The sequence below is a fragment of the Triticum urartu genome, chromosome 3A (genome assembly GCF_056163025.1).
Source record: "Triticum urartu cultivar PI428250 chromosome 3A, HENAU_Tu73, whole genome shotgun sequence".
NCBI classification, from domain to species: domain Eukaryota; kingdom Viridiplantae; phylum Streptophyta; class Magnoliopsida; order Poales; family Poaceae; genus Triticum; species Triticum urartu.
The window spans coordinates 744760252-744832340 of NC_141875.1; the positions used below are offsets into that span (position 1 = coordinate 744760252).

A 72089-nucleotide genomic window follows, 5' to 3' on the forward strand; every position below is an offset into this window, starting at 1 on the left:
ATCAAGGCAGCCAACAGCAGGGGGGGACGAAGAGAGCGTGCAACTCGGACGACGGATCTGACCTCGGACGACGCAGGGATGGCCGGGGCTGGGAGATCAGGCCGGCGGCGGCTTCTTGTTTACCTGGCGGGGGCGTTGCCGCGAGAGCTCCTACGCGAGCGCAAGAGCACACGCTTTCTCTGGTCTGACGTTCTGATGGCGCGCGAGGTTGCTTGCGCGGTGGTCGGCGGCGGCTCCGCCCTGCCTGATACGACCGTAGGCGGGGACACGACGGAGAGGCGAGCGGCAGTCAGGAGCCGTCCGGCGCCTCGTCTGATGGAGTTGTCGGGCGCGTCCTGCACGACTTCTATTTCTGGGGACGGTGGTGTGCCGCCGGCAGTCGGTGGGGCTATCGACTCATGCAGCGCGATTCAGAGTCTTCGTCCTTTTGTCAGGAGTGCGTACCATCTTTTTGTCAGAGCGTGTCAGATTAGTCCTTTGAATACGCATTTACGATGCAAACCGAAATCCAGTGTCCTGCTATACTCTAACTACTGATGCAAATCATGAAGGGACACAGACCGTAGATGTCGTGCGTGCAGCTGCCGCTGCGTGCAGCGATGCACTTCTCACATCTAGATGTGTCTTAAACAGACCCAATTTCTCCGCTGTATTATTCTGTTCGATTCGATCCGATCCGAAGACGCGCGAGCAGAAATAGTCAATGACTGGTCTTCGGTTTGATGAACATGCCATAGGCTCTCGCTTAGAGAGGTCACTGCGGATGTTGAGCAGCCAGATCCATTGGTGTTGACGTCCGTCGAGCCGTCGGCACCGGCATACGCTGACTCGTCGTGCGCGGGTGTGGTTGGACAACTCGGCGGCGTTGCTGAGCAGAACGATCCCGCTGACAAGAGGAAGCAGTAGCCAACCCAGTCCGTGAGTCCACCGGGAAGGTGAACCCAGAGGCACCTGGGTGGACCAGAAGGTATACATAAAATTCAGTGTTCTTTCTCTCTGGATCCATGGTTTTTTTATTTTTAGTGCCTATGTTGATAGATGCCCGGGGACATTACTACGTCCAAATGTGCCGATACACAAAAATCACGGCCCCACTGTTATATGTAAAAGGATTGCATCATCTCAAAACCGTGAATTCAATTTCAGGTTAAGAGTGGGACGTGCCCATCTGGATAGGGCACCCTGTCCAGGTAGAGTCACTCCATTAGAAGAAACAATCAGGAGGTACGTTGATAAACTCCCAGACAATGTAGTGAAGCCAGAGATTGGGATGAGTTTTGACTCACTCGGGGAAGCATACGATTTCTATAACCTGTATTCTTGGGAGTTTAGATTTGGTATACGATATGGCAAGGGCCAGCTGAACATCGAGCGGACAAAGTGTATGCAGGAGATTGTTTGTGGATGCTCGGCTAGCAATTAAGAGTTAAGACCCAAAAACAAGATTTTGTAGTTTTTTAACATATTGCTTGCACGGGAATTCATTTTTTAAATTTGACACGGAGAAAAAAATTATTTTGCAGGGGAAGCCTGAGCAGCAAAATAACCGATCTTGCCGGTGCGAGTGCCCTGCAATGATGAGATTACTTAGAGTTGCAGACAATGATGGCTCATTGCTGAACACTGGTCAAGCCACAACCATTCGTTGTCTCTTACTTGCGGTGAGAAAGTTCATTGGCCATCGCACAAGCACATAAATGTGTACAATGTGAACTTGAATAAGGCACAACATGGTTGGCAGCTTCTTTTGTTCAACCCAGAATGCGCCTTCAACAAAATGGACGCTGCACAATCTGTGTGGCCGGATAAGTCAACACCAGGTTGACGATGATGAAAATAAGACACTAGCTGTGTTCAAAGAGATACAATGGAACCATCCAGAATTTACCTACCGAGTACAAGGTGATGAGGAAAGCAGGATCAAGCGATAACTATGTTGTTCTATGTGCAAATTGTAGATCAAGCGATAGCCATGGAAGTTGCAATCAAGACGGAGTTACCTGGGACTGTGCACACCTACTCGGCGGCCATGATGGTACGGTCGGCCGCGGCGGTGGCGCTATCTGCACAACTTGGATGTTCTTCCTCCACCGACTCCCTCATGCGCACCGGCGGCAGCTGCTCCATCGTTGGGTTTGCCGTTTCTCCACCATATCCCTCACGAGCTGAAGATGTTCTTCCTCCCCTGCCTCCCTCGAACACTGGAGCTGTTGTTCGGTCGCCGTCCACATCCGAAAGGCCCCCATCAAGATCCTCCAAGAACGAAGGGCTCCAAGAGAAAAGCCTCATCAAGATCCTCACCAAGGTATTCCCATCAGAATTATGAAAGTGTTCAAATGCTAATGACCTCAAAAAAAATTCAATTACACATGCTCAAAAGGCACTCAAAAATGTAACCTGTACATGCTTTAGCAAATACACATCTTTTTTCAAGTACCATTACATGCTTAAGAATTACTCTGAACTTCTGTAGTGTGAATTGCGTATGTAGTGTCTGTTTTCAGAAAACAACCTTGTTTATGTGATGGTTCCGTGGTAGTCATTCTTGGCTAATTTGTTCTGTAGAAACAACCGATGCTGCAGTCACAAGTACTAGAAAAATCAACAAGGCAGTATTGGTGGTTTGTGGGAACTGAACCGTTGAATCTAGTGAGAACCAGGATGCTGGTATCTTGAGTCCAGTGAGAACTGAACCTTTGAATCCTTTTTTCAGGGCACTGCTCAGATTCTTTTGATAGGGTCTAGTTAGTGCTAAAAGCATACAAGGCACTTCTCATAAAGTTCCTGTCATCTCACTCCATTAAAAAAACAATTGTAGATTTATACAACTGTTCAGACCGTAAACTTTGCTAATTGCTCGGGAACTTGACAGCTTGACAACTTGCTCTTTCCTTAATCATTGCATTGCAATTGCTCGGGAACTTGCACAACATACATTAGATTTCTATCTCGTATCTTACTCAAGTTTTCTCTATGACTTCTTCAAGCTGCTGGGAAATTGTCAAATTGATAGCTGACTTAGAAAATAGTAAGATTGGAATCAGTACTTGCTAATGCCCAACAATTGAGGGGGAGGCCAGTGTTCTGTACTTAATTGCTTTTCGCACCTAACAGCTAAATATGTGAGAATTTTAACTGTCCATATCAATCTTAGTCATACTTGTAGAAGTCTTTTTCAGGTAGTAGCCATATTAAGCCACACATCCTTTTATCTTCAAGAACGAGTGCAAACCTTTCAAATTAATAATTATATAGCAATCGATCTATAAAATAGATATACACGAGTTAAAAATATAAGGTCCTAGTACACTTCATTCAAAACTCTTCTGCTAATTAAACTGCCTTTTGTTAAGGCATAGTATAGTCGAGCATTCATATGGTGATTTCCAAGTACAGAATTATCTCTGAATTCACATCCTAGAAGAGAAACTATCTCCAAACCTCATGCTCGAATTAAATTTGGTTTGCACAAATAATTATCTACCATCTGGATTCAAATATGTGAGCACGACCATCTACCAATGCATCAGTTCTCTTGTTCATCTCACCGACAATCAACCTATTTCCATTTTGTGCCAGGCCATGTCTTCGAAGCAAAACAGCAGGAAGCAAGAAACTAAGCAGTAGTTTGTAATCCTGTTGAGTTTACTGATTGGGCATCATGTTTACAATGTTGAGTTTACTGAATGGGCATCATGTTTCAGAATTTTGAGGGTTCTCTCGCTGTACATTGAATCTTATGTCTTGTTTCTTTCTGTACACTTTTTGAATCTCGCGTCTTTTTGAATGAGCAAGAAACCAAGCAAAACATTGAGTTTACTGAATCATGTGTCTTGTTGTACACTTCTCGTAATCATCAGCTAATACACACTGCTGTAGTTTGTGTCTTTCTGTTAGACAAGCATCATCGGCTGCACTAATTCTAGTGTTGTGTGCGTTATGCGAGCTGCACTAGTTTGGTTGATGCACTAATTTGGCTGCACTTGTTCCCTGTCAAATTGGCCTATGTGGGTGTATGTGGCCTGCGTGCACGATGAAGAACAACCGGCAGGTAGTGGCGGCGGCGGGGATGGTTTTTTCTCGAGCGTGGAGGGGTGGGGACTGGGACCTACGATTACTTATCCACCCACCGGCTGGTAGGTTGCCGTTCGCTGCGTCCGTCACCACGCAGTGTCGCACCGGAACAGGGAGACCCAGGAAGAAACCTGATCCATCCACGAGTATCCTGTACCGGTCTGACGAAGTGGCTGAGCAGCAAATTAATGCGTGGGCCCTGCCCTGGAATACTTTGGCAATATGTTTGTCGCATACAGTGCGGAATACAGAAAACACATGCATCCCGAGAAGAGCCATCCAACGTGATTTCAGGATCAGCTGTGCTCAGGACCAGATGCGAATTTTCCCATTCAAATCCATTTATTACTGCGTATCTTTTCACAACCGTGTGTGACTTGAGTGTTGGAGTAATAATGCATCTATGGGATGCCATTAGCAGAGAGAGATTTCATCTAGATCACCTAATAAACATGAACAGAGAGGGTTTAGAGATCCTTTACACATCACGGGAGTCAACATGATCGCCTACTCGGTACAGGCGTGATGCAGGGGTGATGTAGTCAAAGCAGAGGTTCTCCTCGACGTCCTGATTCCTTCAGGACGCCACCGGGACTGGCCGGGGACGGCAGCGGCGGCTGGAGTAGGTCTTCCCGTCGCTGCAGCGCTCCCCCTGATCGGATGGGGTGAGAGAATATCGGGAGGGGAGTGAAACCATATGAGAATTATGATCGCGCAGGCTGCCAACCCTCTCCCGTACCCCCTTTTATCTAGCGCTGGCGACATGGGACCTAAATCATTAGTTAGTTTGGGTGCCCCCAATCAGGGCGCCTTAGTTGGGATAAAAAGCCCACGTACATTGGCGCGTGGGGACTTTTCATTATCGTTATCTTTCCCCTTTTTTCTGATAGAATAATAGATCTAACTGGCCTGTTTAAGCCGTCAGATCAACCAACATTCTCCCCCATGATCGTTAGGCTTAACTTCATTTGTCCATTCTACATAGGAATGATGTACCAAAGTGAGGTGTTACAACAGCTCCAAACGCCATAGAACCTTAACACTTATAGCACACCCGCCTATTTCGAAATGGAAAACTTTTTTGGTAATTGGGGAGTGGTTTATTTTAATGGTCCTCTTATTTCAGAATCATAAGGCTTCCAGTAGTCCCATGCCGGCAACATGCTCACGAAAAATACTGGGTGGTAAGCCTTTTGTTAGCGGATCCGCAAGCATATGCTTCGTTCTTATATGTTTAATATCAATTGTTTGATCCTGGATTCTATCTTTCACAACATGATACTTTATGTCAATGTGTCTGACAGCACTACTTGACCTGTTGTTACTCGTATAGAAAACTGCGGGTTCATTATCACATCACAATAAAATTGGTCTAGATATGCTGTCAACCACTTTAAGTCCTGAAATAAAATTCTTTAGCCATACAGCCTGCCCGGTGGCCTCATAACATGCTACAAATTATGCTTGCATCGTAGATCCAGCAGTTAACGTTTGTTTGGAGCTTTTCCACGATATAGCTCCTCCCGCGAGTGTGAATATATAACCTGACGTGTTAGAGTTGTGTCGAATATTGTGTACAAGGTAGGTTACAGTTGGACTTGTAGTTGTATTGTGTTTAGATAGGATAGGGAGTCGTGTCCTAGTAGGACACTTGTATCCTAGGCCTCTCATATATAGCGGGGCTAGACACACGATGTAACCTATGCCAACATAATAGCACAGGCGCGCAAGGGGGAGCCGGCGGCGTGTGCCGGCGCCCGGGTGGCCTGTAAAACAGCGGAGAACGTCGTACCTCTCTAGAGGCGACGGTTTCGTGTTAATATAGGCAGGGGCATATCCCTGATAAGCATACAAGGTTGTTGAGATTACATCTTGAGGTACAAGGAAAGTAGAGATAAGATATATATGAGGAGATTACAACCATATACTCTAACCAACCTAGACCGAAGCCTATCTCAACTAAACCGGTGCGTGGTGCGCCCCTTGGACCTGAATATTGCATGGTTTAACACCCTCCCATAATCACAACTTGGACAAGTTGAGATTACGCTTAAATTCTTCAAAACCTCTGGTGGGCAAAGCTTTAGTGAAGCCATCTGCAACTTGATCTTGAGACCGAATGAACCGAATATCCAGCTTTTTTTCTGCAACTCTTTCTCTGACAAAGTGAAAATCTATTTCGATATGTTTTGTTCTTGCATGAAATATTGGGTTAGCAGAAAGATAGGTGGCACCCAAATTGTCACACCATAAGCATGGAGCCTGTTTACTATGTATTACAAGCTCCTTCAATAATGACTGAACCCAAATAATTTCTGCAGTAGCATTTGCTAGTGCTTTGTATTCTGCTTCTGTGCTGGATCTAGACACAATAGCTTGTTTCTTAGCACACCATGAGATTAAATTTGGACCAAAGAACACTGCAAAACCACCTGTTGAGCGTCTGTCATCAAGGCAACCTGCCCAATCAGAGTCAGAAAAGGCACTTACAAGTGTTGATGGTGACTTGGTGAAGGTGAGTCCAACACTGGAAGTGTTCTTGACATATCTAAGTATGCGTTTTGCAGCTGTCAGATGTACTGTAGTGGGTGCATGAAGGAACTAACATACTTTGTTCACAGCAAAGGAAATATCAGGCCTAGTCAGAGTTAAATATTGCAGTGCACCAACCATACTTCTGTACCTGGTGCTGTCCTCTTGATTCAAGAGTTTCCCTTCTGTTAAGGATAGTTTCTCAGAGCTGGATAGAGGTGTTGGAGCTGCCTTGCAGCCTTGCAACCCTGCTCTTGCTACAAGATCAATGGCATATTTTTCTTGAGACAAGTGAAGCTCATCCCCACTTCTTTTTACTTCAATGCCAAGGAAGTAGTGCAAGCCTCCTAGATCCTTAAGAGCAAACTCAGAGTTCAAATCCTTGAGCAGTGCTGAAATGGCTTCATCAGATGAGCTTGTGACAATAATGTCATCAACATATATGAGTACAAATATAGATGTATTTGACTTGTTGAAAATAAGCAGTGAGGTGTCAGACTTGGACGGAGCAAACCCAAGTCCTTGAAGCTTTGAACTCAACTGAGAATACCATGCTCTAGGAGCTTGTTTTAATCCATATAGAGCCTTGTCAAGCTTGCATATGTGGAGGGGTTTTTGTCTGTTTTCAAACCCAGGAGGTTGTTTCATGAACACTTCCTCTTCCAGAACACCATGAAGAAACGCGTTCTGAACATCTAGCTGGCGTAGACTCCATCCTCTGGATACGGCAATAGACAAAACGAGACGAATAGTAGCAGCCTTTACTACAGGACTAAAAGTATCCTCATAATCTAGACCGTATGTTTGTTTAAAACCTTGTGCAACTAGTCTAGCCTTATAACGACCTATGGTGCCATCAGACTTCTTTTTAATTCTGAAGACCCATTTACAATCTATAACATTTTTACCTTTGCCTTGACGTGCTGGAACTAAGTGCCAAGTTTTGTTTTTGTGGAGCATCATGTATTCATCCTCCATAGCCTTCTGCCACTTTGGATCGCCTAGAGCTTCTGCAACAGTGTGGGATATCTGGTTCATGTGAAACACAAGCAAGTCCAAACTTTGCTAAAGACTTGTAATTTTTGGGTTGAGTTACTCCCCTCTGAAGCCTAGTGCGAGGTGGTGAAGAAGGATCCGCAGAAGATCTAGCGCCAGGAGCGGCTGCAGGCTCGCTGGGCGAGGACATGCATGCCGGATCTTGTATGGCCGGCGCACGTGGAGCTGAAGAAGAAGTCGCCGCAGAGGATCCCGGTCCAGCTGGGGGCGCATGATGGTGCAATGATTGCACCGGTAGGACGGGGACTGCAGCGTGATCCACACCGGAGTCAGCGCCCATATCCAGCCGTGATGGGCGCCGCACGTAGCATCGTGTGTCGGGACCAAACCGACCAGGTGCGGGGCCAGACACGGGGCCGGGCACGGAACCAGGTGCGGGCGACTGGAGTTGGCGCCGCGTGGCGCTGGTGGGTTGGCGCTGAGCGGCCACCGGGCGGTCCACCGAGCCGCTGGTGGCTTGTGGCGACGCGGGGCTCGAGGCGGATCGGCTTGGCGAGGAGGGCGCGGATCCCGCGGGGGCCAGGGCGGCAGACTGGCGCAGGAGCGATCCCGAGGCTGATGCGCCTGGATCCCGAGGGAGATCTGCTTCGATGCTGCTGCTGTTTTGTCCAGGAAGCATAAAATGATAATTTGGGCTGATTTCTTCACCATTTTCTGCACAATTTTTTTCTGTTGCATCACAAGACTCAAGACCATCATTAGTAAGAGGATTAGTCAACAATTGATCATCAGTGTCTAAAACATCCCCATTGTCATGCCCGGTGAGATGTGAAGGTAGAAGAAGAATCTCCTTTTGAAGAAGGGCTCCGGCGTTTGGATGAAGTTATGCAAAAGGGAAAACAGTTTCATCAAACACAACGTCACGGGAAATATAGACACGTCCAGTGGATACATCAAGACACTTTACACCCTTATGTTGTGGGCTATAGCCCAAGAAAACACACCGTTTTGATCTGAACATGAGTTTGCGGTTGTTGTATGGCCGAAGATTTGGCCAACACGCACACCCAAATACTCGTAGAGATGTGTAATCTGGTTTTGTATGAAGGAGACGTTCTACTGGAGATTCATTGTTGATGACTCTACTTGGCAACATGTTTATGAGGTGGACTGCGGTGAGAAATGCCTCATCCCAGAATTTCAAAGGCATAGAGGCAGCAGCAAGTAAGGCCAGGCCGACTTCAACTATATGCCTGTGCTTGCGCTCAGCTGATCCGTTTTGCTGGTGAGCATGGGGGCATGACACGTGGTGTGATATGCCAATTTGCTGAAAAAAGGAGTTGAGGTTGCGGTACTCCCCTCCCCAATCAGATTGGAGAGCTAGGATTTTGCAATCAAACTTTCTTTCTACTAGTGCTTGAAAGTTGTGAAAAACTTGAAAAACATCAGATTTCTTTTTGATGAGATAGATCCATGTGTACTTGGTATAGTCATCGATAAAACTTACGTAATAAGTGTGTCTGCCAACTGATTTTGGGGCAGGACCCCAAACATCGGAAAAAAATGAGCTCAAGAGGTTTGGTGGAGATGCTTGTAGACACAGGATAGGGTAATTGATGACTTTTAGCACACTGACATGAATCACAAATTGTTTCACGATCTCGCTCACCAACAAACGGGAGCTTATTCTTTTTAAGCAAGTGTTCAACTAAAGAAAAGGATGCATGCCCTAATCTATCATGCCACCGTGTTGAAGAGACTTTGGTGACACCATAGGCTTGTTTATTCAATCTCCTAAGCTCCGGAATCAACGGGTACATCCCTCGAACGCATCTACCTCGATACAGAATTTGCTTCGTGACCTGATCCTTGATCAAAAAGAAAGACAGATGAAACTCAAGGAATACATGATTGTCAATGGCAATGCGATGAACTGAAAGGAGATTTTTCGAAGCACTAGGGACATGCAAGATTTTTCTTAGACGAATATTTCTATGGGGGGTTTTAAGCACTGAATGACCAACGTGGCTAATGCTCATACCTTCTCCGTTGGCAGTATGAACTTGGTCTTGCCCACGGTACTTTTCACGAACTGTCACCTTTTCCATCTCGCTCGTGATGTGGTCAGTTGCGCCACTGTCCACATACCAGTTTGTATCAATGCCGTAGGAGCCATCAGCAGCACCTGCAACTTTCTCATCTTGTGAGGATTCGCCATCATCTTCATAGCGATACCAGCAGTCGCGGGCGGTGTGTCCTAGCTTGCCGCAGATTTGGCATCGCGGCGCATCAGGGTTGGCGCGAGGCCTGGCACCACGGCGGCCCCTATTGTTGTTGTTGGAGGGCCGCCCGCCCGCCGCCGCCACTGTTTCCGCCAGATTGCGGCTTGCCCTTGCCACGCGGAGGTCCACGATAGCGTGAACCGCCACCACCGCGACCGCCGCCGCGAGAGACCACGTTAGCAGATGACTTGAAGCCCCCGCCCGAGTTGTTGTTGTAGAGGGCGAGGCGCTGATCAAAGTTGCTCATCTGAGCGTAGAGGTCGTCGATGCTGATGGTGTCGGTGCGCGCGTCGTTGGCGGAGACGAGGGGTTGGTACTCCATGTCGAGGCCGGCGGTGATGTAGGAGACAAGCTCATCGCCATCGATGGGCTTTCCGGCGGCTGCGAGCTCATCGGCAAGCGCTCTCATCTGGGCGAAGTAGGCCGCAACAGATTGCGTCCCCTTCTGCGCCATGGAGAGAGCAACCCGGATGTTGTTGACGCGGGCTCGGGCCTGTGATGAGAACATGTGGGCGAGAGCCGCCCAGAGCTCGTGCGGCGTGGCGATGGAGGTAACCTGCACGAGGACTTCTTTGGTGAGAGTATTGAGCAAGTATCCAAGTACCTGCTGCCCTTCTTTGAACCAGATCGGATGGAGAGGGTTCGGTGTCTGCTCTTCTTTCCCGTCTTTGTCCTTCGTGACGAGGATCTTGACAGGTTCCGGCATGGAGCCGTCGGCGTAGCCGAAGAGGCCAGCCCCTCTCAGCTGCGGTGTCACCTGCGCACGCCACAGAATGTAGTTGGTGCGGGTGAGCTTTTCTGCAACCTGCCCAAGGAAAGCTTGGACGGTGCTGGAGGAGGACGACATGGCTGGCGCTGGATGGGTTTTGCTAGATGCGATGGATAGAGGTGGCTCTGTATACCATGTAAAACAGCGGAGAACGTCGTACCTCTCTCGAGGCGACGGTTTCGTGTTAATATAGGCAGGGGCATATCCCTGATAAGCATACAAGGTTGTTGAGATTACATCTTGAGGTACAAGGAAAGTAGAGATAAGATATACATGAGGAGATTACAACCATATACTCTAACCAACCTAGACCGAAGCCTATCTCAACTAAACCGGTGCGTGGTGCGCCCCTTGGACCTGAATATTGCATGGTTTAACATGGCCGGTGTGCGGTATTGTGACGGTGTCACGGGGAGGAGCGGCCGTAGTCAAGCTCCGGGGATGTAGCCATATCGGTGAACCTCGTTAACAAATCTTGGTATCGTGCTCGTGTGATTGCTTGGTCCTCGGATGATTAACGGTATGCCTCGGATTTATTCTAACAAATGGTATCATGAACAAGGTTTGATAAGGCAGTGCATCTGTTGACCTAATGGAAGTGCTTTGCGAAAAGATCGTTGAGTTAAATTGCGGTGCAAGACGGCAGCGATGGAGCGGATCGGTTGTCACACGGTGTTTCTGTGTTTCGATCAGGGCAGTCGTAGTGTTAGCAGCGAATCAAAGAAACTCTTGATGCGATTGGAATTATTGTAAGGAGATGCAATCGATGGCGAGAACGGAAGTTACAGCAGGCGTCCGATCAGCACAAGGCGCGTGTCCCATGGCAGCGGCAGGTTGGACGTGCGGCGATCAGATCGATCGGGCGAGCGTCCGACGGCAGGCGTACGTGCTTGTATTGCTGGCGCCTGGCGGCCCATGGTGCGCTGGCGGAGCTGGAAAGCGGAGGCCCGTGCACATGGTCGGCTGAGTCTGGATGAGCTGCAGGCCGGAGATTTGTTTGAAAAAAAGGGAGACCGAGTCTCCACTGAGATAGGCAGGCTTAATCAATCGGCGAAAGAAATTCATCTAAGGGATATGTATCCATCGGAATTAACAGGAGGTGTTGACAAGTCAATTGCTAGTATTGGAGTTGAAGCCAAGGAGCCAAAACGTGAAGACCAATTCTTGGTTAGTTTTGCAAGTAGTATGCGGAGTTCTGTTTCGTATGTAGTATGCGGAGTTCTGTTCGTATGCTTGAGGAATCACATGGAAAGCTCAAATTATTTTTTCACAAAGTCAGTTATACAAAGAACCATGGCATTAGTGGGTACCAGGTTTGAGGTGGAGAAGTTCACGAAACTGAAGACCTTGGGTTATGACAGACGAGGATGAAAGATTTGTTGGCACAACAAGGATGCTTGAACACGTTGCGGGAAGTCATGTCAGCAGTGATAGAACTATCGTGTGATGAATGGAAATTCATGGAATGATTTGGGAGCCTGGGTCGGACTAGGTAGTCTGACGGGATCGACGCGAGTCGGTCGGTACAGAAGACGGTGGTGGAATCGGCGTCGACGACATAGGTGCGTGATACTGATGGTGACCGACTTCTGGGCGTGGAAACATGCGATACGGGTCTGAGTGCTTGTGTGGCTTGGACAAGACTATGGCGCGGGGTTGATTCAAGACGGTGCACATGAGAGCTTGAAGTCGATGGGGCGTGTGGGTGGATTGATCATCTACCATGGAGTCATGTTCAAGGTGGAGCTGGATTGACGGGCTACGATGTAAGGATCTAGGGAATCGAAGCCTATTCAGCAAGGGAGAAAAGCGAGTGACATGCAGTTCGGACTGGAACCCAAGGGTCTGATGGAAGCATGAAACTCGTCATCGGTCGGTGATAATCGGTGGTACTCTGCAGTGGGGGTTGAGTGGTGTGGGTTCGCGACCCTTGAGACTCGACCGGGACAGCGGAGGCTCGACGCGGTAATAGCGACGAGGCGTGCGATGCGCACGGGACATGAAGACGGGCCAGGGCTCTGGTGGTCATACATGTGGTGAGACAACTGCGAATTTGACTCGGGATGACTAAAAGCAATGGTGAAATTCCTTCAAGTTTCAGACAGGCTTGGTGGAGATGCTTGTAGACACAGGATAGGGTAATTGATGACTTTTAGCACACTGACATGAATCACAAATTGTTTCACGATCTCGCTCACCAACAAACGGGAGCTTATTCTTTTTAAGCAAGTGTTCAACTAAAGAAAAGGATGCATGCCCTAATCTATCATGCCACCGTGTTGAAGAGACTTTGGTGACACCATAGGCTTGTTTATTCAATCTCCTAAGCTCCGGAATCAACGGGTACATCCCTCGAACGCATCTACCTCGATACAGAATTTGCTTCGTGACCTGATCCTTGATCAAAAAGAAAGACAGATGAAACTCAAGGAATACATGATTGTCAATGGCAATGCGATGAACTGAAAGGAGATTTTTCGAAGCACTAGGGACATGCAAGATTTTTCTTAGACGAATATTTCTATGGGGGGTTTTAAGCACTGAATGACCAACGTGGCTAATGCTCATACCTTCTCCGTTGGCAGTATGAACTTGGTCTTGCCCACGGTACTTTTCACGAACTGTCACCTTTTCCATCTCGCTCGTGATGTGGTCAGTTGCGCCACTGTCCACATACCAGTTTGTATCAATGCCGTAGGAGCCATCAGCAGCACCTGCAACTTTCTCATCTTGTGAGGATTCGCCATCATCTTCATAGCGATACCAGCAGTCGCGGGCGGTGTGTCCTAGCTTGCCGCAGATTTGGCATCGCGGCGCATCAGGGTTGGCGCGAGGCCTGGCACCACGGCGGCCCCTATTGTTGTTGTTGGAGGGCCGCCCGCCCGCCGCCGCCACTGTTTCCGCCAGATTGCGGCTTGCCCTTGCCACGCGGAGGTCCACGATAGCGTGAACCGCCACCACCGCGACCGCCGCCGCGAGAGACCACGTTAGCAGATGACTTGAAGCCCCCGCCCGAGTTGTTGTTGTAGAGGGCGAGGCGCTGATCAAAGTTGCTCATCTGAGCGTAGAGGTCGTCGATGCTGATGGTGTCGGTGCGCGCGTCGTTGGCGGAGACGAGGGGTTGGTACTCCATGTCGAGGCCGGCGGTGATGTAGGAGACAAGCTCATCGCCATCGATGGGCTTTCCGGCGGCTGCGAGCTCATCGGCAAGCGCTCTCATCTGGGCGAAGTAGGCCGCAACAGATTGCGTCCCCTTCTGCGCCATGGAGAGAGCAACCCGGATGTTGTTGACGCGGGCTCGGGCCTGTGATGAGAACATGTGGGCGAGAGCCGCCCAGAGCTCGTGCGGCGTGGCGATGGAGGTAACCTGCACGAGGACTTCTTTGGTGAGAGTATTGAGCAAGTATCCAAGTACCTGCTGCCCTTCTTTGAACCAGATCGGATGGAGAGGGTTCGGTGTCTGCTCTTCTTTCCCGTCTTTGTCCTTCGTGACGAGGATCTTGACAGGTTCCGGCATGGAGCCGTCGGCGTAGCCGAAGAGGCCAGCCCCTCTCAGCTGCGGTGTCACCTGCGCACGCCACAGAATGTAGTTGGTGCGGGTGAGCTTTTCTGCAACCTGCCCAAGGGAAGCTTGGACGGTGCTGGAGGAGGACGACATGGCTGGCGCTGGATGGGTTTTGCTAGATGCGATGGATAGAGGTGGCTCTGTATACCATGTAAAACAGCGGAGAACGTCGTACCTCTCTCGAGGCGACGGTTTCGTGTTAATATAGGCAGGGGCATATCCCTGATAAGCATACAAGGTTGTTGAGATTACATCTTGAGGTACAAGGAAAGTAGAGATAAGATATACATGAGGAGATTACAACCATATACTCTAACCAACCTAGACCGAAGCCTATCTCAACTAAACCGGTGCGTGGTGCGCCCCTTGGACCTGAATATTGCATGGTTTAACATGGCCGGTGTGCGGTATTGTGACGGTGTCACGGGGAGGAGCGGCCGTAGTCAAGCTCCGGGGATGTAGCCATATCGGTGAACCTCGTTAACAAATCTTGGTATCGTGCTCGTGTGATTGCTTGGTCCTCGGATGATTAACGGTATGCCTCGGATTTATTCTAACAAATGGTATCATGAACAAGGTTTGATAAGGCAGTGCATCTGTTGACCTAATGGAAGTGCTTTGCGAAAAGATCGTTGAGTTAAATTGCGGTGCAAGACGGCAGCGATGGAGCGGATCGGTTGTCACACGGTGTTTCTGTGTTTCGATCAGGGCAGTCGTAGTGTTAGCAGCGAATCAAAGAAACTCTTGATGCGATTGGAATTATTGTAAGGAGATGCAATCGATGGCGAGAACGGAAGTTACAGCAGGCGTCCGATCAGCACAAGGCGCGTGTCCCATGGCAGCGGCAGGTTGGACGTGCGGCGATCAGATCGATCGGGCGAGCGTCCGACGGCAGGCGTACGTGCTTGTATTGCTGGCGCCTGGCGGCCCATGGTGCGCTGGCGGAGCTGGAAAGCGGAGGCCCGTGCACATGGTCGGCTGAGTCTGGATGAGCTGCAGGCCGGAGATTTGTTTGAAAAAAAGGGAGACCGAGTCTCCACTGAGATAGGCAGGCTTAATCAATCGGCGAAAGAAATTCATCTAAGGGATATGTATCCATCGGAATTAACAGGAGGTGTTGACAAGTCAATTGCTAGTATTGGAGTTGAAGCCAAGGAGCCAAAACGTGAAGACCAATTCTTGGTTAGTTTTGCAAGTAGTATGCGGAGTTCTGTTTCGTATGTAGTATGCGGAGTTCTGTTCGTATGCTTGAGGAATCACATGGAAAGCTCAAATTATTTTTTCACAAAGTCAGTTATACAAAGAACCATGGCATTAGTGGGTACCAGGTTTGAGGTGGAGAAGTTCACGAAACTGAAGACCTTGGGTTATGACAGACGAGGATGAAAGATTTGTTGGCACAACAAGGATGCTTGAACACGTTGCGGGAAGTCATGTCAGCAGTGATAGAACTATCGTGTGATGAATGGAAATTCATGGAATGATTTGGGAGCCTGGGTCGGACTAGGTAGTCTGACGGGATCGACGCGAGTCGGTCGGTACAGAAGACGGTGGTGGAATCGGCGTCGACGACATAGGTGCGTGATACTGATGGTGACCGACTTCTGGGCGTGGAAACATGCGATACGGGTCTGAGTGCTTGTGTGGCTTGGACAAGACTATGGCGCGGGGTTGATTCAAGACGGTGCACATGAGAGCTTGAAGTCGATGGGGCGTGTGGGTGGATTGATCATCTACCATGGAGTCATGTTCAAGGTGGAGCTGGATTGACGGGCTACGATGTAAGGATCTAGGGAATCGAAGCCTATTCAGCAAGGGAGAAAAGCGAGTGACATGCAGTTCGGACTGGAACCCAAGGGTCTGATGGAAGCATGAAACTCGTCATCGGTCGGTGATAATCGGTGGTACTCTGCAGTGGGGGTTGAGTGGTGTGGGTTCGCGACCCTTGAGACTCGACCGGGACAGCGGAGGCTCGACGCGGTAATAGCGACGAGGCGTGCGATGCGCACGGGACATGAAGACGGGCCAGGGCTCTGGTGGTCATACATGTGGTGAGACAACTGCGAATTTGACTCGGGATGACTAAAAGCAATGGTGAAATTCCTTCAAGTTTCAGACAGGCGGTCAAGAAAGGAGCGGTGATATTGAGTTCAGGTAAATCTTATTGTGACACCCAATATGTGAGTTGTTCATTTTTCACGCAGGTCAGTGATCAGTGTGTGATGGCGTTGGACTGATACTCTGAAAGTTGGGAGCACAAACTAGAGTAACAAGGAACTTAATTTTGCTCGAGTGTTGACCGTGGTCAAGAAAAGAAGGGACTACAAGTTGCAGGTGGAGTCATATGGAGTCTTTGGAGTAGCAGCGGCTCTCATGGATAAGCTCAAGTCCAATGTACATGAAAATTTAACGCATTGACGAATTCAAGGTGGTGGAGAATATTCGCCAAGGTGGAGTTTGTTAGAGTTGTGTCGAATATTGTGTACAAGGTAGGTTACAGTTGGACTTGTAGTTGTATTGTGTTTAGATAGGATAGGGAGTCGTGTCCTAGGAGGACACTTGTATCCTAGGCCTCCCATATATAGCGGGGCTAGACACACGATGTAACCTATGCCAACATAATAGCACAGGCGCGCAAGGGGGAGCCGGCGGCGTGTGCCGGCGCCCGGGTGGCCGGTGTGCGGTATTGTGACGGTGTCACGGGGAGGAGCGCCCATAGTCAAGCCCCGGGGATGTAGCCATATCGGTGAACCTCATTAACAAATCTCGGTGTCATGCTCATGTGATTGCTTGGTCCTCGGATGATTAACGGCATGCCTTGGATTTATTCTAACACGTGGATCTCTTACTATCCACACACCCGGCAAAATCAGAGTCTGAATAACCAACAATTTTAGGTTATCGGTTCTTTTATATGTAAGCATGAAATCCTTAGTTCCTTGCATATAACGCAAGATTTTCTTTGCAGCCTTCCAGTGGTCCGGTCCTGGATTTGATTGGTATCTTTCAAGCATCGCGGTTTTAAAACATAAGTCTGGGCGTGTACACACTTGAGCATACATGATACTTCCGACAGCTGAAGCATAAGGAATCGACTTCATCTGATCAGTTTCATACTGGTTCCTCGGACATTGAAATGTCCCAAACTTATCACCCTTAAATACAGGAGCAGGTGAGGGTGAGCACTTATGCATATTGAATTTTTTCAGTACTCTCTCAAATATTAATTGTGTGTATACAGGAGCACGTTTATATAAATTGTTGAGTGTATACAAGAAATGTACATTGTGTGTGAAAAAATGTTCATTGCTACTAGAAATGTTTTCACTGTGTATTGAAAAATGTTGACCATGTTATGAAAGTATTAATAATCTTGTATTTGAAAAATATTAAACATGTATATAATTTTTTTAGATATAAAAAAGTATAATGTGTATGGATTTTTAAACATAATTTTTTGGGACAAATATTAATCATCTATTAAAATATTTAAACATGTATATCCTGATATACAAGCTGGTGTCGCCGTAAGCAAGATATAGGTCTCGCATGTAGCTTAGTCTGTTTGGGTTCTCATTCACATCCCATCTTCGGGACATTCGTTCTCTCCCGCGCTCAGCCACATCCACGCCACAACATCTGGGCTCACAACCACCCGCCTGTAGCCCTTTTTTCCGAGCTCAGTACTCCGTATATCACCTGTACTCCGTAAACATGTTAAATGTGTATAAAGAAAATGTTTCTCCTGTATATGAAAATGTATACATTGTGTATGAAAAAGAGCTAATCATGTATTTAAAAAACACAAATCAACTATTTGAAAATTGTTAATCAACAAGTATTTCAAAAATATTACTAAGGTATTTGAAAAACTGTAAATATGTACAGAAAAGGTGTTTTTATGTATACGAAAATATATACAGGAATTACAATGTGTATGAAAAAATGTTGAACGTTTATATAAATTGTTGAATGTATACAATAAATGTACATTGTGTGTGAAAAAATGTTCATTGCCACTAGAAATTTTTTCACTGTGTATTGAAAAATGTTGACCATGTTATCAAACTATTAATAATCTTGTATTTAAAAAATATTAAACATGTATATAAAAATGTGTTAGATATAAAAAATTATAATGTGTATGGATTTTTAAACATAATTGTTTTTGGACAAATATTAATCATTTATTAAAAATTTAAACGTGTATATACTGATATACAAGCTGGTGTCGCCATAAGCAAGATATAGGTCTCGCACGTAGGTTAGACGGTTTGGGTTCTCATTCACATCCCATCTTCGGGACATTCATTCTCTCCCGGGCTCAGCCACACCCACGCCACAACATCTGGGCTCACAACCACCAGCCTGTAGCCCTTTTTTCCGAATTCAGTACCCTTTTCTGACAAATATTAATCATCTATTGAAAAGAAATGTTTACAGATTCAAAAATGCTCTGACGCACCTTTCGCTCAAAAAAAGAAACATCTGACACACCTACCTAATATATGGCCAACCGTATTTGGCCCATGGGTTGCTGGTTAGCGATCACGTGCGCACCCCTTTTATTTTTCTTTGGCTTTTTTCATTTTTCCTTCTATCCATTCTTCATTCATTTTCGTTTTTTCTTTCCTTTCCTTTTTCATTTTGTCCTGTTCATGTTTTATTTGTTTTTCTTCTTCTTCATTTTTTAAACATCATTTTCAACTTTTTTGAACATTTCTTCTAAAATAGTTAACTTTTTTCGGATTCTTAACCAGAATGTTTAGATTTTTAACATATTTCAAATTCGTGTTTTCTTTTTCCTAAATTTGTGAATTAGAGAACGTATTTTTCGGGGAATGGTTTCTAAAATTCGTGAACGTTTTGTGAACCTATTTTGTTTGGCGATCATTTTTTTTATAATGAATGAACCATTTTTCAAATTCAAGAACAGTTTTTAAATCGATGAACTACTTTTCTAGCTCACGAACATTTCTTTATTTTTGTGAACATTTTGAATACAATTCATGAACGTTTTTGAATCTGTGAACATTTCTTTTCAATTCCCGATTTTTTTTTCAAAATTGCAAACATTTGTGGCATTCTTGAACATTTTTAATACTGAGAATTATTTTTGAATTCTTGAAATTTTTTAATCCTGAGAATTAGTCCTGTGAACATTTTTTGAACTCGCGAGCATTGTTGAAATTTGAGAACATTTTTTGAAACTCATGAATAGTTTTTTTTTGAAATTTGATGTTTGTTAAGAAATTGAAATTCATAACCATTTTTAAATCACCAACAAATTTATAGAAGCAAAATAAAAAACAATGAAAAGAAGTGGAAAAAAATGGAGGCGCTCCGCCGCCAATATGGGTCGGCCCAAAAGGACACGTTGGGGGAGCGCGCGCCCGGTTGCTACCCAGCGACCTGCACACGAAATAGGAACTCTTAACCCCATCCCAACACATCCACACCAGCGACCGAGATATCAGGTGTAGATGAACCCGAGCATCGAATTACCCTTTAGTTAATTATTAGTACTATGTGAGGAAGAAAGAAAATAAAGAGTGGTGGCTGTGGTTTCAAATGTCTCGAGTCTATTCGGCTTCCGAATGTCTCGGATCTTCTTCGCACTACAATATACATGATTTTGATTCCTGAGTCGATGTCGACCAACAGTGGCCTGATAGACGAAGCTGTACAAATCCCTCTCTCACTCCAAGTCTTATTCCACATATTCTCCTTCAAGCTATATATCAGAGTTTTTGACTTGCTTAGGGCATCTCCAACGATGACCAACAAATTTTCTTCAAGATATATTTTTTGTATAAATTTTCATATACATATGAAGGAAAACATTCTATACACATTTAACATTTTTCGAGTACTTGATTAATAGTTTTTATTTTATATATATATATATATATATATATATATATATTTGTGTGTGTGCATGTGTGTATAAAGAATATTTGAAAGTATTAACAAAAGTAAAAAAAAGAAAAAAAACCTAGAAAATGTAAAAAGGAACACAGAAAATAAAAATATTGACGTTGTGGTCTCACACGCTCCTGGGCCTGTCCAAGTTTCTACAGTAAGGGGCCGTCCCATTTTTTAATTTTTTTAATAGATGATCAACATTTTTTAAAATGTAGTGCATTTAAGTTCGATTATTTAGTACATTTTTTTCCATTTATTGTATACATCAGGAACCTTATTGTGCATATTTAACATGTTTGAAATAGATGATTTTTTTTATTTTTTGTATTTGATGGCTACTTTTTTCATACGCATTTTACATTTTTGGTATATATTGCGGACATTGTTTTATACACGGTACTAGGTTGCACTCTCATCAATTGCCTGCCCAAATGGGCCGGCCCAAAAGGCGGGAATCACAGGCCAGTGCCTTGTTTTGTTTCTTTTCTTTCTTCATGTTTTTCGTTTTCGTGTTTTGCTTTCTCCTTTTTATTTTTGTTTAAACTTACGAATATTTGAAATTTTATATTACAAGGAAAACTTTACATCTAAAATTTGAAAACATGTTAAATAAACATTTGAAAAATGTTTAATGTGTACAGAGAAAATGTTTCTCATGTACACAAAAAATATATACAATGTGTATGAAAAAAGTTGGTCATGTATTTTATTTTTTAATAAAGAATTCAAAAATAAGCAAGAATTTTTAAAAATCTACACCAAGCATTAGAAAAATGTTAATTGTGCATAGAGAAAAGTTTGTCACATATACAAATAATATATCCAAAATACAATGTGTATGAAAAAATGTTGATCTTGTATTTATTTTTTGTAAACGTGTATATAGAATTGTTCCTGGTGTATACAAATAATTTACATTGTGTGACAAAATTTTTATTGCATTATAAAATATTTTCCATGTGTTGAAATTGTTAACCATATATTAAAAAAATTAATATTGTATTTTAAATATATTAGCATATATACAAAAAATGAACTAGATATATAACAGAAATGTACAGTGTGTACAAAAAAATGCGACATAAAAAATAGCTTTCAAAAAAGGTAATCATGTATTTAAAAAATAATAAATGTGTACGTAAAATATGTGTCTGATGTATACGACAAATGTAGAATGTGTACAAAAAAAGGTTGGCATTGTTTTGACAAATGCCTTTTTTTATTGACTCATAATGCAGTATCAAGCGATACAAACACAATGAGCACACACCGGGCCCCTGCATAACAAGGATGGATACAACCAACATTACGCACACACACAAAGATCACACTGGCAAAAAGCAAAGTCATGTAAGACCAAAGCATGCCTAGGCGAAGAAAAAGCAAAAAGGACCCGAAGATCAAAACAACGATCGATGATATACAACAACGATCATCGACACCAATCATATTTTGACAACATAATGACTACGATAAAGGTTCTTCAGAACCAACACCTTCAAGAAGGAAAACGACACACATACGCCGCCGTCGTCAGATCCACCATCGAAGGACAGATCATGGGTTTTCACCCTGAAGATCCAATCCGAGCAAACTCCAAGCAATGCCTAGGATCTTCATCCCGGAGCTTGAGACCGGGTACTTGAGAAGCACCGCCTAATCAAAGTCATCCTATGTTATCTTGTCCATTTTCCACGATCCCAACAACCCGAGGGAGGAAACTCACACACACATCCAAATCCCGAGTTTGGGACACTCGGCATACCTGTGCCGTCCTCACAAGTGGCAGTAGATGACCAATCTGCATGAGACAACATCACCACATGCAGCCACTTCATCATCATCGTAGCATGTAGCTGCAGATTAGCAGCAGATTACGCCCGGAGAGGAGACATGTGTTGAACAAAAACGAAACCGATGAAAATCGACAAAGGAACAAAGGAAAACAAATAAACCTATTAGAAACCAGAGAAGAAAAACAAAGGAAACCCAAAAATAAAATGAAAACTGAAGAAAACCAATGAAAAAGCGCACGGACCCAAAATCAAAATCCAAAAAATGAAAGAAGGAAAACAAGTGCACGTACCAAAACGATGGACGCACGTACACTTTGAACAGAAACTACATGCATATACTGGGTACGTGCGTAGGTAGTGTGTCCAAGGAAATTTGTGTAGTTAGATCCTGAGCCTACGTGCGGGTTGCTGCAGAAATTTTGGAGAGACACGGGCGACTGATCGGGTGAGATATTAGAACTTGGTTGTGCACCTTCCGCTCACCTTCGGGCCCAGTCCTGTAAGCACAACACACATGGAAAAATATTTAGGGACATGAGGTTTAGGGACATGAGGGCTTTTAACCAAGCCTTGTTAGCAAAACGAGCGTGGCGATTGCTGGATGCGCCGGAGAGCCTTTGTGCACGATTACTAAAGGCAAAATATCACCCTTTTGGACATTTATTGGACACGGTATTCTCGAGCAATGGTTCTTCAGTTTGGAGAGGTATATTGCATGGTCTCGATTTGCTCAAGAAAGGTGTCATTTGGAGGGTGGGGAACGGTGCTGATATCCGCACTTGGAGGGATCCTTGGATCCCCCGTCCCTCGACGTTCCGCCCTATCTCACCGAAGGGCAATTGCCGCCTGAACCGGGTGGCTGATTTTATTGATGAAAACGGTGCTTAGCGTGTGGACCGCCTTCGTGAATTTTAATACATAGTAAAAATCAGAACATCGCCCCATCAGCGCGGTGATTTCTTGTCCTGGTTTTCGGAGAAATGCGGAGGAAGAGTGCTTATAAGCTAGCCACATGTGATCACAATGCGGCCTTTGCAAATGGCTCTTCCAGCTCAAACCCGGAGGGGAATCGTTCATTATGGAACCGAGTTTGGTCGACCAACGTGCCTCAGAAGATGAAGATTACAACTTGGAGAGTGGTCACCGGTACACTGGCTACTCAACAGTGCAGAACTATAGGCATTTGGCCACATGTTCGCTGTGTCCTCTCTGTGGGGTGGAAGAGGAGAGTACCTTTCATGCCTTGATTGCTTGCACTTAGGCAAGGATCTTGTGGATCAACATGCGCAGGAGATGGGCGCTTTCCACCGACGACCTTCTCATTGATAATGGGAAGGAATGGCTAATGCTCCTTCTAAGCTCCTGTTTAGAGGTGGTCGGAGATATGGTTATTATGCTGGCGTATATGGCAGATAAGTAATGACATCTACCACGACAAGGAAGCCCCACCCGTTTGCTTCGGTTGAGTTCTTGGACAGTTACTACCAATCAATCAACCTAGCAGGCAAGTTTCCAGTTAAGGATATTGTCAAAGGGAAAATGCCTTCGGTGCCCCTTGTGGTGCCGCGCCTGTTCTGCCTGGGCCGGCACCGGCGCAGGGTACGGTGGCCCTGTTCGTCGACAGTTCGTACCAACCGGAGGATGGCACCGTGGCGGCCGGGATGATCCTAAGGAATAGCGAATGGGTGTGATCTTATTTGCGGCATACCGATACATTTTCCATTGCAATGATCCACTAGAGGCGGAACTACACGCGATGATGCAAGGTATGGCCCTGGCCATTCAACACACAAACTCTCCGGTGATGTTACAATCGAATTCCTCTGAAGCGTTATCATGCTTGTCCACGGATGCTCTGCGACGGTCAGCTTATGGCCAGTTATTCTTGGAGATTAAACACTTAGCTGGTAGTAGGGAGTTTGTACCTCAGAAACTTAGGCGTTCTTAGAATAGAGTTGTCGATCGTTTGGCGAACTCTAGCCGATCGGAGCGAGCCACCGATGTAGTCTGGCTTCGCTCAGTACCACCTTGTATTGAGGACTTGTGGCCTCTCGACTGTAACTCTATGAACTTGCAATAAAACTCCCTTTACCCTCTCAAACACACACACACACACACACACACACACACACACGCACACGCACACGGCAACAATGGTTAGTAAACTCGTACACGGAAACCATACATGTCAGATCCAGTTCAGTACATCTATAGAGATCATAGTATCTACACGTAGTACTATTTTGAGTTTTTGACGTAACCTAGATTTAACGACTTCGAATCGTGCATATTACGGAGTAGCGATAGACTGCAGATATAGTAGGAGATATCGATTCACTTTAATTGGTATAGATAATGATTTCCAAATCCTTTTATTTAATTTGGTGAGTGAATAATATTTGCGCTCCTCATCGCGAATATGAAATATTTTCATATGGTCAGGTCACAACCATTTATTACTGCATATCATTTTTATAAAAAGATAACTTGGGGTTAGTGCACCTTGGGGTGTCGCCGTCTCTATTGATCGAGGCTAAATAGCCGGTGTTACAACAGAGCGCGTAGGCGCCATAGTTTACACAGGGCGCGTCGTGCGCGAGTGGAGAAGAACGTGGGGTTAGTGCATGAGCAGGTGCATGCATACGTGGGAGAAGAGAAGTTACAATCAACAGTAACGTATGGAGCAGTGATAAAGTGCAGATACAGTAGGAGAAATCTATTCATTATAATACGTATATATTTTGATTGACAAATCCTTTTATTTTATTTGTGCAGAAATAATATTTGCGCTCCTCGTGAAGGATATGAAATATTTTCAAGTGGTTAGGTCACAACCATTTATTACTGCATATCTTCACAAAAATATTGACATTCAAATCCATTTATTACTGCGTATCTTTTCACAACCGTGTGTGACTTGAGGACAGTGATCTCAGATTATTCTCCTTTATGTAGGGGCATACTGTGTATATAAAAACTTCTGAATCATATGGTAGAACACAACACAATCAAGCACAAAATAAGAGCAAACCTCTCTATCAATAGAAATGGCCCTGTTAGCTAGTTCCACCCTCATAGCCATTACCCTCCTCATTGTCGTTCCCTCCTCTCTCGCCGATCGATGCCAAATTCCTCTCCGAAGTATGCGACGGCATGAGAGACCATCCCGACTGCGTGGAGGTGCTCAGCTCTGACCCACGGAGCGTGAATGCGACCACCAGGGTAGAGCTCCAAAGCATCTCCCTGGACATCTGCACTGCTGCCGCCAGGGAAGGCGCAAAGACCAGCGAGGAAGAGAAGGCCAAGCACGAGCAGGAGCGCGATGAGAAACTGGGGTTGGCACTGGACATGTGCAGCAGCGAATACAACCAAGCCGGCCACACCCTCGAGAAGGCACGCACGGACTTTGGCAACCACGCTTACAACGAAGCGGCACGAAAGATCGGCGAGGCTAGCTTAGCCGCAGATAATTGCGAGAAGGCGTTTTATAATCAGGGGGCGAACAACGTCATGAAACAAATGAACAAGAAAATGGATGATCGGTGCGACATCTGCTGGCAGCTTATATTTTGATGTTGATAACAATATACATACAGGGGACTAATCATGTTTGTTAAGTATATCATAGATTTTTAGTCCATCTGGAAACAGTACATGTGTCTAGATCACGGACCCACTTTATTTGATATTGCTCAAGAACGGATAAACAAAGATATAAAGCGTATAATTTCTGTTTTGTTCTTGCATATTTGGATCAGGTTAGCCGTTAGGAATAGCAACTTGCTATTATCTGGTGGCCAATGCTATAGGATTTCTCTACAGGCCGCGTTTCGGAAAAAATGAACGCGGCAACTATTTTTCCTAACTATCAACTGCGTTCAGGCCCAGGTTGAACGTAGTTGATATCGTAGTACCGACAACGTTCAGCTTTAGCAAACATTGCAAGTACTTAGCACTCTGCAGCCTTGCCGGCCAGTAAGCCATGCACCAATCCACTAGTTCAACTAACCACCATGCACTGACTAATCACTAGCTATATGCACGGCCATGTCCATCACTTATATAGCCTATTCTCAACCCAGCCGTGTACAGCTAACAACTTGACTTGATCCTCTGCTAGAATGGCTCTAGCCACCACGACTGGACCAAAATCAACTGCTGGACTCACTCCAGTACACAACTGACTCAACTACTCGCCATCTCTAGACCAGTAACATGCAATGCACACATGCACGTACGCACATGTCAAGAGTACCTCTTAACATTTTTCCTCCTAATTTTGGCACGGTGGCTCACCAAACTTTTCATGGATGACGCCTTCATAGTGTGGAGCTCACTCCATCTCGCCGTCGACGCCGTCCCAGCGCCAAACACGGGCACCTTTCCACAGCATCGCACTACAACATTTGTTGGCTTCACACCAACTCTCCATGATGACGCTAGCATCGCACCACCGCCGTGGGCATCGCACCGACCCAAGTGAGAGCATCACGCCACCATATCTCTTCTTAGCGTCATCTCACCGCCTCTCCTAACATCTCACTATCGTTGTGGCAGCATCACACCGCTGCCTCCTCTTGTGGCATCGCACCACAGCCACATGTTTGTGCGACATCACACCGCCAAACACCTCCTTGTCATGGACGATGTCGTCGTAGCACCGATCACCACAGCGTCGTGCCACACGCAGCATCCACCTCTTGACATGGACGATGCCTTCGCGACGCTGATTGCCAAGCCGTCTCGTCATAACGGCCTCACACCGTAAGAGCCGCCAACGGCCTTGCACCGCCACCGGCCACCTCCTTGCGCCGCAGGCCTCCATCTCGCAAGGAGTCCGCCGCGCCACCACTGCCGCCTCGGATCGGTAGTGCTCAGGTACCAATTGTTGGTGCCGCCTCCTCGGAACGCCTCTTCTTCTTCCTCACAATCTCCCCCTCTCATGTTTTATCACAATACAAGAACTCACCGTGGTGAGGAACTCTACACACACACGCACGCATACCTCACCATAGAGAAACTAGATTTGCCTCTTCCTCCCGGTGAGACACACATACACTACATCTTTTTCTCCAGCCCTCACGGCCTCTTTCTCATTGCTCATTGTAGCACATATATACAAGATGTTGATCCTAACACACGCACTGGCTAGCCGGCACCCTCGGCCACTAACACCTCTAAGCCATGCACTAACCCACTAGTTCAACTAACCACCATGCAATAACTAATCACTAGCTATACGCAATGCCATGTCCATCACTTGTAAACCTATTCTCAATAACAACTTGACTTGCTTCTCTCCTTGAATGGCTCTAGCCACCACAACCTGACCAAAACCAACTGCTGGACTCACTCCAGTACACAACTGACTCCACGACCCGGCCATATCTAGACCACTAACATGCAATGCACACATGCGCGTACACACATGTTAAGATTAACTCTAACACACGGTTCATTGAAATCGGATGTTTATCGGAGGCGGTCCTATTGACCTGTGATCACGTGAAAGGAAGAAGGATATGAAATATTTTCAAGTGGTTAGGTCACAACCATTTATTACTGCATATCTTCACAAAAATATTGACATTCAAATGAGAGCGGTGTTACTGGTAGGGGTGGCATCTGGACATGTTATCCTGACCCTAGATCCATCTCTAGGGATCTGGACTAGTGGGTCCGTTTTCAGGATATACAGGTGTAAGAAAATGCAGTCATCTGACGCTATACTGTAAGGAACAGTAATGTACGGTAGCCCGTGGGCTCCTTTATTGAAATTCAGGTTACGTTGACGAGCTGAGCCGTGGCTCGCCTCTGTAACAAAAAGCTTTGCGGGGATCAGAAACGTATGTGCGCCGTCTGCTGCAAAAACATCGCCGTCAAGGTTCAGTAAATGCTGACGGCGGATGGAGCGTGGCTGCGTGGGGCAACAAAAATATCTCGGTCAGCTTTAAGGAAAAAAAACACCTCGGTTCCCATCTACTCAGTTGAGCCCTTCCCCCTAGCTTGAGGGCAAATCAATGGCGGCGGCGAGCAATATGGCGGAGTTTGCAGACCTATGCCACAATGGGCTCGGATTTCTGCTGGATCCGATTGACAGGTAATTTCTCCCAGTTTTGCTAAAGCACATCTAGATGTGCCATAAGTATTGCACATCCAAGTCATATGTCATTGATCTTATATTGAGATTCGTGTGAATATTTTCTTTCTCTTTTTTTTCTTTTTCTCTTTATGCTTGATTCATTCACTTAGATGTGCAATAATTAGAGCACATCTAGATGAGTGCGGCCGTCCTGCACGCAGCGCATCGACGGCCGCGCTGCGCGAGGTGATCTGTGCAAAGGAAATCGTCAAAGTCAGTAAAACAGGAATACATAGCTGGATACAAGCTAGTAATACAATGTCAGAATTGACGCAAAGGACCAGGCGTGCATGGCTATCTCTTTTTTACGCCGGTTGCGTGTGGGAGCTGCTGTCTGAAACGCTATTAATGTGCTTTTTGACCGCGCGGCCACTGCCAAGAACGGAGGTGGGGGCGGCGAGCGCCATGGGAGTCTCGGACTAGCATGCTGCCGGGGCGGCAGTGGAAGGACGGAGTCGGCGGCAACATGTGCGGTGGAGGCAGGGGCGCCATGGACGTCGTTGCTTCTGAGGGCGCCATGGCGAGTGGCGGAGCAGCGGTGGCTGTCACCAAAGGGAGCTGGTCGCGGGGCAGCCGCTCGGGCGCAGCCATGGCAGTGGCGGGGGGCGGAGCTGGCATGGCCGCTGTCAGAGGGGGCCGTGCGCGGGCTTCATCCGCCCCCAAACGACATCAAGGCAGCCAACAGCAGGGGGGGACGAAGAGAGCGTGCAACTCGGACGACGGATCTGACCTCGGACGACGCAGGGATGGCCGGGGCTGGGAGATCAGGCCGGCGGCGGCTTCTTGTTTACCTGGCGGGGGCGTTGCCGCGAGAGCTCCTACGCGAGCGCAAGAGCACACGCTTTCTCTGGTCTGACGTTCTGATGGCGCGCGAGGTTGCTTGCGCGGTGGTCGGCGGCGGCTCCGCCCTGCCTGATACGACCGTAGGCGGGGACACGACGGAGAGGCGAGCGGCAGTCAGGAGCCGTCCGGCGCCTCGTCTGATGGAGTTGTCGGGCGCGTCCTGCACGACTTCTATTTCTGGGGACGGTGGTGTGCCGCCGGCAGTCGGTGGGGCTATCGACTCATGCAGCGCGATTCAGAGTCTTCGTCCTTTTGTCAGGAGTGCGTACCATCTTTTTGTCAGAGCGTGTCAGATTAGTCCTTTGAATACGCATTTACGATGCAAACCGAAATCCAGTGTCCTGCTATACTCTAACTACTGATGCAAATCATGAAGGGACACAGACCGTAGATGTCGTGCGTGCAGCTGCCGCTGCGTGCAGTGATGCACTTCTCACATCTAGATGTGTCTTAAACAGACCCAATTTCTCCGCTGTATTATTCTGTTCGATTCGATCCGATCCGAAGACGCGCGAGCAGAAATAGTCAATGACTGGTCTTCGGTTTGATGAACATGCCATAGGCTCTCGCTTAGAGAGGTCACTGCGGATGTTGAGCAGCCAGATCCATTGGTGTTGACGTCCGTCGAGCCGTCGGCACCGGCATACGCTGACTCGTCGTGCGCGGGTGTGGTTGGACAACTCGGCGGCGTTGCTGAGCAGAACGATCCCGCTGACAAGAGGAAGCAGTAGCCAACCCAGTCCGTGAGTCCACCGGGAAGGTGAACCCAGAGGCACCTGGGTGGACCAGAAGGTATACATAAAATTCAGTGTTCTTTCTCTCTGGATCCATGGTTTTTTTATTTTTAGTGCCTATGTTGATAGATGCCCGGGGACATTACTACGTCCAAATGTGCCGATACACAAAAATCACGGCCCCACTGTTATATGTAAAAGGATTGCATCATCTCAAAACCGTGAATTCAATTTCAGGTTAAGAGTGGGACGTGCCCATCTGGATAGGGCACCCTGTCCAGGTAGAGTCACTCCATTAGAAGAAACAATCAGGAGGTACGTTGATAAACTCCCAGACAATGTAGTGAAGCCAGAGATTGGGATGAGTTTTGACTCACTCGGGGAAGCATACGATTTCTATAACCTGTATTCTTGGGAGTTTAGATTTGGTATACGATATGGCAAGGGCCAGCTGAACATCGAGCGGACAAAGTGTATGCAGGAGATTGTTTGTGGATGCTCGGCTAGCAATTAAGAGTTAAGACCCAAAAACAAGATTTTGTAGTTTTTTAACATATTGCTTGCACGGGAATTCATTTTTTAAATTTGACACGGAGAAAAAAATTATTTTGCAGGGGAAGCCTGAGCAGCAAAATAACCGATCTTGCCGGTGCGAGTGCCCTGCAATGATGAGATTACTTAGAGTTGCAGACAATGATGGCTCATTGCTGAACACTGGTCAAGCCACAACCATTCGTTGTCTCTTACTTGCGGTGAGAAAGTTCATTGGCCATCGCACAAGCACATAAATGTGTACAATGTGAACTTGAATAAGGCACAACATGGTTGGCAGCTTCTTTTGTTCAACCCAGAATGCGCCTTCAACAAAATGGACGCTGCACAATCTGTGTGGCCGGATAAGTCAACACCAGGTTGACGATGATGAAAATAAGACACTAGCTGTGTTCAAAGAGATACAATGGAACCATCCAGAATTTACCTACCGAGTACAAGGTGATGAGGAAAGCAGGATCAAGCGATAACTATGTTGTTCTATGTGCAAATTGTAGATCAAGCGATAGCCATGGAAGTTGCAATCAAGACGGAGTTACCTGGGACTGTGCACACCTACTCGGCGGCCATGATGGTACGGTCGGCCGCGGCGGTGGCGCTATCTGCACAACTTGGATGTTCTTCCTCCACCGACTCCCTCATGCGCACCGGCGGCAGCTGCTCCATCGTTGGGTTTGCCGTTTCTCCACCATATCCCTCACGAGCTGAAGATGTTCTTCCTCCCCTGCCTCCCTCGAACACTGGAGCTGTTGTTCGGTCGCCGTCCACATCCGAAAGGCCCCCATCAAGATCCTCCAAGAACGAAGGGCTCCAAGAGAAAAGCCTCATCAAGATCCTCACCAAGGTATTCCCATCAGAATTATGAAAGTGTTCAAATGCTAATGACCTCAAAAAAAATTCAATTACACATGCTCAAAAGGCACTCAAAAATGTAACCTGTACATGCTTTAGCAAATACACATCTTTTTTCAAGTACCATTACATGCTTAAGAATTACTCTGAACTTCTGTAGTGTGAATTGCGTATGTAGTGTCTGTTTTCAGAAAACAACCTTGTTTATGTGATGGTTCCGTGGTAGTCATTCTTGGCTAATTTGTTCTGTAGAAACAACCGATGCTGCAGTCACAAGTACTAGAAAAATCAACAAGGCAGTATTGGTGGTTTGTGGGAACTGAACCGTTGAATCTAGTGAGAACCAGGATGCTGGTATCTTGAGTCCAGTGAGAACTGAACCTTTGAATCCTTTTTTCAGGGCACTGCTCAGATTCTTTTGATAGGGTCTAGTTAGTGCTAAAAGCATACAAGGCACTTCTCATAAAGTTCCTGTCATCTCACTCCATTAAAAAAACAATTGTAGATTTATACAACTGTTCAGACCGTAAACTTTGCTAATTGCTCGGGAACTTGACAGCTTGACAACTTGCTCTTTCCTTAATCATTGCATTGCAATTGCTCGGGAACTTGCACAACATACATTAGATTTCTATCTCGTATCTTACTCAAGTTTTCTCTATGACTTCTTCAAGCTGCTGGGAAATTGTCAAATTGATAGCTGACTTAGAAAATAGTAAGATTGGAATCAGTACTTGCTAATGCCCAACAATTGAGGGGGAGGCCAGTGTTCTGTACTTAATTGCTTTTCGCACCTAACAGCTAAATATGTGAGAATTTTAACTGTCCATATCAATCTTAGTCATACTTGTAGAAGTCTTTTTCAGGTAGTAGCCATATTAAGCCACACATCCTTTTATCTTCAAGAACGAGTGCAAACCTTTCAAATTAATAATTATATAGCAATCGATCTATAAAATAGATATACACGAGTTAAAAATATAAGGTCCTAGTACACTTCATTCAAAACTCTTCTGCTAATTAAACTGCCTTTTGTTAAGGCATAGTATAGTCGAGCATTCATATGGTGATTTCCAAGTACAGAATTATCTCTGAATTCACATCCTAGAAGAGAAACTATCTCCAAACCTCATGCTCGAATTAAATTTGGTTTGCACAAATAATTATCTACCATCTGGATTCAAATATGTGAGCACGACCATCTACCAATGCATCAGTTCTCTTGTTCATCTCACCGACAATCAACCTATTTCCATTTTGTGCCAGGCCATGTCTTCGAAGCAAAACAACAGGAAGCAAGAAACTAAGCAGTAGTTTGTAATCCTGTTGAGTTTACTGATTGGGCATCATGTTTACAATGTTGAGTTTACTGAATGGGCATCATGTTTCAGAATTTTGAGGGTTCTCTCGCTGTACATTGAATCTTATGTCTTGTTTCTTTCTGTACACTTTTTGAATCTCGCGTCTTTTTGAATGAGCAAGAAACCAAGCAAAACATTGAGTTTACTGAATCATGTGTCTTGTTGTACACTTCTCGTAATCATCAGCTAATACACACTGCTGTAGTTTGTGTCTTTCTGTTAGACAAGCATCATCGGCTGCACTAATTCTAGTGTTGTGTGCGTTATGCGAGCTGCACTAGTTTGGTTGATGCACTAATTTGGCTGCACTTGTTCCCTGTCAAATTGGCCTATGTGGGTGTATGTGGCCTGCGTGCACGATGAAGAACAACCGGCAGGTAGTGGCGGCGGCGGGGATGGTTTTTTCTCGAGCGTGGAGGGGTGGGGACTGGGACCTACGATTACTTATCCACCCACCGGCTGGTAGGTTGCCGTTCGCTGCGTCCGTCAACACGCAGTGTCGCACCGGAACAGGGAGACCCAGGAAGAAACCTGATCCATCCACGAGTATCCTGTACCGGTCTGACGAAGTGGCTGAGCAGCAAATTAATGCGTGGGCCCTGCCCTGGAATACTTTGGCAATATGTTTGTCGCATACAGTGCGGAATACAGAAAACACATGCATCCCGAGAAGAGCCATCCAACGTGATTTCAGGATCAGCTGTGCTCAGGACCAGATGCGAATTTTCCCATTCAAATCCATTTATTACTGCGTATCTTTTCACAACCGTGTGTGACTTGAGTGTTGGAGTAATAATGCATCTATGGGATGCCATTAGCAGAGAGAGATTTCATCTAGATCACCTAATAAACATGAACAGAGAGGGTTTAGAGATCCTTTACACATCACGGGAGTCAACATGATCGCCTACTCGGTACAGGCGTGATGCAGGGGTGATGTAGTCAAAGCAGAGGTTCTCCTCGACGTCCTGATTCCTTCAGGACGCCACCGGGACTGGCCGGGGACGGCAGCGGCGGCTGGAGTAGGTCTTCCCGTCGCTGCAGCGCTCCCCCTGATCGGATGGGGTGAGAGAATATCGGGAGGGGAGTGAAACCATATGAGAATTATGATCGCGCAGGCTGCCAACCCTCTCCCGTACCCCCTTTTATCTAGCGCTGGCGACATGGGACCTAAATCATTAGTTAGTTTGGGTGCCCCCAATCAGGGCGCCTTAGTTGGGATAAAAAGCCCACGTACATTGGCGCGTGGGGACTTTTCATTATCGTTATCTTTCCCCTTTTTTCTGATAGAATAATAGATCTAACTGGCCTGTTTAAGCCGTCAGATCAACCAACATTCTCCCCCATGATCGTTAGGCTTAACTTCATTTGTCCATTCTACATAGGAATGATGTACCAAAGTGAGGTGTTACAACAGCTCCAAACGCCATAGAACCTTAACACTTATAGCACACCCGCCTATTTCGAAATGGAAAACTTTTTTGGTAATTGGGGAGTGGTTTATTTTAATGGTCCTCTTATTTCAGAATCATAAGGCTTCCAGTAGTCCCATGCCGGCAACATGCTCACGAAAAATACTGGGTGGTAAGCCTTTTGTTAGCGGATCCGCAAGCATATGCTTCGTTCTTATATGTTTAATATCAATTGTTTGATCCTGGATTCTATCTTTCACAACATGATACTTTATGTCAATGTGTCTGACAACACTACTTGACCTGTTGTTACTCGTATAGAAAACTGCGGGTTCATTATCACATCACAATAAAATTGGTCTAGATATGCTGTCAACCACTTTAAGTCCTGAAATAAAATTCTTTAGCCATACAGCCTGCCCGGTGGCCTCATAACATGCTACAAATTATGCTTGCATCGTAGATCCAGCAGTTAACGTTTGTTTGGAGCTTTTCCACGATATAGCTCCTCCCGCGAGTGTGAATATATAACCTGACGTGTTAGAGTTGTGTCGAATATTGTGTACAAGGTAGGTTACAGTTGGACTTGTAGTTGTATTGTGTTTAGATAGGATAGGGAGTCGTGTCCTAGTAGGACACTTGTATCCTAGGCCTCTCATATATAGCGGGGCTAGACACACGATGTAACCTATGCCAACATAATAGCACAGGCGCGCAAGGGGGAGCCGGCGGCGTGTGCCGGCGCCCGGGTGGCCTGTAAAACAGCGGAGAACGTCGTACCTCTCTAGAGGCGACGGTTTCGTGTTAATATAGGCAGGGGCATATCCCTGATAAGCATACAAGGTTGTTGAGATTACATCTTGAGGTACAAGGAAAGTAGAGATAAGATATATATGAGGAGATTACAACCATATACTCTAACCAACCTAGACCGAAGCCTATCTCAACTAAACCGGTGCGTGGTGCGCCCCTTGGACCTGAATATTGCATGGTTTAACACCCTCCCATAATCACAACTTGGACAAGTTGAGATTACGCTTAAATTCTTCAAAACCTCTGGTGGGCAAAGCTTTAGTGAAGCCATCTGCAACTTGATCTTGAGACCGAATGAACCGAATATCCAGCTTTTTTTCTGCAACTCTTTCTCTGACAAAGTGAAAATCTATTTCGATATGTTTTGTTCTTGCATGAAATATTGGGTTAGCAGAAAGATAGGTGGCACCCAAATTGTCACACCATAAGCATGGAGCCTGTTTACTATGTATTCCAAGCTCCTTCAATAATGACTGAACCCAAATAATTTCTGCAGTAGCATTTGCTAGTGCTTTGTATTCTGCTTCTGTGCTGGATCTAGACACAATAGCTTGTTTCTTAGCACACCATGAGATTAAATTTGGACCAAAGAACACTGCAAAACCACCTGTTGAGCGTCTGTCATCAAGGCAACCTGCCCAATCAGAGTCAGAAAAGGCACTTACAAGTGTTGATGGTGACTTGGTGAAGGTGAGTCCAACACTGGAAGTGTTCTTGACATATCTAAGTATGCGTTTTGCAGCTGTCAGATGTACTGTAGTGGGTGCATGAAGGAACTAACATACTTTGTTCACAGCAAAGGAAATATCAGGCCTAGTCAGAGTTAAATATTGCAGTGCACCAACCATACTTCTGTACCTGGTGCTGTCCTCTTGATTCAAGAGTTTCCCTTCTGTTAAGGATAGTTTCTCAGAGCTGGATAGAGGTGTTGGAGCTGCCTTGCAGCCTTGCAACCCTGCTCTTGCTACAAGATCAATGGCATATTTTTCTTGAGACAAGTGAAGCTCATCCCCACTTCTTTTTACTTCAATGCCAAGGAAGTAGTGCAAGCCTCCTAGATCCTTAAGAGCAAACTCAGAGTTCAAATCCTTGAGCAGTGCTGAAATGGCTTCATCAGATGAGCTTGTGACAATAATGTCATCAACATATATGAGTACAAATATAGATGTATTTGACTTGTTGAAAATAAGCAGTGAGGTGTCAGACTTGGACGGAGCAAACCCAAGTCCTTGAAGCTTTGAACTCAACTGAGAATACCATGCTCTAGGAGCTTGTTTTAATCCATATAGAGCCTTGTCAAGCTTGCATATGTGGAGGGGTTTTTGTCTGTTTTCAAACCCAGGAGGTTGTTTCATGAACACTTCCTCTTCCAGAACACCATGAAGAAACGCGTTCTGAACATCTAGCTGGCGTAGACTCCATCCTCTGGATACGGCAATAGACAAAACGAGACGAATAGTAGCAGCCTTTACTACAGGACTAAAAGTATCCTCATAATCTAGACCGTATGTTTGTTTAAAACCTTGTGCAACTAGTCTAGCCTTATAACGACCTATGGTGCCATCAGACTTCTTTTTAATTCTGAAGACCCATTTACAATCTATAACATTTTTACCTTTGCCTTGACGTGCTGGAACTAAGTGCCAAGTTTTGTTTTTGTGGAGCATCATGTATTCATCCTCCATAGCCTTCTGCCACTTTGGATCGCCTAGAGCTTCTGCAACAGTGTGGGATATCTGGTTCATGTGAAACACAAGCAAGTCCAAACTTTGCTAAAGACTTGTAATTTTTGGGTTGGGTTACTCCCCTCTGAAGCCTAGTGCGAGGTGGTGAAGAAGGATCCGCAGAAGATCTAGCGCCAGGAGCGGCTGCAGGCTCGCTGGGCGAGGACATGCATGCCGGATCTTGTATGGCCGGCGCACGTGGAGCTGAAGAAGAAGTCGCCGCAGAGGATCCCGGTCCAGCTGGGGGCGCATGATGGTGCAATGATTGCACCGGTGGGACGGGGACTGCAGCGTGATCCACACCGGAGTCAGCGCCCATATCCAGCCGTGATGGGCGCCGCACGTAGCATCGTGTGTCGGGACCAAACCGACCAGGTGCGGGGCCAGACACGGGGCCGGGCACGGAACCAGGTGCGGGCGACTGGAGTTGGCGCCGCGTGGCGCTGGTGGGTTGGCGCTGAGCGGCCACCGGGCGGTCCACCGAGCCGCTGGTGGCTTGTGGCGACGCGGGGCTCGAGGCGGATCGGCTTGGCGAGGAGGGCGCGGATCCCGCGGGGGCCAGGGCGGCAGACTGGCGCAGGAGCGATCCCGAGGCTGATGCGCCTGGATCCCGAGGGAGATCTGCTTCGATGCTGCTGCTGTTTTGTCCAGGAAGCATAAAATGATAATTTGGGCTGATTTCTTCACCATTTTCTGCACAATTTTTTTCTGTTGCATCACAAGACTCAAGACCATCATTAGTAAGAGGATTAGTCAACAATTGATCATCAGTGTCTAAAACATCCCCATTGTCATGCCCGGTGAGATGTGAAGGTAGAAGAAGAATCTCCTTTTGAAGAAGGGCTCCGGCGTTTGGATGAAGTTATGCAAAAGGGAAAACAGTTTCATCAAACACAACGTCACGGGAAATATAGACACGTCCAGTGGATACATCAAGACACTTTACACCCTTATGTTGTGGGCTATAGCCCAAGAAAACACACCGTTTTGATCTGAACATGAGTTTGCGGTTGTTGTATGGCCGAAGATTTGGCCAACACGCACACCCAAATACTCGTAGAGATGTGTAATCTGGTTTTGTATGAAGGAGACGTTCTACTGGAGATTCATTGTTGATGACTCTACTTGGCAACATGTTTATGAGGTGGACTGCGGTGAGAAATGCCTCATCCCAGAATTTCAAAGGCATAGAGGCAGCAGCAAGTAAGGCCAGGCCGACTTCAACTATATGCCTGTGCTTGCGCTCAGCTGATCCGTTTTGCTGGTGAGCATGGGGGCATGACACGTGGTGTGATATGCCAATTTGCTGAAAAAAGGAGTTGAGGTTGCGGTACTCCCCTCCCCAATCAGATTGGAGAGCTAGGATTTTGCAATCAAACTTTCTTTCTACTAGTGCTTGAAAGTTGTGAAAAACTTGAAAAACATCAGATTTCTTTTTGATGAGATAGATCCATGTGTACTTGGTATAGTCATCGATAAAACTTACGTAATAAGTGTGTCTGCCAACTGATTTTGGGGCAGGACCCCAAACATCGGAAAAAAATGAGCTCAAGAGGTTTGGTGGAGATGCTTGTAGACACAGGATAGGGTAATTGATGACTTTTAGCACACTGACATGAATCACAAATTGTTTCACGATCTCGCTCACCAACAAACGGGAGCTTATTCTTTTTAAGCAAGTGTTCAACTAAAGAAAAGGATGCATGCCCTAATCTATCATGCCACCGTGTTGAAGAGACTTTGGTGACACCATAGGCTTGTTTATTCAATCTCCTAAGCTCCGGAATCAACGGGTACATCCCTCGAACGCATCTACCTCGATACAGAATTTGCTTCGTGACCTGATCCTTGATCAAAAAGAAAGACAGATGAAACTCAAGGAATACATGATTGTCAATGGCAATGCGATGAACTGAAAGGAGATTTTTCGAAGCACTAGGGACATGCAAGATTTTTCTTAGACGAATATTTCTATGGGGGGTTTTAAGCACTGAATGACCAACGTGGCTAATGCTCATACCTTCTCCGTTGGCAGTATGAACTTGGTCTTGCCCACGGTACTTTTCACGAACTGTCACCTTTTCCATCTCGCTCGTGATGTGGTCAGTTGCGCCACTGTCCACATACCAGTTTGTATCAATGCCGTAGGAGCCATCAGCAGCACCTGCAACTTTCTCATCTTGTGAGGATTCACCATCATCTTCATAGCGATACCAGCAGTCGCGGGCGGTGTGTCCTAGCTTGCCGCAGATTTGGCATCGCGGCGCATCAGGGTTGGCGCGAGGCCTGGCACCACGGCGGCCCCTATTGTTGTTGTTGGAGGGCCGCCCGCCCGCCGCCGCCACTGTTTCCGCCAGATTGCGGCTTGCCCTTGCCACGCGGAGGTCCACGATAGCGTGAACCGCCACCACCGCGACCGCCGCCGCGAGAGACCACGTTAGCAGATGACTTGAAGCCCCCGCCCGAGTTGTTGTTGTAGAGGGCGAGGCGCTGATCAAAGTTGCTCATCTGAGCGTAGAGGTCGTCGATGCTGATGGTGTCGGTGCGCGCGTCGTTGGCGGAGACGAGGGGTTGGTACTCCATGTCGAGGCCGGCGGTGATGTAGGAGACAAGCTCATCGCCATCGATGGGCTTTCCGGCGGCTGCGAGCTCATCGGCAAGCGCTCTCATCTGGGCGAAGTAGGCCGCAACAGATTGCGTCCCCTTCTGCGCCATGGAGAGAGCAACCCGGATGTTGTTGACGCGGGCTCGGGCCTGTGATGAGAACATGTGGGCGAGAGCCGCCCAGAGCTCGTGCGGCGTGGCGATGGAGGTAACCTGCACGAGGACTTCTTTGGTGAGAGTATTGAGCAAGTATCCAAGTACCTGCTGCCCTTCTTTGAACCAGATCGGATGGAGAGGGTTCGGTGTCTGCTCTTCTTTCCCGTCTTTGTCCTTCGTGACGAGGATCTTGACAGGTTCCGGCATGGAGCCGTCGGCGTAGCCGAAGAGGCCAGCCCCTCTCAGCTGCGGTGTCACCTGCGCACGCCACAGAATGTAGTTGGTGCGGGTGAGCTTTTCTGCAACCTGCCCAAGGGAAGCTTGGACGGTGCTGGAGGAGGACGACATGGCTGGCGCTGGATGGGTTTTGCTAGATGCGATGGATAGAGGTGGCTCTGTATACCATGTAAAACAGCGGAGAACGTCGTACCTCTCTCGAGGCGACGGTTTCGTGTTAATATAGGCAGGGGCATATCCCTGATAAGCATACAAGGTTGTTGAGATTACATCTTGAGGTACAAGGAAAGTAGAGATAAGATATACATGAGGAGATTACAACCATATACTCTAACCAACCTAGACCGAAGCCTATCTCAACTAAACCGGTGCGTGGTGCGCCCCTTGGACCTGAATATTGCATGGTTTAACATGGCCGGTGTGCGGTATTGTGACGGTGTCACGGGGAGGAGCGGCCGTAGTCAAGCTCCGGGGATGTAGCCATATCGGTGAACCTCGTTAACAAATCTTGGTATCGTGCTCGTGTGATTGCTTGGTCCTCGGATGATTAACGGTATGCCTCGGATTTATTCTAACAAATGGTATCATGAACAAGGTTTGATAAGGCAGTGCATCTGTTGACCTAATGGAAGTGCTTTGCGAAAAGATCGTTGAGTTAAATTGCGGTGCAAGACGGCAGCGATGGAGCGGATCGGTTGTCACACGGTGTTTCTGTGTTTCGATCAGGGCAGTCGTAGTGTTAGCAGCGAATCAAAGAAACTCTTGATGCGATTGGAATTATTGTAAGGAGATGCAATCGATGGCGAGAACGGAAGTTACAGCAGGCGTCCGATCAGCACAAGGCGCGTGTCCCATGGCAGCGGCAGGTTGGACGTGCGGCGATCAGATCGATCGGGCGAGCGTCCGACGGCAGGCGTACGTGCTTGTATTGCTGGCGCCTGGCGGCCCATGGTGCGCTGGCGGAGCTGGAAAGCGGAGGCCCGTGCACATGGTCGGCTGAGTCTGGATGAGCTGCAGGCCGGAGATTTGTTTGAAAAAAAGGGAGACCGAGTCTCCACTGAGATAGGCAGGCTTAATCAATCGGCGAAAGAAATTCATCTAAGGGATATGTATCCATCGGAATTAACAGGAGGTGTTGACAAGTCAATTGCTAGTATTGGAGTTGAAGCCAAGGAGCCAAAACGTGAAGACCAATTCTTGGTTAGTTTTGCAAGTAGTATGCGGAGTTCTGTTTCGTATGTAGTATGCGGAGTTCTGTTCGTATGCTTGAGGAATCACATGGAAAGCTCAAATTATTTTTTCACAAAGTCAGTTATACAAAGAACCATGGCATTAGTGGGTACCAGGTTTGAGGTGGAGAAGTTCACGAAACTGAAGACCTTGGGTTATGACAGACGAGGATGAAAGATTTGTTGGCACAACAAGGATGCTTGAACACGTTGCGGGAAGTCATGTCAGCAGTGATAGAACTATCGTGTGATGAATGGAAATTCATGGAATGATTTGGGAGCCTGGGTCGGACTAGGTAGTCTGACGGGATCGACGCGAGTCGGTCGGTACAGAAGACGGTGGTGGAATCGGCGTCGACGACATAGGTGCGTGATACTGATGGTGACCGACTTCTGGGCGTGGAAACATGCGATACGGGTCTGAGTGCTTGTGTGGCTTGGACAAGACTATGGCGCGGGGTTGATTCAAGACGGTGCACATGAGAGCTTGAAGTCGATGGGGCGTGTGGGTGGATTGATCATCTACCATGGAGTCATGTTCAAGGTGGAGCTGGATTGACGGGCTACGATGTAAGGATCTAGGGAATCGAAGCCTATTCAGCAAGGGAGAAAAGCGAGTGACATGCAGTTCGGACTGGAACCCAAGGGTCTGATGGAAGCATGAAACTCGTCATCGGTCGGTGATAATCGGTGGTACTCTGCAGTGGGGGTTGAGTGGTGTGGGTTCGCGACCCTTGAGACTCGACCGGGACAGCGGAGGCTCGACGCGGTAATAGCGACGAGGCGTGCGATGCGCACGGGACATGAAGACGGGCCAGGGCTCTGGTGGTCATACATGTGGTGAGACAACTGCGAATTTGACTCGGGATGACTAAAAGCAATGGTGAAATTCCTTCAAGTTTCAGACAGGCTTGGTGGAGATGCTTGTAGACACAGGATAGGGTAATTGATGACTTTTAGCACACTGACATGAATCACAAATTGTTTCACGATCTCGCTCACCAACAAACGGGAGCTTATTCTTTTTAAGCAAGTGTTCAACTAAAGAAAAGGATGCATGCCCTAATCTATCATGCCACCGTGTTGAAGAGACTTTGGTGACACCATAGGCTTGTTTATTCAATCTCCTAAGCTCCGGAATCAACGGGTACATCCCTCGAACGCATCTACCTCGATACAGAATTTGCTTCGTGACCTGATCCTTGATCAAAAAGAAAGACAGATGAAACTCAAGGAATACATGATTGTCAATGGCAATGCGATGAACTGAAAGGAGATTTTTCGAAGCACTAGGGACATGCAAGATTTTTCTTAGACGAATATTTCTATGGGGGGTTTTAAGCACTGAATGACCAACGTGGCTAATGCTCATACCTTCTCCGTTGGCAGTATGAACTTGGTCTTGCCCACGGTACTTTTCACGAACTGTCACCTTTTCCATCTCGCTCGTGATGTGGTCAGTTGCGCCACTGTCCACATACCAGTTTGTATCAATGCCGTAGGAGCCATCAGCAGCACCTGCAACTTTCTCATCTTGTGAGGATTCGCCATCATCTTCATAGCGATACCAGCAGTCGCGGGCGGTGTGTCCTAGCTTGCCGCAGATTTGGCATCGCGGCGCATCAGGGTTGGCGCGAGGCCTGGCACCACGGCGGCCCCTATTGTTGTTGTTGGAGGGCCGCCCGCCCGCCGCCGCCACTGTTTCCGCCAGATTGCGGCTTGCCCTTGCCACGCGGAGGTCCACGATAGCGTGAACCGCCACCACCGCGACCGCCGCCGCGAGAGACCACGTTAGCAGATGACTTGAAGCCCCCGCCCGAGTTGTTGTTGTAGAGGGCGAGGCGCTGATCAAAGTTGCTCATCTGAGCGTAGAGGTCGTCGATGCTGATGGTGTCGGTGCGCGCGTCGTTGGCGGAGACGAGGGGTTGGTACTCCATGTCGAGGCCGGCGGTGATGTAGGAGACAAGCTCATCGCCATCGATGGGCTTTCCGGCGGCTGCGAGCTCATCGGCAAGCGCTCTCATCTGGGCGAAGTAGGCCGCAACAGATTGCGTCCCCTTCTGCGCCATGGAGAGAGCAACCCGGATGTTGTTGACGCGGGCTCGGGCCTGTGATGAGAACATGTGGGCGAGAGCCGCCCAGAGCTCGTGCGGCGTGGCGATGGAGGTAACCTGCACGAGGACTTCTTTGGTGAGAGTATTGAGCAAGTATCCAAGTACCTGCTGCCCTTCTTTGAACCAGATCGGATGGAGAGGGTTCGGTGTCTGCTCTTCTTTCCCGTCTTTGTCCTTCGTGACGAGGATCTTGACAGGTTCCGGCATGGAGCCGTCGGCGTAGCCGAAGAGGCCAGCCCCTCTCAGCTGCGGTGTCACCTGCGCACGCCACAGAATGTAGTTGGTGCGGGTGAGCTTTTCTGCAACCTGCCCAAGGGAAGCTTGGACGGTGCTGGAGGAGGACGACATGGCTGGCGCTGGATGGGTTTTGCTAGATGCGATGGATAGAGGTGGCTCTGTATACCATGTAAAACAGCGGAGAACGTCGTACCTCTCTCGAGGCGACGGTTTCGTGTTAATATAGGCAGGGGCATATCCCTGATAAGCATACAAGGTTGTTGAGATTACATCTTGAGGTACAAGGAAAGTAGAGATAAGATATACATGAGGAGATTACAACCATATACTCTAACCAACCTAGACCGAAGCCTATCTCAACTAAACCGGTGCGTGGTGCGCCCCTTGGACCTGAATATTGCATGGTTTAACATGGCCGGTGTGCGGTATTGTGACGGTGTCACGGGGAGGAGCGGCCGTAGTCAAGCTCCGGGGATGTAGCCATATCGGTGAACCTCGTTAACAAATCTTGGTATCGTGCTCGTGTGATTGCTTGGTCCTCGGATGATTAACGGTATGCCTCGGATTTATTCTAACAAATGGTATCATGAACAAGGTTTGATAAGGCAGTGCATCTGTTGACCTAATGGAAGTGCTTTGCGAAAAGATCGTTGAGTTAAATTGCGGTGCAAGACGACAGCGATGGAGCGGATCGGTTGTCACACGGTGTTTCTGTGTTTCGATCAGGGCAGTCGTAGTGTTAGCAGCGAATCAAAGAAACTCTTGATGCGATTGGAATTATTGTAAGGAGATGCAATCGATGGCGAGAACGGAAGTTACAGCAGGCGTCCGATCAGCACAAGGCGCGTGTCCCATGGCAGCGGCAGGTTGGACGTGCGGCGATCAGATCGATCGGGCGAGCGTCCGACGGCAGGCGTACGTGCTTGTATTGCTGGCGCCTGGCGGCCCATGGTGCGCTGGCGGAGCTGGAAAGCGGAGGCCCGTGCACATGGTCGGCTGAGTCTGGATGAGCTGCAGGCCGGAGATTTGTTTGAAAAAAAGGGAGACCGAGTCTCCACTGAGATAGGCAGGCTTAATCAATCGGCGAAAGAAATTCATCTAAGGGATATGTATCCATCGGAATTAACAGGAGGTGTTGACAAGTCAATTGCTAGTATTGGAGTTGAAGCCAAGGAGCCAAAACGTGAAGACCAATTCTTGGTTAGTTTTGCAAGTAGTATGCGGAGTTCTGTTTCGTATGTAGTATGCGGAGTTCTGTTCGTATGCTTGAGGAATCACATGGAAAGCTCAAATTATTTTTTCACAAAGTCAGTTATACAAAGAACCATGGCATTAGTGGGTACCAGGTTTGAGGTGGAGAAGTTCACGAAACTGAAGACCTTGGGTTATGACAGACGAGGATGAAAGATTTGTTGGCACAACAAGGATGCTTGAACACGTTGCGGGAAGTCATGTCAGCAGTGATAGAACTATCGTGTGATGAATGGAAATTCATGGAATGATTTGGGAGCCTGGGTCGGACTAGGTAGTCTGACGGGATCGACGCGAGTCGGTCGGTACAGAAGACGGTGGTGGAATCGGCGTCGACGACATAGGTGCGTGATACTGATGGTGACCGACTTCTGGGCGTGGAAACATGCGATACGGGTCTGAGTGCTTGTGTGGCTTGGACAAGACTATGGCGCGGGGTTGATTCAAGACGGTGCACATGAGAGCTTGAAGTCGATGGGGCGTGTGGGTGGATTGATCATCTACCATGGAGTCATGTTCAAGGTGGAGCTGGATTGACGGGCTACGATGTAAGGATCTAGGGAATCGAAGCCTATTCAGCAAGGGAGAAAAGCGAGTGACATGCAGTTCGGACTGGAACCCAAGGGTCTGATGGAAGCATGAAACTCGTCATCGGTCGGTGATAATCGGTGGTACTCTGCAGTGGGGGTTGAGTGGTGTGGGTTCGCGACCCTTGAGACTCGACCGGGACAGCGGAGGCTCGACGCGGTAATAGCGACGAGGCGTGCGATGCGCACGGGACATGAAGACGGGCCAGGGCTCTGGTGGTCATACATGTGGTGAGACAACTGCGAATTTGACTCGGGATGACTAAAAGCAATGGTGAAATTCCTTCAAGTTTCAGACAGGCGGTCAAGAAAGGAGCGGTGATATTGAGTTCAGGTAAATCTTATTGTGACACCCAATATGTGAGTTGTTCATTTTTCACGCAGGTCAGTGATCAGTGTGTGATGGCGTTGGACTGATACTCTGAAAGTTGGGAGCACAAACTAGAGTAACAAGGAACTTAATTTTGCTCGAGTGTTGACCGTGGTCAAGAAAAGAAGGGACTACAAGTTGCAGGTGGAGTCATATGGAGTCTTTGGAGTAGCAGCGGCTCTCATGGATAAGCTCAAGTCCAATGTACATGAAAATTTAACGCATTGACGAATTCAAGGTGGTGGAGAATATTCGCCAAGGTGGAGTTTGTTAGAGTTGTGTCGAATATTGTGTACAAGGTAGGTTACAGTTGGACTTGTAGTTGTATTGTGTTTAGATAGGATAGGGAGTCGTGTCCTAGGAGGACACTTGTATCCTAGGCCTCCCATATATAGCGGGGCTAGACACACGATGTAACCTATGCCAACATAATAGCACAGGCGCGCAAGGGGGAGCCGGCGGCGTGTGCCGGCGCCCGGGTGGCCGGTGTGCGGTATTGTGACGGTGTCACGGGGAGGAGCGCCCATAGTCAAGCCCCGGGGATGTAGCCATATCGGTGAACCTCATTAACAAATCTCGGTGTCATGCTCATGTGATTGCTTGGTCCTCGGATGATTAACGGCATGCCTTGGATTTATTCTAACACGTGGATCTCTTACTATCCACACACCCGGCAAAATCAGAGTCTGAATAACCAACAATTTTAGGTTATCGGTTCTTTTATATGTAAGCATGAAATCCTTAGTTCCTTGCATATAACGCAAGATTTTCTTTGCAGCCTTCCAGTGGTCCGGTCCTGGATTTGATTGGTATCTTTCAAGCATCGCGGTTTTAAAACATAAGTCTGGGCGTGTACACACTTGAGCATACATGATACTTCCGACAGCTGAAGCATAAGGAATCGACTTCATCTGATCAGTTTCATACTGGTTCCTCGGACATTGAAATGTCCCAAACTTATCACCCTTAAATACAGGAGCAGGTGAGGGTGAGCACTTATGCATATTGAATTTTTTCAGTACTCTCTCAAATATTAATTGTGTGTATACAGGAGCACGTTTATATAAATTGTTGAGTGTATACAAGAAATGTACATTGTGTGTGAAAAAATGTTCATTGCTACTAGAAATGTTTTCACTGTGTATTGAAAAATGTTGACCATGTTATGAAAGTATTAATAATCTTGTATTTGAAAAATATTAAACATGTATATAATTTTTTTAGATATAAAAAAGTATAATGTGTATGGATTTTTAAACATAATTTTTTGGGACAAATATTAATCATCTATTAAAATATTTAAACATGTATATCCTGATATACAAGCTGGTGTCGCCGTAAGCAAGATATAGGTCTCGCATGTAGCTTAGTCTGTTTGGGTTCTCATTCACATCCCATCTTCGGGACATTCGTTCTCTCCCGCGCTCAGCCACATCCACGCCACAACATCTGGGCTCACAACCACCCGCCTGTAGCCCTTTTTTCCGAGCTCAGTACTCCGTATATCACCTGTACTCCGTAAACATGTTAAATGTGTATAAAGAAAATGTTTCTCCTGTATATGAAAATGTATACATTGTGTATGAAAAAGAGCTAATCATGTATTTAAAAAACACAAATCAACTATTTGAAAATTGTTAATCAACAAGTATTTCAAAAATATTACTAAGGTATTTGAAAAACTGTAAATATGTACAGAAAAGGTGTTTTTATGTATACGAAAATATATACAGGAATTACAATGTGTATGAAAAAATGTTGAACGTTTATATAAATTGTTGAATGTATACAATAAATGTACATTGTGTGTGAAAAAATGTTCATTGCCACTAGAAATTTTTTCACTGTGTATTGAAAAATGTTGACCATGTTATCAAACTATTAATAATCTTGTATTTAAAAAATATTAAACATGTATATAAAAATGTGTTAGATATAAAAAATTATAATGTGTATGGATTTTTAAACATAATTGTTTTTGGACAAATATTAATCATTTATTAAAAATTTAAACGTGTATATACTGATATACAAGCTGGTGTCGCCATAAGCAAGATATAGGTCTCGCACGTAGGTTAGACGGTTTGGGTTCTCATTCACATCCCATCTTCGGGACATTCATTCTCTCCCGGGCTCAGCCACACCCACGCCACAACATCTGGGCTCACAACCACCAGCCTGTAGCCCTTTTTTCCGAATTCAGTACCCTTTTCTGACAAATATTAATCATCTATTGAAAAGAAATGTTTACAGATTCAAAAATGCTCTGACGCACCTTTCGCTCAAAAAAAGAAACATCTGACACACCTACCTAATATATGGCCAACCGTATTTGGCCCATGGGTTGCTGGTTAGCGATCACGTGCGCACCCCTTTTATTTTTCTTTGGCTTTTTTCATTTTTCCTTCTATCCATTCTTCATTCATTTTCGTTTTTTCTTTCCTTTCCTTTTTCATTTTGTCCTGTTCATGTTTTATTTGTTTTTCTTCTTCTTCATTTTTTAAACATCATTTTCAACTTTTTTGAACATTTCTTCTAAAATAGTTAACTTTTTTCGGATTCTTAACCAGAATGTTTAGATTTTTAACATATTTCAAATTCGTGTTTTCTTTTTCCTAAATTTGTGAATTAGAGAACGTATTTTTCGGGGAATGGTTTCTAAAATTCGTGAACGTTTTGTGAACCTATTTTGTTTGGCGATCATTTTTTTTATAATGAATGAACCATTTTTCAAATTCAAGAACAGTTTTTAAATCGATGAACTACTTTTCTAGCTCACGAACATTTCTTTATTTTTGTGAACATTTTGAATACAATTCATGAACGTTTTTGAATCTGTGAACATTTCTTTTCAATTCCCGATTTTTTTTTCAAAATTGCAAACATTTGTGGCATTCTTGAACATTTTTAATACTGAGAATTATTTTTGAATTCTTGAAATTTTTTAATCCTGAGAATTAGTCCTGTGAACATTTTTTGAACTCGCGAGCATTGTTGAAATTTGAGAACATTTTTTGAAACTCATGAATAGTTTTTTTTTGAAATTTGATGTTTGTTAAGAAATTGAAATTCATAACCATTTTTAAATCACCAACAAATTTATAGAAGCAAAATAAAAAACAATGAAAAGAAGTGGAAAAAAATGGAGGCGCTCCGCCGCCAATATGGGTCGGCCCAAAAGGACACGTTGGGGGAGCGCGCGCCCGGTTGCTACCCAGCGACCTGCACACGAAATAGGAACTCTTAACCCCATCCCAACACATCCACACCAGCGACCGAGATATCAGGTGTAGATGAACCCGAGCATCGAATTACCCTTTAGTTAATTATTAGTACTATGTGAGGAAGAAAGAAAATAAAGAGTGGTGGCTGTGGTTTCAAATGTCTCGAGTCTATTCGGCTTCCGAATGTCTCGGATCTTCTTCGCACTACAATATACATGATTTTGATTCCTGAGTCGATGTCGACCAACAGTGGCCTGATAGACGAAGCTGTACAAATCCCTCTCTCACTCCAAGTCTTATTCCACATATTCTCCTTCAAGCTATATATCAGAGTTTTTGACTTGCTTAGGGCATCTCCAACGATGACCAACAAATTTTCTTCAAGATATATTTTTTGTATAAATTTTCATATACATATGAAGGAAAACATTCTATACACATTTAACATTTTTCGAGTACTTGATTAATAGTTTTTATTTTATATATATATATATATATATATTTGTGTGTGTGCATGTGTGTATAAAGAATATTTGAAAGTATTAACAAAAGTAAAAAAAAGAAAAAAAACCTAGAAAATGTAAAAAGGAACACAGAAAATAAAAATATTGACGTTGTGGTCTCACACGCTCCTGGGCCTGTCCAAGTTTCTACAGTAAGGGGCCGTCCCATTTTTTAATTTTTTTAATAGATGATCAACATTTTTTAAAATGTAGTGCATTTAAGTTCGATTATTTAGTACATTTTTTTCCATTTATTGTATACATCAGGAACCTTATTGTGCATATTTAACATGTTTGAAATAGATGATTTTTTTTATTTTTTGTATTTGATGGCTACTTTTTTCATACGCATTTTACATTTTTGGTATATATTGCGGACATTGTTTTATACACGGTACTAGGTTGCACTCTCATCAATTGCCTGCCCAAATGGGCCGGCCCAAAAGGCGGGAATCACAGGCCAGTGCCTTGTTTTGTTTCTTTTCTTTCTTCATGTTTTTCGTTTTCGTGTTTTGCTTTCTCCTTTTTATTTTTGTTTAAACTTACGAATATTTGAAATTTTATATTACAAGGAAAACTTTACATCTAAAATTTGAAAACATGTTAAATAAACATTTGAAAAATGTTTAATGTGTACAGAGAAAATGTTTCTCATGTACACAAAAAATATATACAATGTGTATGAAAAAAGTTGGTCATGTATTTTATTTTTTAATAAAGAATTCAAAAATAAGCAAGAATTTTTAAAAATCTACACCAAGCATTAGAAAAATGTTAATTGTGCATAGAGAAAAGTTTGTCACATATACAAATAATATATCCAAAATACAATGTGTATGAAAAAATGTTGATCTTGTATTTATTTTTTGTAAACGTGTATATAGAATTGTTCCTGGTGTATACAAATAATTTACATTGTGTGACAAAATTTTTATTGCATTATAAAATATTTTCCATGTGTTGAAATTGTTAACCATATATTAAAAAAATTAATATTGTATTTTAAATATATTAGCATATATACAAAAAATGAACTAGATATATAACAGAAATGTACAGTGTGTACAAAAAAATGCGACATAAAAAATAGCTTTCAAAAAAGGTAATCATGTATTTAAAAAATAATAAATGTGTACGTAAAATATGTGTCTGATGTATACGACAAATGTAGAATGTGTACAAAAAAAGGTTGGCATTGTTTTGACAAATGCCTTTTTTTATTGACTCATAATGCAGTATCAAGCGATACAAACACAATGAGCACACACCGGGCCCCTGCATAACAAGGATGGATACAACCAACATTACGCACACACACAAAGATCACACTGGCAAAAAGCAAAGTCATGTAAGACCAAAGCATGCCTAGGCGAAGAAAAAGCAAAAAGGACCCGAAGATCAAAACAACGATCGATGATATACAACAACGATCATCGACACCAATCATATTTTGACAACATAATGACTACGATAAAGGTTCTTCAGAACCAACACCTTCAAGAAGGAAAATGACACATACGCCGCCGTCGTCAGATCCACCATCGAAGGACAGATCATGGGTTTTCACCCTGAAGATCCAATCCGAGCAAACTCCAAGCAATGCCTAGGATCTTCATCCCGGAGCTTGAGACCGGGTACTTGAGAAGCACCGCCTAATCAAAGTCATCCTATGTTATCTTGTCCATTTTCCACGATCCCAACAACCCGAGGGAGGAAACTCACACACACATCCAAATCCCGAGTTTGGGACACTCGGCATACCTGTGCCGTCCTCACAAGTGGCAGTAGATGACCAATCTGCATGAGACAACATCACCACATGCAGCCACTTCATCATCATCGTAGCATGTAGCTGCAGATTAGCAGCAGATTACGCCCGGAGAGGAGACATGTGTTGAACAAAAACGAAACCGATGAAAATCGACAAAGGAACAAAGGAAAACAAATAAACCTATTAGAAACCAGAGAAGAAAAACAAAGGAAACCCAAAAATAAAATGAAAACTGAAGAAAACCAATGAAAAAGCGCACGGACCCAAAATCAAAATCCAAAAAATGAAAGAAGGAAAACAAGTGCACGTACCAAAACGATGGACGCACGTACACTTTGAACAGAAACTACATGCATATACTGGGTACGTGCGTAGGTAGTGTGTCCAAGGAAATTTGTGTAGTTAGATCCTGAGCCTACGTGCGGGTTGCTGCAGAAATTTTGGAGAGACACGGGCGACTGATCGGGTGAGATATTAGAACTTGGTTGTGCACCTTCCGCTCACCTTCGGGCCCAGTCCTGTAAGCACAACACACATGGAAAAATATTTAGGGACATGAGGTTTAGGGACATGAGGGCTTTTAACCAAGCCTTGTTAGCAAAACGAGCGTGGCGATTGCTGGATGCGCCGGAGAGCCTTTGTGCACGATTACTAAAGGCAAAATATCACCCTTTTGGACATTTATTGGACACGGTATTCTCGAGCAATGGTTCTTCAGTTTGGAGAGGTATATTGCATGGTCTCGATTTGCTCAAGAAAGGTGTCATTTGGAGGGTGGGGAACGGTGCTGATATCCGCACTTGGAGGGATCCTTGGATCCCCCGTCCCTCGATGTTCCGCCCTATCTCACCGAAGGGCAATTGCCGCCTGAACCGGGTGGCTGATTTTATTGATGAAAACGGTGCTTAGCGTGTGGACCGCCTTCGTGAATTTTAATACATAGTAAAAATCAGAACATCGCCCCATCAGCGCGGTGATTTCTTGTCCTGGTTTTCGGAGAAATGCGGAGGAAGAGTGCTTATAAGCTAGCCACATGTGATCACAATGCGGCCTTTGCAAATGGCTCTTCCAGCTCAAACCCGGAGGGGAATCGTTCATTATGGAACCGAGTTTGGTCGACCAACGTGCCTCAGAAGATGAAGATTACAACTTGGAGAGTGGTCACCGGTACACTGGCTACTCAACAGTGCAGAACTATAGGCATTTGGCCACATGTTCGCTGTGTCCTCTCTGTGGGGTGGAAGAGGAGAGTACCTTTCATGCCTTGATTGCTTGCACTTAGGCAAGGATCTTGTGGATCAACATGCGCAGGAGATGGGCGCTTTCCACCGACGACCTTCTCATTGATAATGGGAAGGAATGGCTAATGCTCCTTCTAAGCTCCTGTTTAGAGGTGGTCGGAGATATGGTTATTATGCTGGCGTATATGGCAGATAAGTAATGACATCTACCACGACAAGGAAGCCCCACCCGTTTGCTTCGGTTGAGTTCTTGGACAGTTACTACCAATCAATCAACCTAGCAGGCAAGTTTCCAGTTAAGGATATTGTCAAAGGGAAAATGCCTTCGGTGCCCCTTGTGGTGCCGCGCCTGTTCTGCCTGGGCCGGCACCGGCGCAGGGTACGGTGGCCCTGTTCGTCGACAGTTCGTACCAACCGGAGGATGGCACCGTGGCGGCCGGGATGATCCTAAGGAATAGCGAATGGGTGTGATCTTATTTGCGGCATACCGATACATTTTCCATTGCAATGATCCACTAGAGGCGGAACTACACGCGATGATGCAAGGTATGGCCCTGGCCATTCAACACACAAACTCTCCGGTGATGTTACAATCGAATTCCTCTGAAGCGTTATCATGCTTGTCCACGGATGCTCTGCGACGGTCAGCTTATGGCCAGTTATTCTTGGAGATTAAACACTTAGCTGGTAGTAGGGAGTTTGTACCTCAGAAACTTAGGCGTTCTTAGAATAGAGTTGTCGATCGTTTGGCGAACTCTAGCCGATCGGAGCGAGCCACCGATGTAGTCTGGCTTCGCTCAGTACCACCTTGTATTGAGGACTTGTGGCCTCTCGACTGTAACTCTATGAACTTGCAATAAAACTCCCTTTACCCTCTCAAACACACACACACACACACACACACACACACACACACACACGCACACGCACACACACACGGCAACAATGGTTAGTAAACTCGTACACGGAAACCATACATGTCAGATCCAGTTCAGTACATCTATAGAGATCATAGTATCTACACGTAGTACTATTTTGAGTTTTTGACGTAACCTAGATTTAACGACTTCGAATCGTGCATATTACGGAGTAGCGATAGACTGCAGATATAGTAGGAGATATCGATTCACTTTAATTGGTATAGATAATGATTTCCAAATCCTTTTATTTAATTTGGTGAGTGAATAATATTTGCGCTCCTCATCGCGAATATGAAATATTTTCATATGGTCAGGTCACAACCATTTATTACTGCATATCATTTTTATAAAAAGATAACTTGGGGTTAGTGCACCTTGGGGTGTCGCCGTCTCTATTGATCGAGGCTAAATAGCCGGTGTTACAACAGAGCGCGTAGGCGCCATAGTTTACACAGGGCGCGTCGTGCGCGAGTGGAGAAGAACGTGGGGTTAGTGCATGAGCAGGTGCATGCATACGTGGGAGAAGAGAAGTTACAATCAACAGTAACGTATGGAGCAGTGATAAAGTGCAGATACAGTAGGAGAAATCTATTCATTATAATACGTATATATTTTGATTGACAAATCCTTTTATTTTATTTGTGCAGAAATAATATTTGCGCTCCTCGTGAAGGATATGAAATATTTTCAAGTGGTTAGGTCACAACCATTTATTACTGCATATCTTCACAAAAATATTGACATTCAAATCCATTTATTACTGCGTATCTTTTCACAACCGTGTGTGACTTGAGGACAGTGATCTCAGATTATTCTCCTTTATGTAGGGGCATACTGTGTATATAAAAACTTCTGAATCATATGGTAGAACACAACACAATCAAGCACAAAATAAGAGCAAACCTCTCTATCAATAGAAATGGCCCTGTTAGCTAGTTCCACCCTCATAGCCATTACCCTCCTCATTGTCGTTCCCTCCTCTCTCGCCGATCGATGCCAAATTCCTCTCCGAAGTATGCGACGGCATGAGAGACCATCCCGACTGCGTGGAGGTGCTCAGCTCTGACCCACGGAGCGTGAATGCGACCACCAGGGTAGAGCTCCAAAGCATCTCCCTGGACATCTGCACTGCTGCCGCCAGGGAAGGCGCAAAGACCAGCGAGGAAGAGAAGGCCAAGCACGAGCAGGAGCGCGATGAGAAACTGGGGTTGGCACTGGACATGTGCAGCAGCGAATACAACCAAGCCGGCCACACCCTCGAGAAGGCACGCACGGACTTTGGCAACCACGCTTACAACGAAGCGGCACGAAAGATCGGCGAGGCTAGCTTAGCCGCAGATAATTGCGAGAAGGCGTTTTATAATCAGGGGGCGAACAACGTCATGAAACAAATGAACAAGAAAATGGATGATCGGTGCGACATCTGCTGGCAGCTTATATTTTGATGTTGATAACAATATACATACAGGGGACTAATCATGTTTGTTAAGTATATCATAGATTTTTAGTCCATCTGGAAACAGTACATGTGTCTAGATCACGGACCCACTTTATTTGATATTGCTCAAGAACGGATAAACAAAGATATAAAGCGTATAATTTCTGTTTTGTTCTTGCATATTTGGATCAGGTTAGCCGTTAGGAATAGCAACTTGCTATTATCTGGTGGCCAATGCTATAGGATTTCTCTACAGGCCGCGTTTCGGAAAAAATGAACGCGGCAACTATTTTTCCTAACTATCAACTGCGTTCAGGCCCAGGTTGAACGTAGTTGATATCGTAGTACCGACAACGTTCAGCTTTAGCAAACATTGCAAGTACTTAGCACTCTGCAGCCTTGCCGGCCAGTAAGCCATGCACCAATCCACTAGTTCAACTAACCACCATGCACTGACTAATCACTAGCTATATGCACGGCCATGTCCATCACTTATATAGCCTATTCTCAACCCAGCCGTGTACAGCTAACAACTTGACTTGATCCTCTGCTAGAATGGCTCTAGCCACCACGACTGGACCAAAATCAACTGCTGGACTCACTCCAGTACACAACTGACTCAACTACTCGCCATCTCTAGACCAGTAACATGCAATGCACACATGCACGTACGCACATGTCAAGAGTACCTCTTAACATTTTTCCTCCTAATTTTGGCATGGTGGCTCACCAAACTTTTCATGGATGACGCCTTCATAGTGTGGAGCTCACTCCATCTCGCCGTCGACGCCGTCCCAGCGCCAAACACGGGCACCTTTCCACAGCATCGCACTACAACATTTGTTGGCTTCACACCAACTCTCCATGATGACGCTAGCATCGCACCACCGCCGTGGGCATCGCACCGACCCAAGTGAGAGCATCACGCCACCATATCTCTTCTTAGCGTCATCTCACCGCCTCTCCTAACATCTCACTATCGTTGTGGCAGCATCACACCGCTGCCTCCTCTTGTGGCATCGCACCACAGCCACATGTTTGTGCGACATCACACCGCCAAACACCTCCTTGTCATGGACGATGTCGTCGTAGCACCGATCACCACAGCGTCGTGCCACACGCAGCATCCACCTCTTGACATGGACGATGCCTTCGCGACGCTGATTGCCAAGCCGTCTCGTCATAACGGCCTCACACCGTAAGAGCCGCCAACGGCCTTGCACCGCCACCGGCCACCTCCTTGCGCCGCAGGCCTCCATCTCGCAAGGAGTCCGCCGCGCCACCACTGCCGCCTCGGATCGGTAGTGCTCAGGTACCAATTGTTGGTGCCGCCTCCTCGGAACGCCTCTTCTTCTTCCTCACAATCTCCCCCTCTCATGTTTTATCACAATACAAGAACTCACCGTGGTGAGGAACTCTACACACACACGCACGCATACCTCACCATAGAGAAACTAGATTTGCCTCTTCCTCCCGGTGAGACACACATACACTACATCTTTTTCTCCAGCCCTCACGGCCTCTTTCTCATTGCTCATTGTAGCACATATATACAAGATGTTGATCCTAACACACGCACTGGCTAGCCGGCACCCTCGGCCACTAACACCTCTAAGCCATGCACTAACCCACTAGTTCAACTAACCACCATGCAATAACTAATCACTAGCTATACGCAATGCCATGTCCATCACTTGTAAACCTATTCTCAATAACAACTTGACTTGCTTCTCTCCTTGAATGGCTCTAGCCACCACAACCTGACCAAAACCAACTGCTGGACTCACTCCAGTACACAACTGACTCCACGACCCGGCCATATCTAGACCACTAACATGCAATGCACACATGCGCGTACACACATGTTAAGATTAACTCTAACACACGGTTCATTGAAATCGGATGTTTATCGGAGGCGGTCCTATTGACCTGTGATCACGTGAAAGGAAGAAGGATATGAAATATTTTCAAGTGGTTAGGTCACAACCATTTATTACTGCATATCTTCACAAAAATATTGACATTCAAATGAGAGCGGTGTTACTGGTAGGGGTGGCATCTGGACATGTTATCCTGACCCTAGATCCATCTCTAGGGATCTGGACTAGTGGGTCCGTTTTCAGGATATACAGGTGTAAGAAAATGCAGTCATCTGACGCTATACTGTAAGGAACAGTAATGTACGGTAGCCCGTGGGCTCCTTTATTGAAATTCAGGTTACGTTGACGAGCTGAGCCGTGGCTCGCCTCTGTAACAAAAAGCTTTGCGGGGATCAGAAACGTATGTGCGCCGTCTGCTGCAAAAACATCGCCGTCAAGGTTCAGTAAATGCTGACGGCGGATGGAGCGTGGCTGCGTGGGGCAACAAAAATATCTCGGTCAGCTTTAAGGAAAAAAAACACCTCGGTTCCCATCTACTCAGTTGAGCCCTTCCCCCTAGCTTGAGGGCAAATCAATGGCGGCGGCGAGCAATATGGCGGAGTTTGCAGACCTATGCCACAATGGGCTCGGATTTCTGCTGGATCCGATTGACAGGTAATTTCTCCCAGTTTTGCTAAAGCACATCTAGATGTGCCATAAGTATTGCACATCCAAGTCATATGTCATTGATCTTATATTGAGATTCGTGTGAATATTTTCTTTCTCTTTTTTTTCTTTTTCTCTTTATGCTTGATTCATTCACTTAGATGTGCAATAATTAGAGCACATCTAGATGAGTGCGGCCGTCCTGCACGCAGCGCATCGACGGCCGCGCTGCGCGAGGTGATCTGTGCAAAGGAAATCGTCAAAGTCAGTAAAACAGGAATACATAGCTGGATACAAGCTAGTAATACAATGTCAGAATTGACGCAAAGGACCAGGCGTGCATGGCTATCTCTTTTTTACGCCGGTTGCGTGTGGGAGCTGCTGTCTGAAACGCTATTAATGTGCTTTTTGACCGCGCGGCCACTGCCAAGAACGGAGGTGGGGGCGGCGAGCGCCATGGGAGTCTCGGACTAGCATGCTGCCGGGGCGGCAGTGGAAGGACGGAGTCGGCGGCAACATGTGCGGTGGAGGCAGGGGCGCCATGGACGTCGTTGCTTCTGAGGGCGCCATGGCGAGTGGCGGAGCAGCGGTGGCTGTCACCAAAGGGAGCTGGTCGCGGGGCAGCCGCTCGGGCGCAGCCATGGCAGTGGCGGGGGGCGGAGCTGGCATGGCCGCTGTCAGAGGGGGCCGTGCGCGGGCTTCATCCGCCCCCAAACGACATCAAGGCAGCCAACAGCAGGGGGGGACGAAGAGAGCGTGCAACTCGGACGACGGATCTGACCTCAGACGACGCAGGGATGGCCGGGGCTGGGAGATCAGGCCGGCGGCGGCTTCTTGTTTACCTGGCGGGGGCGTTGCCGCGAGAGCTCCTACGCGAGCGCAAGAGCACACGCTTTCTCTGGTCTGACGTTCTGATGGCGCGCGAGGTTGCTTGCGCGGTGGTCGGCGGCGGCTCCGCCCTGCCTGATACGACCGTAGGCGGGGACACGACGGAGAGGCGAGCGGCAGTCAGGAGCCGTCCGGCGCCTCGTCTGATGGAGTTGTCGGGCGCGTCCTGCACGACTTCTATTTCTGGGGACGGTGGTGTGCCGCCGGCAGTCGGTGGGGCTATCGACTCATGCAGCGCGATTCAGAGTCTTCGTCCTTTTGTCAGGAGTGCGTACCATCTTTTTGTCAGAGCGTGTCAGATTAGTCCTTTGAATACGCATTTACGATGCAAACCGAAATCCAGTGTCCTGCTATACTCTAACTACTGATGCAAATCATGAAGGGACACAGACCGTAGATGTCGTGCGTGCAGCTGCCGCTGCGTGCAGCGATGCACTTCTCACATCTAGATGTGTCTTAAACAGACCCAATTTCTCCGCTGTATTATTCTGTTCGATTCGATCCGATCCGAAGACGCGCGAGCAGAAATAGTCAATGACTGGTCTTCGGTTTGATGAACATGCCATAGGCTCTCGCTTAGAGAGGTCACTGCGGATGTTGAGCAGCCAGATCCATTGGTGTTGACGTCCGTCGAGCCGTCGGCACCGGCATACGCTGACTCGTCGTGCGCGGGTGTGGTTGGACAACTCGGCGGCGTTGCTGAGCAGAACGATCCCGCTGACAAGAGGAAGCAGTAGCCAACCCAGTCCGTGAGTCCACCGGGAAGGTGAACCCAGAGGCACCTGGGTGGACCAGAAGGTATACATAAAATTCAGTGTTCTTTCTCTCTGGATCCATGGTTTTTTTTATTTTTAGTGCCTATGTTGATAGATGCCCGGGGACATTACTACGTCCAAATGTGCCGATACACAAAAATCACGGCCCCACTGTTATATGTAAAAGGATTGCATCATCTCAAAACCGTGAATTCAATTTCAGGTTAAGAGTGGGACGTGCCCATCTGGATAGGGCACCCTGTCCAGGTAGAGTCACTCCATTAGAAGAAACAATCAGGAGGTACGTTGATAAACTCCCAGACAATGTAGTGAAGCCAGAGATTGGGATGAGTTTTGACTCACTCGGGGAAGCATACGATTTCTATAACCTGTATTCTTGGGAGTTTAGATTTGGTATACGATATGGCAAGGGCCAGCTGAACATCGAGCGGACAAAGTGTATGCAGGAGATTGTTTGTGGATGCTCGGCTAGCAATTAAGAGTTAAGACCCAAAAACAAGATTTTGTAGTTTTTTAACATATTGCTTGCACGGGAATTCATTTTTTAAATTTGACACGGAGAAAAAAATTATTTTGCAGGGGAAGCCTGAGCAGCAAAATAACCGATCTTGCCGGTGCGAGTGCCCTGCAATGATGAGATTACTTAGAGTTGCAGACAATGATGGCTCATTGCTGAACACTGGTCAAGCCACAACCATTCGTTGTCTCTTACTTGCGGTGAGAAAGTTCATTGGCCATCGCACAAGCACATAAATGTGTACAATGTGAACTTGAATAAGGCACAACATGGTTGGCAGCTTCTTTTGTTCAACCCAGAATGCGCCTTCAACAAAATGGACGCTGCACAATCTGTGTGGCCGGATAAGTCAACACCAGGTTGACGATGATGAAAATAAGACACTAGCTGTGTTCAAAGAGATACAATGGAACCATCCAGAATTTACCTACCGAGTACAAGGTGATGAGGAAAGCAGGATCAAGCGATAACTATGTTGTTCTATGTGCAAATTGTAGATCAAGCGATAGCCATGGAAGTTGCAATCAAGACGGAGTTACCTGGGACTGTGCACACCTACTCGGCGGCCATGATGGTACGGTCGGCCGCGGCGGTGGCGCTATCTGCACAACTTGGATGTTCTTCCTCCACCGACTCCCTCATGCGCACCGGCGGCAGCTGCTCCATCGTTGGGTTTGCCGTTTCTCCACCATATCCCTCACGAGCTGAAGATGTTCTTCCTCCCCTGCCTCCCTCGAACACTGGAGCTGTTGTTCGGTCGCCGTCCACATCCGAAAGGCCCCCATCAAGATCCTCCAAGAACGAAGGGCTCCAAGAGAAAAGCCTCATCAAGATCCTCACCAAGGTATTCCCATCAGAATTATGAAAGTGTTCAAATGCTAATGACCTCAAAAAAAATTCAATTACACATGCTCAAAAGGCACTCAAAAATGTAACCTGTACATGCTTTAGCAAATACACATCTTTTTTCAAGTACCATTACATGCTTAAGAATTACTCTGAACTTCTGTAGTGTGAATTGCGTATGTAGTGTCTGTTTTCAGAAAACAACCTTGTTTATGTGATGGTTCCGTGGTAGTCATTCTTGGCTAATTTGTTCTGTAGAAACAACCGATGCTGCAGTCACAAGTACTAGAAAAATCAACAAGGCAGTATTGGTGGTTTGTGGGAACTGAACCGTTGAATCTAGTGAGAACCAGGATGCTGGTATCTTGAGTCCAGTGAGAACTGAACCTTTGAATCCTTTTTTCAGGGCACTGCTCAGATTCTTTTGATAGGGTCTAGTTAGTGCTAAAAGCATACAAGGCACTTCTCATAAAGTTCCTGTCATCTCACTCCATTAAAAAAACAATTGTAGATTTATACAACTGTTCAGACCGTAAACTTTGCTAATTGCTCGGGAACTTGACAGCTTGACAACTTGCTCTTTCCTTAATCATTGCATTGCAATTGCTCGGGAACTTGCACAACATACATTAGATTTCTATCTCGTATCTTACTCAAGTTTTCTCTATGACTTCTTCAAGCTGCTGGGAAATTGTCAAATTGATAGCTGACTTAGAAAATAGTAAGATTGGAATCAGTACTTGCTAATGCCCAACAATTGAGGGGGAGGCCAGTGTTCTGTACTTAATTGCTTTTCGCACCTAACAGCTAAATATGTGAGAATTTTAACTGTCCATATCAATCTTAGTCATACTTGTAGAAGTCTTTTTCAGGTAGTAGCCATATTAAGCCACACATCCTTTTATCTTCAAGAACGAGTGCAAACCTTTCAAATTAATAATTATATAGCAATCGATCTATAAAATAGATATACACGAGTTAAAAATATAAGGTCCTAGTACACTTCATTCAAAACTCTTCTGCTAATTAAACTGCCTTTTGTTAAGGCATAGTATAGTCGAGCATTCATATGGTGATTTCCAAGTACAGAATTATCTCTGAATTCACATCCTAGAAGAGAAACTATCTCCAAACCTCATGCTCGAATTAAATTTGGTTTGCACAAATAATTATCTACCATCTGGATTCAAATATGTGAGCACGACCATCTACCAATGCATCAGTTCTCTTGTTCATCTCACCGACAATCAACCTATTTCCATTTTGTGCCAGGCCATGTCTTCGAAGCAAAACAGCAGGAAGCAAGAAACTAAGCAGTAGTTTGTAATCCTGTTGAGTTTACTGATTGGGCATCATGTTTACAATGTTGAGTTTACTGAATGGGCATCATGTTTCAGAATTTTGAGGGTTCTCTCGCTGTACATTGAATCTTATGTCTTGTTTCTTTCTGTACACTTTTTGAATCTCGCGTCTTTTTGAATGAGCAAGAAACCAAGCAAAACATTGAGTTTACTGAATCATGTGTCTTGTTGTACACTTCTCGTAATCATCAGCTAATACACACTGCTGTAGTTTGTGTCTTTCTGTTAGACAAGCATCATCGGCTGCACTAATTCTAGTGTTGTGTGCGTTATGCGAGCTGCACTAGTTTGGTTGATGCACTAATTTGGCTGCACTTGTTCCCTGTCAAATTGGCCTATGTGGGTGTATGTGGCCTGCGTGCACGATGAAGAACAACCGGCAGGTAGTGGCGGCGGCGGGGATGGTTTTTTCTCGAGCGTGGAGGGGTGGGGACTGGGACCTACGATTACTTATCCACCCACCGGCTGGTAGGTTGCCGTTTGCTGCGTCCGTCAACACGCAGTGTCGCACCGGAACAGGGAGACCCAGGAAGAAACCTGATCCATCCACGAGTATCCTGTACCGGTCTGACGAAGTGGCTGAGCAGCAAATTAATGCGTGGGCCCTGCCCTGGAATACTTTGGCAATATGTTTGTCGCATACAGTGCGGAATACAGAAAACACATGCATCCCGAGAAGAGCCATCCAACGTGATTTCAGGATCAGCTGTGCTCAGGACCAGATGCGAATTTTCCCATTCAAATCCATTTATTACTGCGTATCTTTTCACAACCGTGTGTGACTTGAGTGTTGGAGTAATAATGCATCTATGGGATGCCATTAGCAGAGAGAGATTTCATCTAGATCACCTAATAAACATGAACAGAGAGGGTTTAGAGATCCTTTACACATCACGGGAGTCAACATGATCGCCTACTCGGTACAGGCGTGATGCAGGGGTGATGTAGTCAAAGCAGAGGTTCTCCTCGACGTCCTGATTCCTTCAGGACGCCACCGGGACTGGCCGGGGACGGCAGCGGCGGCTGGAGTAGGTCTTCCCGTCGCTGCAGCGCTCCCCCTGATCGGATGGGGTGAGAGAATATCGGGAGGGGAGTGAAACCATATGAGAATTATGATCGCGCAGGCTGCCAACCCTCTCCCGTACCCCCTTTTATCTAGCGCTGGCGACATGGGACCTAAATCATTAGTTAGTTTGGGTGCCCCCAATCAGGGCGCCTTAGTTGGGATAAAAAGCCCACGTACATTGGCGCGTGGGGACTTTTCATTATCGTTATCTTTCCCCTTTTTTCTGATAGAATAATAGATCTAACTGGCCTGTTTAAGCCGTCAGATCAACCAACATTCTCCCCCATGATCGTTAGGCTTAACTTCATTTGTCCATTCTACATAGGAATGATGTACCAAAGTGAGGTGTTACAACAGCTCCAAACGCCATAGAACCTTAACACTTATAGCACACCCGCCTATTTCGAAATGGAAAACTTTTTTGGTAATTGGGGAGTGGTTTATTTTAATGGTCCTCTTATTTCAGAATCATAAGGCTTCCAGTAGTCCCATGCCGGCAACATGCTCACGAAAAATACTGGGTGGTAAGCCTTTTGTTAGCGGATCCGCAAGCATATGCTTCGTTCTTATATGTTTAATATCAATTGTTTGATCCTGGATTCTATCTTTCACAACATGATACTTTATGTCAATGTGTCTGACAGCACTACTTGACCTGTTGTTACTCGTATAGAAAACTGCGGGTTCATTATCACATCACAATAAAATTGGTCTAGATATGCTGTCAACCACTTTAAGTCCTGAAATAAAATTCTTTAGCCATACAGCCTGCCCGGTGGCCTCATAACATGCTACAAATTATGCTTGCATCGTAGATCCAGCAGTTAACGTTTGTTTGGAGCTTTTCCACGATATAGCTCCTCCCGCGAGTGTGAATATATAACCTGACGTGTTAGAGTTGTGTCGAATATTGTGTACAAGGTAGGTTACAGTTGGACTTGTAGTTGTATTGTGTTTAGATAGGATAGGGAGTCGTGTCCTAGTAGGACACTTGTATCCTAGGCCTCTCATATATAGCGGGGCTAGACACACGATGTAACCTATGCCAACATAATAGCACAGGCGCGCAAGGGGGAGCCGGCGGCGTGTGCCGGCGCCCGAGTGGCCTGTAAAACAGCGGAGAACGTCGTACCTCTCTAGAGGCGACGGTTTCGTGTTAATATAGGCAGGGGCATATCCCTGATAAGCATACAAGGTTGTTGAGATTACATCTTGAGGTACAAGGAAAGTAGAGATAAGATATATATGAGGAGATTACAACCATATACTCTAACCAACCTAGACCGAAGCCTATCTCAACTAAACCGGTGCGTGGTGCGCCCCTTGGACCTGAATATTGCATGGTTTAACACCCTCCCATAATCACAACTTGGACAAGTTGAGATTACGCTTAAATTCTTCAAAACCTCTGGTGGGCAAAGCTTTAGTGAAGCCATCTGCAACTTGATCTTGAGACCGAATGAACCGAATATCCAGCTTTTTTTCTGCAACTCTTTCTCTGACAAAGTGAAAATCTATTTCGATATGTTTTGTTCTTGCATGAAATATTGGGTTAGCAGAAAGATAGGTGGCACCCAAATTGTCACACCATAAGCATGGAGCCTGTTTACTATGTATTCCAAGCTCCTTCAATAATGACTGAACCCAAATAATTTCTGCAGTAGCATTTGCTAGTGCTTTGTATTCTGCTTCTGTGCTGGATCTAGACACAATAGCTTGTTTCTTAGCACACCATGAGATTAAATTTGGACCAAAGAACACTGCAAAACCACCTGTTGAGCGTCTGTCATCAAGGCAACCTGCCCAATCAGAGTCAGAAAAGGCACTTACAAGTGTTGATGGTGACTTGGTGAAGGTGAGTCCAACACTGGAAGTGTTCTTGACATATCTAAGTATGCGTTTTGCAGCTGTCAGATGTACTGTAGTGGGTGCATGAAGGAACTAACATACTTTGTTCACAGCAAAGGAAATATCAGGCCTAGTCAGAGTTAAATATTGCAGTGCACCAACCATACTTCTGTACCTGGTGCTGTCCTCTTGATTCAAGAGTTTCCCTTCTGTTAAGGATAGTTTCTCAGAGCTGGATAGAGGTGTTGGAGCTGCCTTGCAGCCTTGCAACCCTGCTCTTGCTACAAGATCAATGGCATATTTTTCTTGAGACAAGTGAAGCTCATCCCCACTTCTTTTTACTTCAATGCCAAGGAAGTAGTGCAAGCCTCCTAGATCCTTAAGAGCAAACTCAGAGTTCAAATCCTTGAGCAGTGCTGAAATGGCTTCATCAGATGAGCTTGTGACAATAATGTCATCAACATATATGAGTACAAATATAGATGTATTTGACTTGTTGAAAATAAGCAGTGAGGTGTCAGACTTGGACGGAGCAAACCCAATTCCTTGAAGCTTTGAACTCAACTGAGAATACCATGCTCTAGGAGCTTGTTTTAATCCATATAGAGCCTTGTCAAGCTTGCATATGTGGAGGGGTTTTTGTCTGTTTTCAAACCCAGGAGGTTGTTTCATGAACACTTCCTCTTCCAGAACACCATGAAGAAACGCGTTCTGAACATCTAGCTGGCGTAGACTCCATCCTCTGGATACGGCAATAGACAAAACGAGACGAATAGTAGCAGCCTTTACTACAGGACTAAAAGTATCCTCATAATCTAGACCGTATGTTTGTTTAAAACCTTGTGCAACTAGTCTAGCCTTATAACGACCTATGGTGCCATCAGACTTCTTTTTAATTCTGAAGACCCATTTACAATCTATAACATTTTTACCTTTGCCTTGACGTGCTGGAACTAAGTGCCAAGTTTTGTTTTTGTGGAGCATCATGTATTCATCCTCCATAGCCTTCTGCCACTTTGGATCGCCTAGAGCTTCTGCAACAGTGTGGGATATCTGGTTCATGTGAAACACAAGCAAGTCCAAACTTTGCTAAAGACTTGTAATTTTTGGGTTGAGTTACTCCCCTCTGAAGCCTAGTGCGAGGTGGTGAAGAAGGATCCGCAGAAGATCTAGCGCCAGGAGCGGCTGCAGGCTCGCTGGGCGAGGACATGCATGCCGGATCTTGTATGGCCGGCGCACGTGGAGCTGAAGAAGAAGTCGCCGCAGAGGATCCCGGTCCAGCTGGGGGCGCATGATGGTGCAATGATTGCACCGGTGGGACGGGGACTGCAGCGTGATCCACACCGGAGTCAGCGCCCATATCCAGCCGTGATGGGCGCCGCACGTAGCATCGTGTGTCGGGACCAAACCGACCAGGTGCGGGGCCAGACACGGGGCCGGGCACGGAACCAGGTGCGGGCGACTGGAGTTGGCGCCGCGTGGCGCTGGTGGGTTGGCGCTGAGCGGCCACCGGGCGGTCCACCGAGCCGCTGGTGGCTTGTGGCGACGCGGGGCTCGAGGCGGATCGGCTTGGCGAGGAGGGCGCGGATCCCGCGGGGGCCAGGGCGGCAGACTGGCGCAGGAGCGATCCCGAGGCTGATGCGCCTGGATCCCGAGGGAGATCTGCTTCGATGCTGCTGCTGTTTTGTCCAGGAAGCATAAAATGATAATTTGGGCTGATTTCTTCACCATTTTCTGCACAATTTTTTTCTGTTGCATCACAAGACTCAAGACCATCATTAGTAAGAGGATTAGTCAACAATTGATCATCAGTGTCTAAAACATCCCCATTGTCATGCCCGGTGAGATGTGAAGGTAGAAGAAGAATCTCCTTTTGAAGAAGGGCTCCGGCGTTTGGATGAAGTTATGCAAAAGGGAAAACAGTTTCATCAAACACAACGTCACGGGAAATATAGACACGTCCAGTGGATACATCAAGACACTTTACACCCTTATGTTGTGGGCTATAGCCCAAGAAAACACACCGTTTTGATCTGAACATGAGTTTGCGGTTGTTGTATGGCCGAAGATTTGGCCAACACGCACACCCAAATACTCGTAGAGATGTGTAATCTGGTTTTGTATGAAGGAGACGTTCTACTGGAGATTCATTGTTGATGACTCTACTTGGCAACATGTTTATGAGGTGGACTGCGGTGAGAAATGCCTCATCCCAGAATTTCAAAGGCATAGAGGCAGCAGCAAGTAAGGCCAGGCCGACTTCAACTATATGCCTGTGCTTGCGCTCAGCTGATCCGTTTTGCTGGTGAGCATGGGGGCATGACACGTGGTGTGATATGCCAATTTGCTGAAAAAAGGAGTTGAGGTTGCGGTACTCCCCTCCCCAATCAGATTGGAGAGCTAGGATTTTGCAATCAAACTTTCTTTCTACTAGTGCTTGAAAGTTGTGAAAAACTTGAAAAACATCAGATTTCTTTTTGATGAGATAGATCCATGTGTACTTGGTATAGTCATCGATAAAACTTACGTAATAAGTGTGTCTGCCAACTGATTTTGGGGCAGGACCCCAAACATCGGAAAAAAATGAGCTCAAGAGGTTTGGTGGAGATGCTTGTAGACACAGGATAGGGTAATTGATGACTTTTAGCACACTGACATGAATCACAAATTGTTTCACGATCTCGCTCACCAACAAACGGGAGCTTATTCTTTTTAAGCAAGTGTTCAACTAAAGAAAAGGATGCATGCCCTAATCTATCATGCCACCGTGTTGAAGAGACTTTGGTGACACCATAGGCTTGTTTATTCAATCTCCTAAGCTCCGGAATCAACGGGTACATCCCTCGAACGCATCTACCTCGATACAGAATTTGCTTCGTGACCTGATCCTTGATCAAAAAGAAAGACAGATGAAACTCAAGGAATACATGATTGTCAATGGCAATGCGATGAACTGAAAGGAGATTTTTCGAAGCACTAGGGACATGCAAGATTTTTCTTAGACGAATATTTCTATGGGGGGTTTTAAGCACTGAATGACCAACGTGGCTAATGCTCATACCTTCTCCGTTGGCAGTATGAACTTGGTCTTGCCCACGGTACTTTTCACGAACTGTCACCTTTTCCATCTCGCTCGTGATGTGGTCAGTTGCGCCACTGTCCACATACCAGTTTGTATCAATGCCGTAGGAGCCATCAGCAGCACCTGCAACTTTCTCATCTTGTGAGGATTCGCCATCATCTTCATAGCGATACCAGCAGTCGCGGGCGGTGTGTCCTAGCTTGCCGCAGATTTGGCATCGCGGCGCATCAGGGTTGGCGCGAGGCCTGGCACCACGGCGGCCCCTATTGTTGTTGTTGGAGGGCCGCCCGCCCGCCGCCGCCACTGTTTCCGCCAGATTGCGGCTTGCCCTTGCCACGCGGAGGTCCACGATAGCGTGAACCGCCACCACCGCGACCGCCGCCGCGAGAGACCACGTTAGCAGATGACTTGAAGCCCCCGCCCGAGTTGTTGTTGTAGAGGGCGAGGCGCTGATCAAAGTTGCTCATCTGAGCGTAGAGGTCGTCGATGCTGATGGTGTCGGTGCGCGCGTCGTTGGCGGAGACGAGGGGTTGGTACTCCATGTCGAGGCCGGCGGTGATGTAGGAGACAAGCTCATCGCCATCGATGGGCTTTCCGGCGGCTGCGAGCTCATCGGCAAGCGCTCTCATCTGGGCGAAGTAGGCCGCAACAGATTGCGTCCCCTTCTGCGCCATGGAGAGAGCAACCCGGATGTTGTTGACGCGGGCTCGGGCCTGTGATGAGAACATGTGGGCGAGAGCCGCCCAGAGCTCGTGCGGCGTGGCGATGGAGGTAACCTGCACGAGGACTTCTTTGGTGAGAGTATTGAGCAAGTATCCAAGTACCTGCTGCCCTTCTTTGAACCAGATCGGATGGAGAGGGTTCGGTGTCTGCTCTTCTTTCCCGTCTTTGTCCTTCGTGACGAGGATCTTGACAGGTTCCGGCATGGAGCCGTCGGCGTAGCCGAAGAGGCCAGCCCCTCTCAGCTGCGGTGTCACCTGCGCACGCCACAGAATGTAGTTGGTGCGGGTGAGCTTTTCTGCAACCTGCCCAAGGAAAGCTTGGACGGTGCTGGAGGAGGACGACATGGCTGGCGCTGGATGGGTTTTGCTAGATGCGATGGATAGAGGTGGCTCTGTATACCATGTAAAACAGCGGAGAACGTCGTACCTCTCTCGAGGCGACGGTTTCGTGTTAATATAGGCAGGGGCATATCCCTGATAAGCATACAAGGTTGTTGAGATTACATCTTGAGGTACAAGGAAAGTAGAGATAAGATATACATGAGGAGATTACAACCATATACTCTAACCAACCTAGACCGAAGCCTATCTCAACTAAACCGGTGCGTGGTGCGCCCCTTGGACCTGAATATTGCATGGTTTAACATGGCCGGTGTGCGGTATTGTGACGGTGTCACGGGGAGGAGCGGCCGTAGTCAAGCTCCGGGGATGTAGCCATATCGGTGAACCTCGTTAACAAATCTTGGTATCGTGCTCGTGTGATTGCTTGGTCCTCGGATGATTAACGGTATGCCTCGGATTTATTCTAACAAATGGTATCATGAACAAGGTTTGATAAGGCAGTGCATCTGTTGACCTAATGGAAGTGCTTTGCGAAAAGATCGTTGAGTTAAATTGCGGTGCAAGACGGCAGCGATGGAGCGGATCGGTTGTCACACGGTGTTTCTGTGTTTCGATCAGGGCAGTCGTAGTGTTAGCAGCGAATCAAAGAAACTCTTGATGCGATTGGAATTATTGTAAGGAGATGCAATCGATGGCGAGAACGGAAGTTACAGCAGGCGTCCGATCAGCACAAGGCGCGTGTCCCATGGCAGCGGCAGGTTGGACGTGCGGCGATCAGATCGATCGGGCGAGCGTCCGACGGCAGGCGTACGTGCTTGTATTGCTGGCGCCTGGCGGCCCATGGTGCGCTGGCGGAGCTGGAAAGCGGAGGCCCGTGCACATGGTCGGCTGAGTCTGGATGAGCTGCAGGCCGGAGATTTGTTTGAAAAAAAGGGAGACCGAGTCTCCACTGAGATAGGCAGGCTTAATCAATCGGCGAAACAAATTCATCTAAGGGATATGTATCCATCGGAATTAACAGGAGGTGTTGACAAGTCAATTGCTAGTATTGGAGTTGAAGCCAAGGAGCCAAAACGTGAAGACCAATTCTTGGTTAGTTTTGCAAGTAGTATGCGGAGTTCTGTTTCGTATGTAGTATGCGGAGTTCTGTTCGTATGCTTGAGGAATCACATGGAAAGCTCAAATTATTTTTTCACAAAGTCAGTTATACAAAGAACCATGGCATTAGTGGGTACCAGGTTTGAGGTGGAGAAGTTCACGAAACTGAAGACCTTGGGTTATGACAGACGAGGATGAAAGATTTGTTGGCACAACAAGGATGCTTGAACACGTTGCGGGAAGTCATGTCAGCAGTGATAGAACTATCGTGTGATGAATGGAAATTCATGGAATGATTTGGGAGCCTGGGTCGGACTAGGTAGTCTGACGGGATCGACGCGAGTCGGTCGGTACAGAAGACGGTGGTGGAATCGGCGTCGACGACATAGGTGCGTGATACTGATGGTGACCGACTTCTGGGCGTGGAAACATGCGATACGGGTCTGAGTGCTTGTGTGGCTTGGACAAGACTATGGCGCGGGGTTGATTCAAGACGGTGCACATGAGAGCTTGAAGTCGATGGGGCGTGTGGGTGGATTGATCATCTACCATGGAGTCATGTTCAAGGTGGAGCTGGATTGACGGGCTACGATGTAAGGATCTAGGGAATCGAAGCCTATTCAGCAAGGGAGAAAAGCGAGTGACATGCAGTTCGGACTGGAACCCAAGGGTCTGATGGAAGCATGAAACTCGTCATCGGTCGGTGATAATCGGTGGTACTCTGCAGTGGGGGTTGAGTGGTGTGGGTTCGCGACCCTTGAGACTCGACCGGGACAGCGGAGGCTCGACGCGGTAATAGCGACGAGGCGTGCGATGCGCACGGGACATGAAGACGGGCCAGGGCTCTGGTGGTCATACATGTGGTGAGACAACTGCGAATTTGACTCGGGATGACTAAAAGCAATGGTGAAATTCCTTCAAGTTTCAGACAGGCTTGGTGGAGATGCTTGTAGACACAGGATAGGGTAATTGATGACTTTTAGCACACTGACATGAATCACAAATTGTTTCACGATCTCGCTCACCAACAAACGGGAGCTTATTCTTTTTAAGCAAGTGTTCAACTAAAGAAAAGGATGCATGCCCTAATCTATCATGCCACCGTGTTGAAGAGACTTTGGTGACACCATAGGCTTGTTTATTCAATCTCCTAAGCTCCGGAATCAACGGGTACATCCCTCGAACGCATCTACCTCGATACAGAATTTGCTTCGTGACCTGATCCTTGATCAAAAAGAAAGACAGATGAAACTCAAGGAATACATGATTGTCAATGGCAATGCGATGAACTGAAAGGAGATTTTTCGAAGCACTAGGGACATGCAAGATTTTTCTTAGACGAATATTTCTATGGGGGGTTTTAAGCACTGAATGACCAACGTGGCTAATGCTCATACCTTCTCCGTTGGCAGTATGAACTTGGTCTTGCCCACGGTACTTTTCACGAACTGTCACCTTTTCCATCTCGCTCGTGATGTGGTCAGTTGCGCCACTGTCCACATACCAGTTTGTATCAATGCCGTAGGAGCCATCAGCAGCACCTGCAACTTTCTCATCTTGTGAGGATTCGCCATCATCTTCATAGCGATACCAGCAGTCGCGGGCGGTGTGTCCTAGCTTGCCGCAGATTTGGCATCGCGGCGCATCAGGGTTGGCGCGAGGCCTGGCACCACGGCGGCCCCTATTGTTGTTGTTGGAGGGCCGCCCGCCCGCCGCCGCCACTGTTTCCGCCAGATTGCGGCTTGCCCTTGCCACGCGGAGGTCCACGATAGCGTGAACCGCCACCACCGCGACCGCCGCCGCGAGAGACCACGTTAGCAGATGACTTGAAGCCCCCGCCCGAGTTGTTGTTGTAGAGGGCGAGGCGCTGATCAAAGTTGCTCATCTGAGCGTAGAGGTCGTCGATGCTGATGGTGTCGGTGCGCGCGTCGTTGGCGGAGACGAGGGGTTGGTACTCCATGTCGAGGCCGGCGGTGATGTAGGAGACAAGCTCATCGCCATCGATGGGCTTTCCGGCGGCTGCGAGCTCATCGGCAAGCGCTCTCATCTGGGCGAAGTAGGCCGCAACAGATTGCGTCCCCTTCTGCGCCATGGAGAGAGCAACCCGGATGTTGTTGACGCGGGCTCGGGCCTGTGATGAGAACATGTGGGCGAGAGCCGCCCAGAGCTCGTGCGGCGTGGCGATGGAGGTAACCTGCACGAGGACTTCTTTGGTGAGAGTATTGAGCAAGTATCCAAGTACCTGCTGCCCTTCTTTGAACCAGATCGGATGGAGAGGGTTCGGTGTCTGCTCTTCTTTCCCGTCTTTGTCCTTCGTGACGAGGATCTTGACAGGTTCCGGCATGGAGCCGTCGGCGTAGCCGAAGAGGCCAGCCCCTCTCAGCTGCGGTGTCACCTGCGCACGCCACAGAATGTAGTTGGTGCGGGTGAGCTTTTCTGCAACCTGCCCAAGGGAAGCTTGGACGGTGCTGGAGGAGGACGACATGGCTGGCGCTGGATGGGTTTTGCTAGATGCGATGGATAGAGGTGGCTCTGTATACCATGTAAAACAGCGGAGAACGTCGTACCTCTCTCGAGGCGACGGTTTCGTGTTAATATAGGCAGGGGCATATCCCTGATAAGCATACAAGGTTGTTGAGATTACATCTTGAGGTACAAGGAAAGTAGAGATAAGATATACATGAGGAGATTACAACCATATACTCTAACCAACCTAGACCGAAGCCTATCTCAACTAAACCGGTGCGTGGTGCGCCCCTTGGAC

General features: G+C 46.6%; 2 protein-coding genes and 6 pseudogenes across 2 annotated transcripts; 2 read left to right on the top strand and 6 right to left on the bottom strand.

Annotated features, from left to right (window-relative positions):
* Positions 1–10115: 10115 nt before the first annotated feature.
* LOC147982610 (small nucleolar RNA Z247) lies at positions 10116–10254 on the bottom strand (annotated as a pseudogene).
* A 3441-nt stretch (positions 10255–13695) lies between these two features.
* LOC147982611 (small nucleolar RNA Z247) lies at positions 13696–13834 on the bottom strand (annotated as a pseudogene).
* An 11258-nt stretch (positions 13835–25092) lies between these two features.
* LOC147982612 (pectinesterase inhibitor-like) lies at positions 25093–25512 on the top strand. Its single transcript, XM_087516365.1, has one exon. It carries the CDS (start codon positions 25093–25095, stop codon positions 25510–25512), a length of 420 nt encoding a protein of 139 aa, XP_087372491.1.
* Positions 25513–38864: 13352 nt separating this feature from the next.
* Positions 38865–39003, bottom strand: LOC147982613 (small nucleolar RNA Z247; annotated as a pseudogene).
* A 3441-nt stretch (positions 39004–42444) lies between these two features.
* On the bottom strand, positions 42445–42583 carry LOC147982614 (small nucleolar RNA Z247; annotated as a pseudogene).
* An 11258-nt stretch (positions 42584–53841) lies between these two features.
* Positions 53842–54261, top strand: LOC147982615 (pectinesterase inhibitor-like). The gene has a single exon (XM_087516366.1). The coding sequence runs from the start codon at positions 53842–53844 to the stop codon at positions 54259–54261; it is 420 nt and encodes a 139-aa protein (XP_087372492.1).
* Positions 54262–67614: 13353 nt separating this feature from the next.
* On the bottom strand, positions 67615–67753 carry LOC147982616 (small nucleolar RNA Z247; annotated as a pseudogene).
* A 3441-nt stretch (positions 67754–71194) lies between these two features.
* On the bottom strand, positions 71195–71333 carry LOC147982617 (small nucleolar RNA Z247; annotated as a pseudogene).
* Positions 71334–72089: the final 756 nt, after the last annotated feature.

Coding starts and splice junctions, on each gene's coding strand:
- LOC147982615 (XM_087516366.1), top strand. CDS start 53,842: ATGAGAGACCATCCCGACTGCGTGGAGGTGCTCAGCTCTGACCCACGG.
- LOC147982612 (XM_087516365.1), top strand. CDS start 25,093: ATGAGAGACCATCCCGACTGCGTGGAGGTGCTCAGCTCTGACCCACGG.